The 72,089-nt window shown below is 33.7% G+C and overlaps 3 protein-coding genes, 1 non-coding gene and 1 pseudogene across 5 annotated transcripts; 3 read left to right on the plus strand and 2 right to left on the minus strand.

The window, feature by feature from the left end:
• Positions 1-4,601: 4,601 nt before the first annotated feature.
• On the plus strand, positions 4,602-11,180 carry LOC107858549. The gene is made up of 2 exons (XM_016703277.2): positions 4,602-4,942; positions 10,451-11,180. Exons 1-2 carry the CDS (start codon positions 4,775-4,777, stop codon positions 10,646-10,648), a joined length of 366 nt encoding a protein of 121 aa, XP_016558763.1. The 5' UTR covers positions 4,602-4,774; the 3' UTR covers positions 10,649-11,180.
• A 6,112-nt stretch (positions 11,181-17,292) lies between these two features.
• LOC107857780 (glutamic acid-rich protein-like) lies at positions 17,293-21,388 on the minus strand. Its single transcript, XM_047407693.1, has 4 exons — positions 21,350-21,388; positions 20,350-20,573; positions 19,047-19,124; positions 17,293-17,464 (listed from the first exon to the last, which is right to left on the minus strand). The coding sequence occupies exons 1-4, from the start codon at positions 21,386-21,388 to the stop codon at positions 17,293-17,295; spliced, it is 513 nt and encodes a 170-aa protein (XP_047263649.1).
• Positions 21,389-24,362: 2,974 nt separating this feature from the next.
• Positions 24,363-33,411, plus strand: LOC107860919 (annotated as a pseudogene).
• Positions 33,412-48,237: 14,826 nt separating this feature from the next.
• LOC107858548 (D-2-hydroxyglutarate dehydrogenase, mitochondrial) lies at positions 48,238-59,485 on the minus strand. Of its 2 annotated transcripts, XM_047406278.1 has the most exons (17): positions 59,288-59,430; positions 59,117-59,176; positions 57,477-57,820; positions 57,265-57,366; positions 54,918-54,965; positions 54,647-54,717; positions 54,005-54,123; positions 53,620-53,715; positions 53,429-53,538; positions 53,269-53,349; positions 52,819-52,919; positions 51,585-51,693; positions 50,421-50,526; positions 49,848-49,933; positions 49,646-49,771; positions 48,835-48,931; positions 48,238-48,702 (listed from the first exon to the last, which is right to left on the minus strand). In XM_047406278.1, the coding sequence occupies exons 2-16, from the start codon at positions 59,148-59,150 to the stop codon at positions 48,836-48,838; spliced, it is 1,629 nt and encodes a 542-aa protein (XP_047262234.1). In that variant the 5' UTR covers positions 59,151-59,176; positions 59,288-59,430; the 3' UTR covers positions 48,238-48,702; position 48,835. The 2 variants fall into 2 exon arrangements, with proteins under 2 accessions (XP_047262234.1, XP_016558760.1); XM_016703274.2 differs by lacking the exon at positions 59,117-59,176 and having other exon boundaries at positions 59,288-59,485.
• Positions 59,486-62,810: 3,325 nt separating this feature from the next.
• LOC107858547 lies at positions 62,811-64,621 on the plus strand. Its single transcript, XR_007052647.1, has 3 exons — positions 62,811-62,925; positions 63,397-63,467; positions 63,953-64,621. It is a non-coding gene; the product is annotated as an uncharacterized LOC107858547 (transcript).
• The last annotated feature ends 7,468 nt before the right edge of the window (positions 64,622-72,089 follow it).

Raw genomic sequence — 72,089 nt, forward strand, 5'->3', positions numbered from 1 at the left:
ATGATAGTATGAAGTTTCCCTAAGCCATGTGATATCCAAACACATGTCAAGACTGATTTAGGTATGAAATAGTTGAGGTAAAACCTTGTTAAATGGAGTACAATTTAGTAGCATGTTTCCCCTACGTTATTATATGATTGTGATTCAGAGATGCTTAAAGTGACCCCTTCAATGCTTGTGGTGATGACTAGTCAAGAATGATTATGCTTTACTTTTATGTTATTGAGTCCTGGGGGTATTTATACCCGACAATAGAGCTGTTGTCTAGAGCCCGTGTCAATTTTTCGATAATTTCAGTTGATCTATGATTCTTAGAACTTAGTGAACTATAGAACTCTGTATCCTCAGACAAGTGCAGAACTTAAGAAATCTCAGTAATCTCAATTATCTCTGTATCGCTAGTAATCTAGCCTCAGTCCTGTAATCAGCTCAGATCTAATAGTATTCAAGTGATTCAATTCTTATCTCAGAAGCGATTCGAGTAATCTATTCTGGCTCTGTATCGTCAGTCAGATACCATGATTTGAAACCTTTTTCGTCAGATACGGAACTAAGTAATCTCAGCGTAACTCAGTCAGATCTTTTGAGAAACATGATCAGTATCAGATTCAGTTCAGTTGTGTTCAATTAAGATTTCAGTTCAGAATCTTTCAGTTGGGAGTAGAAACTAGCATTGAGCGAGGAAAAAAATGGCAGCTCCTCGTCAGAGAGGCGGAGTCATTAGGATAAATCCCTGAACTCCAGAACTGCGTAGCCAGCACAGTATGTAGGAGTGCCCGTCAGTAGAGGCTGTCACCATTAGAGAGGTTTGACTATTATATTGCCTCAGGCCAACTTCCTGCGAGGGTCATCCCGTCAGAGAGGCTTAACCAGAGAGGTCTTTACCCGTGGCACTGTATTGATACCCTTCTAGCTGGGGTTATAGGTTGGACCCCACCTGTGGTAGGTTGGGGCATGTCGGTTAAGTAACTACTTCCCACAGTTGCAGTTTCAGTAACAATCTTCAGAAATCAGGACTGTGTGGTACTGTCGTCTATCTTAGTGAGGAACTCAAATAGTTCCATTGATTCATGGACAATCCTGCCAGATAGGCTTGGTCTCATATACAGATTCTTATTATCATATCTAGAGATCTCCCATCAGAAAGGCTTGATCTTAGTCTCAGACCATGTTGAATATTCTTATTATCATATTTAGAGATCTCCCGTCAAATAGGTTTGATCTCCATCTTAGATTCTATTGAGTATTCTTGTTGTCAGATTCGGACATGATCATACTTCTTATCATTGATAATCGCTTCCAGAATAATCTGTTAGAAAAGTTGATCTCTAATTCTGTCAGTCGAAAGCAGTAAGCTCAGAATTTAGTCCTTTATGTAAGTACATCCAAACTCTTATTTATCAATATCAGATGAGTCAGTGATTCAGTATCTCTGTGTCAGTAGTGAGTTCAGTCTGCAGTAAAGTAGTATCCGAGTTTCAGTATTTAGAGTTGCAGTGATTGTGTTCATGGTCTGTGCATTCATGTATGTGTTCTCATGCAGCATCTTCATGATTATTCAGTTTAAATATTTGCATGCATGAGCCCTTACATTAGCCTACCTCGTCTACATACTCGATACATTCATGTACTGACGCATCTGCGATATGGTGTTTTATTTGACACCATAGGTTTAGAGGCACAGGATCCAGAGTATCCTCAGCAGTTCAGTCCCAGTCAGCAGCAGTAGCAGTGAGTCCTCTTCTTTCGAGGACGAATTTCAGTTTACTATTATTGCTTTAGTCTTTTTTTATTTTTAGTTGATGGAGTTAGTTGGGGACCTATCCCATCAACTCCGTAGTTCAGATAGTTTAGAGGCTTTTAAGACGGATGTATTAGTATTCAGTTTTCTATATTATGAGTATTCATAGATGTGCTAAACCTTATGGCTAGTTTTCGCATTTATTTCAGATATTATGCAGTGTACAGGTACAGATATCAGTAAAGGGTTAGCTTGTGGTCCTTGAGGGTCATAAGCACTGTGTGACGTCTCGCGATGGGATCTCGGGCCGTTACATATACATAACTGTGTTATGGATGTTAAATAGCATACATACAATGTGTTACGTATTTTGCACCTTATATACATAACACTATTAAATATATTAACATCAAAAATTCATAACTATATAATCTCTATATATGTAACTGTTTACATATACATATAATTTAATTTCTACTAAATATAGTATTATAAGTCACGTTGTGTTTGATTTACAAGTACATTTTTTGTCCTAATTAAGATGTGTTTATATACAAATAATTACAAACATTACTGAATAAACAATGCACGTACAAGCAACAATGAAAAAATCTAATTAACGCAGCACATACATACACAACACAAATAAGAAAAAATACATCAAACTTAAATTTTAAACTGAAGTAAACTCAAATTTATTTCAAGGCATAAATACGAAACTAAAATAGCTCAATAAAGTAATTTTAAAAAAATTGATAGCAAAGGCACGCTCCTTTGCACGTCATGCCTTAAATATAATTTATATCCACACCATATACAGCTTTCATTTCTTCGATGTCCCCGGGTGTGTGCCTTCTCTTATGGTTAACTAACTTAGGAGCCATGAATTCACAGACAAAAACAGTAGTCGCCAAAATATTCTTCAGTACCCTATCACTCAAAAGTCATGTATGTTCTGGGTTAATTCTCCAAATTATAAAAACATCTGTTTTCTTGTAACTAAATGCTTTCAACGTCCACTTACAATCCTCATTGTAACATCGGAGAACATAGCTGAAATATAAAAAAGTCATTCAAATGATTAGAATTTGTAGCAATTCATGAGTTTTTAGAATTTTTATGTAACAAATTCGTTATACTTCAATAAAAAACACACACACATATACATCACAACATAATTTACCATATTTTTAATACACATATACCAGCAAATATACTATATATTTATAAATAAATTAAATATAGATAAAAATTATTTCACTAAGCATTTGAAATAAATAAATCACAGCATAATTTACCATATCACAGCATCACAGGTCACATATCAACAGGATAAAAATTATTTCATTAAGCATTTTAAACAAATACAGTCCATGTACATGCAATTTATTAGAAAATATTTTTTAAAGTATACAATATTGACGAAATTTTGTGTTTGTTACAACAGAATATACATGAAAATGTTTATGTATATGCAACCAGATATCCACTTATTCATTTGTAATTGTAAGTATGATTTGTATGCTTCTGTTTACAGTAACATGGCTTAACAATATACAAAAGACATAGATGTATATATATGTTAAGTTAAAATCAGTTCTTCATATGACCACGCAGATTCTGCTTTTTGCAATTTTTTTCGCAATAACATCATTAAATAAAAACTTCAATTATATCTAATTCTCACACGACTCCATATAACATTTTTATCAGAAAAATGAATACAATCTATGACATACAAATATAAACATCATAAAAAAACTCACAAGTGAAAAAATATACATTACAACTCAATAAATTATATATGTTTCTACTTGTTAATCAATTTGTGAATACAAACAATGCAATATCAAAATGTTTTTCTACACATATACAAAATATAGTGAATATCTATGTGTGAATAATAGACGACATTGCTATTTGTATAACATAAACTTGTTTTCCTGCAATTTACAATTTAGGTCATCAATTAATCCAATCCGAAGAAAACAGACAATTCATATGCTCTACACGAAAACAATCTCTGCAAAATGAAATTTAACGTCATACTAATATTTACGCAAATTTAAGTAAATAAATTTCGTAACAGAACTAAAAACAATGCCTCTTTTTGTCTGAAAAATTAACGAAATCAACCTAAAAAAAATTTATCAATCCCGCGATAACAATCCCTTCATATTTATACTTAACATAATCTGTTTCCATTCTCCACTCACCAGAGCGAGAACAATCGATTTCCGTCGACAACATAACATACATCAATAGTTTTTTGAGCTTCATCAATGTTTAATTCAGCAATAATTGACGAAATCAACCTCGAATACGTTATTGATTCGGTGATAACGATTCCTTTACTTTTATACTTAAACGTATTCTATTTAGGATCTCCATTCACCAGAGTACCTCAAAAGAATAGCAATGTTCATCTTCTTGAATTCCAATTAAATTTTTTTCCTTCAAAACGATCAATAAATCGGTGCTAGAATTATTTTTGTTTTGTGCTTTTCGTCTGATTTATTTTTAATGTATTTTATAATTCAAAATTTGAATTTTAATAGTTGTTACATAATTTAAGGGATGTAGTAATCCACTGAATAAATTGATTGCGTTAATTACGTCCTTAAAGACAGGGAATCAACTATTTCCATTTTTAACGCCAGTAACAAATTCGCATATACACAGGTTGTTATGTATAGGTCGGCTATATTATATATATTAATCGGGAGAGAGAGTAAAGTAATTAAAAAAATGGGAGAGAATTAAATTACTTCTAAAAAGATTGGTATTTATGTTATTTATATTTAAAAAAGGAAATAAGAAAGAAAAAGAAAACACAAATAAATAGAAGAAAAGGAAAAAGAAAAAGGGCGAAAGAGAACGGTCCTTCTTCTTGATCCTGCGGCGTTTTTAACCGGTACCCATCCCTAATAAATGTAGTCTTTCCAAATTTAAACCCAACACCGCGACGAAGCTCCTCTAATCCTAGCTTTCTCTTCACACATTTTTCAGAGAGATTGATTGAAGAAAGGAAAGATGTTTGGGACAGTGATAAGGTACATAGGAAGGAAACCAAAGCCAAAGATGAAACCAATTGAGCTTAATACTCCACCTGAGCAAACACAGACTATAACGAGGGTTATCTTCGACATCTTAAAGGAGCATGGTCCTCTCAATATTACCGACACCTGGGAACGAGTCAAGGTATTTCTTTTAGTCCTTTTTAGGAAGTTTTACATCAATTCTCTTCTTTTGAAGCATTACTGAACTTTGAATCTTTAAATGAATTAATTGATGGGACGAATAGAGCAGAATGAATATATTTAAATCATACAGCTGATCCCACTTAGCCTTCGTATGAGATTTTGTTTATTTATCGACTGAGTGGTTATGGATTTGGGTATAAAGAAGAATAGAAAGAGGAGGAGTAAGGAGTCTAGACCTAGAATTAAGTGGGGCGGCCTGACGCCAGGGAATGCGTGGGAGATAGGGGAGAGGTTGGCGGGAATGGGGGTGTGGGAGTGTAGGGGGACGTGGATAGTATGTGGGACAGGGCGGCAAGGTGCATCAGGGAGAATGCAAGTGAGGTGTTGGGTGTTTTTAGGGGCCGGGCCGGGCACCATCGGGGGATTGGTGGTGGAATGAAGAGGTGGAGAAGAAAGTGGGGACCAAGAAAGGGGCGTATGCTAAGTTGGTGGAAAGTAAGGACGAAGAGGAGAAGTGGGTAAACAGGAAAGAGTACAAGCTAGCGAGGAAGGAGGCTAAGTCAACAGTCACGGCAGCTAAGACAGCCGCTTTTGAGAGCTTGTATGCAGGGTTACAGGGGAAAGGAGGGGAGAAAAAGTTGTTTAGACTCGCTAAGGCTAGGGAGAGGAAGGGTCGTGACCTCGATCAGGTGAGGTGCATTAAGGGGGAGGACGGTAGAGTGTTGGTGGAGGACGGCCACATTAAGAAGAGATGGCAGTCGTACTTTCATAGGCTCTTGAATGACGAAGGGGATAGAGCTATTGTGTTAGGGGAACTGGAGCACTCAGAGGAGTGTCGGGATTTTAGCTATTGTAGACGTTTTAAGGTAGAAGAGGTTAGACAGGCTGTCCGCAGGATGCGAAGGGGTAGGGCGACGGGGCCGGATGAGATACCGGTGGAGTTTTGGAAGTTCGTTGGAGAGGCTGGTGTAAGGTGGTTGACTGGATTGTTTAATGAAATCTTCAGTACGGCAAAGATGCCCGAGGGTTGGAGGTGGAGTACCATGATCCCTCTCTATAAGAATAAGGGGGACATTCAGAGTTGCAATAACTATAGGGGGATTAAGTTATTGAGTCACTCTATGAAGATCTGGGAGAGAGTGGTCGAGGTGAGGCTGAGACGGATAGTGTTTATTTCGAAAAACCAGTTCGGATTTATGCTCGGCCGCTCGACGACGGAGGCAATCCACCTGGTATGGAGGTTGGTGGAACAGTATAGGGAAAGGAAGAAGGATCTGCACATGGTGTTTATCGACCTGGAGAAGGCTTACGACAAAGTCTCCGGGGAGGTGCTTTGGAGATGCTTGGAGGTGAGTGGAGTACCGTTGGCATATATCAGAGCAATTAAGGATATGTATGATGGAGCGAAAACCCAGGTGAGGACGGCGGGAGGAGACTCAGAGCATTTCACTGTCCTGACAGGATTGCATCAGAGATCTACTCTTAGTCCCTTTTTGTTTGCGTTGGTGATGGATGTGTTGACGCGGCGTATTCAAGGGGAGGTGCCGTGGTGTATGCTTTTTGCAGACGATGTAGTTCTGATAGATGAGACTCGAGGGGGTGTGAATGACAAATTAGAGGTGTGGAGGCAAACTCTTGAGTCTAAAGGGTTCAGGGTGAGCAAAAGCAAGACAGAGTATGTGGAATGCAAGTTTAATGACGTGAGGCGGGAGAATGAGGTAGTAGTGAAGCTGGAAGCACAGGAGGTATGTAAGAGGGATAATTTCAAGTATCTTGGGTCTGTGATCCAGAGTAACGGTGAGATTGACGAGGATGTCTCGCACCGTATTGGGGCGGGATGGATGAAGTGGAAGCTCGCGTCGGGGGTGCTGTGTGATAAGAAGGTGCCGCCCAAGCTTAAAGGCAAATTCTACAGGGTGGTAGTCCGTCCGGCCTTGTTGTATGGAGCGGAGTGTTAGCCAGTTAAGAACTCCCACATCCAAAAAATGAAGGTGGCAGAAAAGCGGATGTTGCGCTGGATGTGTGGGCTGACTAGAGGGGATAGAGTTCGGAATGAGACTATCCGGGAGAAGGTTGGTGTGACTTCAGTGGAGTGCAAGATGCGGGAAGCACGATTGAGATGGTTCGGACACGTGAAGAGGAGGGGCATGGATGCCCCGGTCCGTAGGTGTGAGAGGCTAACGTTGGATGGTTTTAGGCGGGGTAGGGGTAGGCCGAAGAAGTACTGGGGTGAGGTGATTAGGCGGGACATGGAACAGTTACAGCTCACCGAGGACATGACCCTAGATAGTAAGGTCTAGAGGACGCGAATTACGGCAGAGGACTAGGGCCAGTTTCGGTCGCTAGTGTAGGGAATTACTTGGTGGGGGTTTTATTCCTGTTATGATTCCGTGTTCCGTGTTCCATGTTTCATTACGAATCTGTGTGTTTTCCTCTGCTCTCCTCTGTTTTATATTACTTATGGGTGCCGTATTTATGTTATGTAATCTGCTTCTGTGCTTTACTATGTGTTTGTGTGGTATCTCGTGCCTTGAGCCGGGGGTCTATCGGAAACAGCCTTTCTACTTCTTCAGAGGTAGAGGTATGGACTGCGTACATCTTACCCCCAGACCCCACTAGGTGGGAATACACTGGGTTTGTTGTTGTTGTTGTATCGACTGAGTGGTTATGGTAAATTTTGGGCCTGGTGCTGAAAAAGAAATGAAATTTGGTACATGGTCGACGTATGAACTAAAATGAAAAAGTTTCTCTCTCTTATCTTTTCATTTTCCCCAGCCTTACAGTAGCCTTCTTATTCAAATTGCAGAAAAAAAGAAGTTGTCCAGTGCCTTAGATTTTTTATGAAACTGTCTGGACATAAGGGTGGAAAATAGGCCGGTCGAAAATTCGAAAATGGGTCAAGTAAAAACAGATAAATCATCCGGATCAGACACAGATAGAAAATGGGTTAACCCACGGATAATATGGATATCCATATTATCCATGGCCATAGCAAACATAAACCCCAAGGAATGGACTTTTCCATCTTTGGGATTCTTCTACGGTTATAGCAAAAGCTTTAATCGTATGTTCATTGGATATCAAAGCATCATTCCGTGACATTGACCATGTTTAGCCTCGATTAATTTGAAAGGTAAAGAGCTCTCTATTAAAGACTACTCTGTATTGAGAACACAACTTCATAACTTAAACTAGAATTCGAAACCTCTCATTAAAGAAGAAGGAATACTTACTATTCCGGCACAATAGGGCTGAATAAAATAATTGACTTGAGTTGAATTATTATTAGCTATACGAATCCAATCGTATTTTATTTTGCAACCAAACAACTGACAAACCGGAGGAAAAAAATGCGAAGGACCATTTACCATTTCACATTAAAGAAAATGGAGTCATCACAGTTAGGGGTGGCAGAATGACTATTCATCCAACCCAACCCAACCCATTTTAAATAGGTTGGATATATGATCCCCTCAAAATGGATCAACACATATTATCCACTCAAAAATGTGGGTAACTTATTGGATAAAATGGGTAAATAAAACCCTAGAACCCTATTATCCAATTTCCAGAAAAAGAAAAAGAACGCACGACTTACTCACCTAGGCTACGCGAGGTATGCCACTTCCTCCAGCAAACATCATCTATATCTGTATTTCATCAATGCTAGTTGAAACAATCGAAAAAGAACGAAAACCCAGTTGCAAAAATAGGAAAAGAAAGAAAACCCTGTTAGAACAGAAAAAGAGATGGTGGCAAGGGACTCACTGGAGAAGTCGTCTGTGACTGGACAGTGTTGGCCAAAGGTAGAGGCATACCTCGCATAGCCTGAGCGTGAGCCGTGCGTTCTTTTTCTGAAAATTGGATAACAAGGTTATATGACTTTATTTACCCATTTTATCCAATAAGTTACCCACATTTCGAGTGGATATTATGGTTGACCCATTTTGAGTGGATCATATATCAAACCCATTTAAAATGGGTTGGATTGGATGGATAACCATTTTTCCACCGTTAGTCGGGACAGCTAATCCAAGGTGATGTTTGGGGCAAGTTTTGGGATATTAACAAAACTACAGCTTTTGCATAGAACTCACCCAGATGCCACAATATAACTGCTTAGGAGTCGTTTAGTAGCTTGTAAAGAAGCAACTTATTCATGTACTATTAATTTTTGATAAGTTATACAATGTCTGGTAGTTAGTTAGGAAATAAGTTATTCACGTATAAAATTAATACTACATTTGGTTTGCAATTTAAAAGCACGCATAACTAATACCTGCATAATTATCATTACCTTTATTTAAAAAGAAAGTTGCATAATTCTAACCAGCTACCAAATAACCCCTTTATGTGAAAGAGAACACATGTTGCATTTTTTGTTCAATCACAGAGGAAAGCAGTGCCTTTTCCACTTTATATTTATATATACCTCTACTTAGTTCTTGTACTTTTTCTATTCAGCAGGTGCATATACACCTGCACAACAGCATATTAACTAGATCACCTCTGGTAGATATAAAATGAATAGGCAATTGTTTAATACTATCCTTCTAATGTTACTTGATCAAAAAAACTCTCATTCTAATGCTTCTTTCCAAAGGGTTGACACTAGGCTTTTGGTAGATGATTTTATTGAAAATTGTAATGACATTGCATATCTTTTAACAGCTGAAATTTATTAGTTGATTGTTGAGATCCAGTTCTTAGCTTGCAACTGCTGATTTATGCTTATGCAAGCTAAACAGGTTATTGTACCACCTTTAACTTTTTCATCTGAAATTCACACACAAAAAGTTATGTTTGAAAGATGCTTCATGTTCTCCTTTTTTGTTTTTAGTTTATAAAGCTGGAAAAGCATATAAATAAAGTTCCCTTCCCTGGTGCTTCTATGCACAATGATGCTTGACTTTAATTCTACACCACTCTCTTATCTTTGATAGTTTGGGCGATGATTTTGCAGCTAATAGGTAGACTTTACAGACCTTCATACTCTTGATCTCTTAAGCAACACCCGATTTTAACAGCTTCACCAATCTCTTAGGAGGCCTCAGCAGCTTATAACCATTTGTTCGTCTTATCATCTGTTACCCTTGTTTTCTCTAAGATCCATTCTTCTCTGAGCATTTCCTGCCTTGTATTTTATCATCCTTTGTGAGATGAACTTGACAAATTTGCGGGCTGTCTTCTAGGTGTTGGAAATATATGTTGCATACAAAGAGCACGTTGACCGCTAATTTTACGGAAGATCTCTAGCATCAAATTCACCAAATCAAGAACAATTAGTTGATATATGACAATTAACGGGTGTTTTTCGCCCTTCTAGTTGTGATGGAAAATTGAGGGTTTTAAGTCTTTTCTATTTCAGCCACTGTACTTCCGAGCACAGAGTATAAAATTATGTGAAAAAATTAACCTTTTTCTCTATTTCTCATTAACCTATGGTACTTAACTTGGATATCTGTAGGCTGCTCTTTGCTAACTGTTTGTCCCTGCAAAACTCCAGGATGTTGGCTTGAGAGGCTTGACAAGCAAAAGACACATGAAGATAGTTTTAAGATGGATGAGGGAAAGGCAGAAGCTTAAGCTTATATGCAATCATGTGGGGCCCCAGAAGCAATTTCTGTATACGACATGGTTCACAAAACCAAATAAAATGCATATAAAGCCAGGAACTCATACTTCCTGGCCAAATACTAAGTAGCTAATGACAGGAAGTGAGATTTCCCGGCCAAAGTCATCATAAACCCTATAACGTGGTGTGTGATATGAACCAAAGATTTAATGGGGCTTTCTATTGTCGAGTAATAAGAGAAACAAGAGAAAAAGATATGAGCATTGTATTCCATTCATCGTGTTGTGAAGCTTAACGGCCAAATAAGGTGGCTGTTACAGGCTTTTAAACAGAGTGAATATCAAGACCTTAGCTTGTGGGTAGAGACTCTCCTCCTACTCCAAAACAAATGGTGATTCGAGTAGAGCTGAAACAAAGCAGCATTGCTATTGAAATAAACTCTCAGAACTCGAATGTGATTGACTACTTTGAGGCTTTTGGTACTTTGTTACTTTTGCTTTTTTAAAGAAAAACAAAAGAAAAGAAAAACCTTTATAAGTTGAAAACATAATTGTGTTTTATAACCATCATTGAGATATGAAGGAAAACAAAAGTTGTCTGCTTAAACTCTAGTTTGCGCAGGTTTTAAGATCAGTTGTTTAATGAGTTCAAACACTGCCAACTCATCTGTCAATTTATATCTTCTGACCCTGTCGTATGTTTTATGCTCAGTTTACCATCTGCAATCTGCCGTTATTCTGCAGCTCAAACCGCACTTTATGGTTCATTTTGCCATCTTTAGTCTCTTAAATTGTTTCGCGTCTCAGGCTGAAACTTGGCTTCATTATGCTTATGGCTTGAGCCTCTTAATTGCCTTTACTGCCTTTTTGCCAAAGGCCGTATAGGCAGATAATACCCCATTGCCCCCAAGGGTGTGGTTGAGTTGGTTTGAGGGGGACTTCCCATAGCAGAGGTCGTGGGTTCGATCCACCCCTAATGCCTTCTCAATCGAGCTCGTCGCACGGGGTTTACCTAGTGCGGTTTACATCTCCTGTGTGGTTTGCGAGCTATTGCACAGTGAGGGGTTTACCCAGTGCGCACAAAGTGCTCACCACAGAGTGCTCACCCAAAGGGCAGAGGGTGTAGCGGCTGCGGGTTTTTCTGGAGTTTCCAAAAAAAAGGATACTAACCCATTTTCTCGCCAATCTTCACTTGTACATGAAATGTTTATCCAGTGTATGTAGGACAGCAGGAACAGGGACAGATCGAAGTTCTAACATAAGATTTCATTAGGTCACGTATACAATTTCGTACAAGGATATCAAATAGACGATTAATGTTTATCACATGCCTTCTTGTCAATGTTCAGCCAATTTGAAAGCAGTTTCTTGGGTTCCAAATTGCATGTTGTCCCATTCATTAAAATTCAAAATTGCTTGAGATGTTTTTGAGCTACTTCTTCCATTGCCAAGTTTACTGCAATTATGTTGCAAACTGACAATTGGTTAATAATGAGAAAATGGAGAAACAATTTTCCAACCACATTGTCATTGTCCTAGAACAGAAGTATTGCAATAAATTGGCATAAACATGAATTTGTTCATCTTTGACAAATTATTGAAGCAGTTCTCCTAAATATTTTCTCTTTTACATATTACAAGTCTTTGGACTTTGGACCAATCATAACCACCTACTAATATTATATCAATTTGTTGGTCATGGAGCATACACACACAGAATTACAGGTTACTGACTTTCGATGGACGCGGAGCCAACAAATTTAGTCGAACAACGTGACTAGTCTATGGTTACAGAAGCTGTGCGAACTTTGATAAGCACATTACAAGCAAACAGAATAGAAAGCTTAATTACCCTTTCGTTCTATTAGAGTCACACTTATGTAGTCGATCTTGATTAGAGGATAACCCTACAGAGCCAACGAATTTAGTCGAACAACGTGATTAAAATTACATAAGCTGTGCGAACTTTGATAAGCACATTACAAGCAAACAAAATAGAAAGCTTAATTACCCTTTCGTTCTATTAGAGTCACACTTATGTAGTCGATCTTGATTAGAGGATAACCCTACAGAGCCAACAAATTTAGTCGAACGGCGTGACTAAAATTACATAAGCTATGTGAACTTTGATAAGCACATTAAAAGAAAACTGATACAAAGTTTAATTGCCCTTTCTTTCTATTAGAGTCACACTTATCTAGTTGATCTTGATTAGAGGAGAACCTCGCTGGTTACTTGCTATTGAACTTAAAACTCATTCAACCCTTGTTTGACCATTCAACTTATTTATGATTTCTTTTTACGAAGTTAAAGTAGAGCTGCATACATATTAAGTTATCCTATTAAGTGTATTCGTCCTAAATAGAATGGTTAATTGATTAATTTGATGTGAAATGATTCATATTAAATCATTATTAGTAATAAATTGATCTAACTATGATTATTTTAAATTAATAAATTTAATTATAATTTAAATTAATTTCATAGTAATTACATGTTCAATTAAGTGTATTCTCCCCAAAATAGAGTGATCAATTGACTAATGTGATGTGAAATGATTCATATTAAACCATTATTAGTAATAAACTAGTTTAACCGCACGTGTCTCACACGTGTAACTTTTGATTAATTACATACTTCTTACGTACTTAAAACTTATAAAATTTTGATACTTCTTAAATTTTTCTTAGTGTAATGCTTTTATATTTATTTCTAGATTTTTCAAATAATCTTAAATCAAATTTAGTTGATTTAGAATTATTAAATTAATGAAAAAAGTATTTAGTTGTCATGAATTCTGATGCGATAAGGAAAGGTTTTACCATAAATAATTAATTAATTTTTAACACTTAAATATTGAGAGAATAATAGAAAAATAATTTTATCTATTTAATTACTTGTTTTTTTGGATAAGGTGCAGAACTGCCAAAGGTGCATACATTTAAGTTCAAAGTGTTGAATTGCCATCAAGCAACAAGGATAAAATATATTTACAACTATTTTTTCTGACCAATCCTAGTGAGTGATCGTCGACTTTTAACTATAACAAAAGTAATCTAACGTTCTCAACTTGGCTAACCTCACTACATAGAAATATTCTTCTTAGACATCTCTTCCAGCAAGTATTTGAATTATGTTGCATAATCAACTAAAGCAACAATACTGACTGTTATACTTTGCCTTTTCTCATTGTTGTACTCTTGTGGAGCGACACTGACCCGGAAAAGATGAGTAACCCATGTAGCTTCCTTCAGTTTGATGGCTCGAGATTACCATGACATCAGAGTTAAAGTTTGTGCTATTAATTCTCTTAGCTGAAATCTGTGGCATCTTAAATAAGATATCGATGTTTCTAAGTATAAGTAACAACTTCAAATTAATATGCAATAATAATTGACTTCACAATTACCATTTAGATTCACCCAAAAAAAGACTCAATTCTTAATCATAATATAAGTTACTATTATCTAAAAATTACACAAATACACAACTTATATTTCCAATATTACAAAAAATCCCAACTTTTTAAACATATTACCAAAATTTTAACATATACACAGAATGTTATGTATATGTCAGCTATGTTATGTATATTAATAGGGAGAGAGAGTAAAGTAATTAAAAAATAGGAGAGAGTGTAATTACTTCCAAAAGGGTTGGTATTTATGTTATTTATACTTTTATTATTACATTGGTCTTCAATATTCTACACCTTGACAACATTAGTTTTGCACAACGGGTCCCGAGTCTCTTTTGTTAGAGAGTAGTTACTCCCTAATACGGGACTTTTGAATTCGAATTCAATCGAGTTCCAATGCGGATATCGAAATAGATCTATTGAGAAACCAAAAAAATAAAATTACACAATATATTTCTAATGTGAGAAATTTGAACGATAGAATTTGCAATGAATATATTCTAAAAGAAACTAAATAAAAAACACAAGAATTATAATATCCGTAATCGCATGTAACATAAAGGATTACGATTATCTACCAAAATCATAAGATTAATCTTAATATCTTCACCATACAAAAAATAAATCATATACCTTTACCATTTTAAGATATCGGAAATGGCATACTCTAACATGTGGATCTTTATAATATTCAACTATATTATTTTTCGACATCATAATGGATACAAAGTATCTACTTCCAACTACTATAGTCAAACATAATGCATAAATCATATGTACAACTCTTATAGTTATTGGCTTTTCGCAAGGTGGCCACATGCCACATATAATAACATTCATCTGACACAAACACAAGGAAAATCTATAGTAGTTCTTCAAGATCAAGAGGTATTGAAATTTAAATCGTGTGATAAGGCACACAACATAAAAAAAAGTACCTCTAAAAAATTAAAATTTCATGTGTGTAGCGATGAACGCTAAATTCGATTATCGAAAAATCCAATGAAGCAACAAAACTCCTTCATATAGTTATAAGATTATAAGATATGTGGTTCAATGTCATCATGAATCAATAGTTTGTATAATTTGGGACTTCAAAATCATGTGAAGTTGATTCAAGAACGAAAAATCACCGTAAAATTTAATAATGTGTTTATTTTCATATTGTAGGACTCTCAACTTCTTTCTATTTACTTTAGAAAATATATATTTTAGGACTCTTAATATATTTTCACTTTTAATACAATAATTTTTTGATCATTTTTTATCTGTTGTCGTAACGCCTAGGAGGGTTTTTGCCTATTTTTTGGGCCAAGGCCAAATTTCGTTGTAAAAATAATTGTTACCTATTTTTTAGGATCTTTAATTTCTTCCCATTTGTTTTAGGAATCATATATTTTAGGAGTCTTAATATATTTTCACTTTTAAAATAATATTTGTTACCTTTTTTCTTACGTTTTTTTTTTTTGGCGGAGGGGGGGGATCAAATTTAATTGGGAAAAGGTTTTTTACCTATTTTTTTGGACATAATTTAGAAATTTAAGGAAAACATTCTCCATTTAAATTTTAATTTGTCTATTTATTATAGTCAATATAAAACATTTAATATCATAAAAATAATTATAAAAAGGTAAAAAAATAATTTTGTCTAAAGTAGAGACTTTTAATGAAGGGAAAAAAAATTCAAACAATATTTCTAAGGCCCTTCACACTTCTAATATATTATAGATAAATTGATTTAACAATAATTATCTTTCAATTAATAAGTTTAATTACAATTTTAATTAATTTCATGGTAATTACATGTCCAATTAAGTGTATTCGTCTTGAACCAAGTGATCAATTAACTAATTTGATGTGAAATGATTCACATTAAACCATTATTAGTAATAAATAAAATGATTTAACTAAAATTAGCATTCAATTAATAAGTTTAATTTCAATTTTAATGAATTTCATAGTAACTAATGATCAACTAAGTGTATTTTCCCTAAATAGAGTGATCAATTGACTAATTTGATGTGAAATGATTCATGTTAAACCATTATTGGTAATAAACATATTGATTTAACTAAAATTATCTTTTAATTAATAGTTCAATTGCAATTTTAATGAATTACATAGTAATTCATGATCAACTAAGTGTATTCGTCCTGAATAGAGTGATCAATTGACTAACTTGATATGAAATGATTCATATTAAATCATTATTAGTAATAAATAAATCGATTTAACTAAAATTGGCTTTCAATTACATGATTAACTAAGTGTATTAGTCCTGAAAAGAATGATCAATTGATTAATTTAATGTGAAATGTTTCATACTAAATCACTACTAGTAATAAATAAATTGATTTAACCATAATTATCTTTCAATAAATAAGTTCAATTACAATTTTAATTAATTCCATAATAAATACAGGTCCAATTAAGTGTGTAACCTATTGCAATACATTTTAACCTGTTGCAACAAATGTCCATAGCTATTTGATAATTTTCAACAGATGAGACATCTGCTGCCACAGGTTGGTCATCTGTTATAACAGATGTCTATATTTGTTTGATAATTTTCAACAGATGTGTCATCTGTTGCAGCAGGTTAGTCATCTGTTGCAAAATATGCATATATTTGCTTGATAATTTTCAACATATAGGTCATCTATTGCAACAGATGTCTATATTTATTTGATAATTTTCAATAGAAAAGTCATTTATTGCGATAAATTAGTCATCTATTGCAATATATGTCTTTATCTGTTTGATATTTCCAACTGATGTGTCATCTGTTGCAACAGATTCATATATCTATATGATAATTTCCAACAGATGGGTCATCTATTGCAACATGTTATCATTTGTTGCAACATATATCTATATTTGTTTGATTATTTTCAACACGTGAGTCATCTGTTGCAATAGATAATGCATTTGTTGCAATATTTGAATTTATTAATCCATTTTTAGCAATAATCTAAAAAATTTTAAATCTAAAAATAAAATAAAATTCATGACAAAATAATTGGTCATCAATTAAAATAAAATTCATAACAAACAATAAATCTAAGCCATCACAAATTATATTAAATAATTCAACAAAAACATGAAATATAAAAATTATTATGTTGTCAAAATTCAAAATTACACATGTAATCTGTTGCAGCGAATGAGATATTTGTTGCGCTTATCTTTGTACTTTTTAACAAATTACCCAGCTACTGCAAGTTATGCAGCAGATGATAAACATTTACAAGTTTTAAAGCCAACTTCCTAAAGTTACTTTAATAGAATCAAGCAATAAAGATCTACTCAATATTGACCAGTTGTGCTTCATCCGATGGTATAAAATTCGACTTTGATCATGGTGGATCTTCACTGTTGCTTACGGATCCTTTTAGATCCTTTACAATTTCATGATTCTTCAAAAATGTATCATATCTGGTATGGAGTAATTCGACATCAAATTCATCATTTGGCACTAGTAATCTATCGCTTAAATACTCCGTGTAGGTAGTAACAAAAACATCATTCCTGCATTTATAAAAATAAGATAATACGTATCTAATTAATGTAAGAGTTATGAAATTTATGAAAATTAATCATGATACTTACAGGCTACCACCGAATTACTAAGCAATTCCTTCAACATATTCTACATCAAATAGATTACCCTGTAAAAAATGGATATCACCCGTTTATCATGGTATGCTTCATTTATCGTAGTATGAATCTTTTAATCCAAAAAGTCATGTATATGAAGGTAAGTAGGCAATATTCTTGTCAGCTTTTGTATCTCGGACGACAATTCAAAATGTCTTTTTTCCATTTAGTCATAAACTTAGATGCGCCTCTCTTTTAGAATAATGACAGCCAACACCCAATGAAACTCAATATCGCAATTGACTGGGATGTAAACTTCGTCGATCAAATGCCAAGGTAGGCCAGCTGAAATACTAAAACCTTTGATGGTGTTGCTTAAATATTCCTCATTGTGAGAAACTTGCAAATGTTGTTGGTAATCCTCTTGCGATGATAGAACTTCAGCCCCGTATTGTGAATAATATCTTATCGATGTATACTTTAAACAAACAATTGATTGTGTATCTTTGTTGTTATTGTGTTTGCAACTTAGTCTTCTTTTAGAGGTAGTAAAATATGGCATCGGTGTGCTGCAATATTATCAAACATTATAATTAAGTAATAATAAATTATTAAACAGATACAATTAAACAAAAATAAAACTGTAATTAATGCATAGTATTAACAGTGGAAATTTCATAATTCAGTGTGTTTGTCAAAAATATAGTATTAATAGTAAGATATATGACATTTAAACTTCATCATTTCAACAACTTTGAATTGTGACATCAAATAGAACCAAATATTCATTTTGAAATGTGCAACAATAAAGTCGATCATATCAAATCGAAAACTCAGTTATTTTAATTTATAGTGGTTGTCCATTTGTTTTCTGCATGATTTAAATGTGTTAGTATCATGTTTGTATAAGAAGAAGTGTAGAAATCAAAATTTTTAAAGATGATTTATGTTACTTGTTGGCATGATACTTTAACAGGCCATCTGCAATTCAATCTAAATAAATGTTGATCAATTGTGTTGGAGCCTCATTCGAGATGTTAAACTTTTCAAATGGATAATTCCGACGAAGATTCAAACTTTAATTCTCATGCTGCTTTCCTGTGGCCCTTGTGCATTGCTCAACAATGCAAGAAAGAGGAGTTGTAATTTTTCTTTGTTTGATATTTGATAATACCTTAGAAATTACTTTCTTTCTCCTGTAAACTTCTAATGAAGTGAATGGATCTGAAATCCTTTTTGATTGAATGACACCTCTATTAGATGTCAATTTTTTTACAGCAACAGTCAATGCATTAAGAGCATTAATCACTCCATCATATTTTTCCTTACACTCTTGACATTTGCATGCAGAACATAAACTAGGAGGAACAACACCTTCAAATGATTGTCAACCTATTCCGTGTGAGAAATTTGTAGTATGCCCACTTAAAGAGGTATATCTACCATCAATCATGATCATGATCATTTTTCTTTAAAAAACTACAAGAGGAGCAACAACTAGCTTATCAACAACCTCAACCTCAACAGCACACCATCACCACTACCACCAACAACAATAACTTCATCACCACCACCATCACCAACAACAAATCTATCACCACCAACAGCAGTACCATCACCACCAAAAGTAGGAACATCAACAACAACAAATCAAGAATAAGTCCAACCTTTTCAAGTGTTTTTCTTTTGATGGTTGTTGCTTTAATTAATCTTTTTTTATTCTATCAATTATCTTAGGATTCGAAAAAATTTGTACAGGCCGTAAAGTGACAAAAAATGACATCTTCAACTCTCGATTAGTTGGGACAAAACATGAATGCATAATCTAAAATAAATCAATACATATATTAGAATAATGATTAAATCGTTACAAAAATCATTAATTAAAATAAAATTTTAATTAAAATTAGACTTACTGCTTTCTTGGGAAGTTGAAACGATCAAGAAATTTTATTTTTTATTATTTTTGAACGACAATCATCTTGGAATTCTTGGACATGAAACTTCTTCTTGGGAGTTCACTTGTTTTCTAAGATAAGAAACGACTTCAAATACCCAAGCCTATAAAAATTATGCTAAAAAATTAAAAGCATTATTCAACAAAAATTAACTAAAACATACAAAAAATATAATTATATTCTCTTGTGCTTCTTTGAAAGTATTTTACCTTTCAATTTTTTTATCAAATTTTTATTTTTGAAGCTTGGACTAGCAAGGGACACCAAGTCATCACTATCACTAGACTTGCATTTTGGAATTTTTTTGACAATCTTAGCTTCTTTCTTTGTTGTTGTTTTTGGTGTGCGGGTGATTTTCTTTGTGTTACAATAGGTATAGGTTGAGAAGGAGGATAACATTTTAGTCCATTAACTATGGCAAACTCCTTCCAACCAAAATAAAATGGCATGATGCAGTAATTTATCTATACGTTATTCATCGAATCTTTATTTTCATGCATAAACCTATGTTTGAGAAGACCATACAACATGGTTATTTGGAAATGAGAATTATTATCCTCCGACAAATCAAGATATTGCCCAAAGCAGCTGTCCCTGAAATAAGCATTCAATTTTTGTTGTCAGAGTATTTTTCTAAAAGTATCAAAAGATTTTTTCATGACTAACATTACCACACAATCACTAATTAAATCTGTGGCACCATCGGCACCATCACACTATATTCTCATAGGAAAACTATTAATACCGAAGGTTTTAATAAACTCTTTAGTAGAATGGCTATTAGGATCAATAGTATCATTTAGATCATGTTAACTTTTTTATCTAAATTCAATATCTCTTGCGAATCTTTCCTCTTACTCATGTTTACTTTCATTTTCCTCTTCTTCATCATTTTTATCATCTTCTTCTACTTCATCATCTTCTCCATCCCCTTTTTTATCTACATCTACTTTCTTTTCATTGTGATCACTTTCCTCTTCATCTTTCTCATCTCCCTCACTTTCTTCATCTCTTTGTTTATCTTTATTTAAATCTCCAGATTCTTCACTTCTTTCTACTTCATTCTCATCTGCTTTTTCTTTCTTTTTTTTATATTTGGAGCTGATTGAGAAAGGACTTCTGCTTCTGATTGAGATATTTCTTGTGCAGCAAGCTCATATATTGGTGAATGTAGCCTAACTACTTTACTTTTTTCTTTCCATAGAGTTGATTCACTTTTTTTTCTTTTGGGAGTCACTTTATCTACAAATAAAAAAAAATAAAGATTATAATTGATTTATGCATCACTAAAAAGTATAACAATAAATCTAACAAGTACAACACAGTAAAATAATAGTTTCAATAGATGGGTCATCTATTGCAATAGATTAGTGATCTGTTGCAATGGATCACTCATCTGTTGCAATAAGTGAGTGATTTGTCGTAAGAAATAAAAATAGTTTTAATACTATTTTGAGTTCTTCCAACAGATGGGTAATCTATTGCAATAGATGGGTTATCTGTTGGAAGAAATCAAAATAATAGAGTATATTATTTTGATTCCATCCAACAGATTGCCAATTTGTTGCAACGGATGAGTGATTTGTTGAAAGAGATCAAAACAGTTTCAATATTATTTTGATTTCTTCTAAAAATAGATAATCTGTTGCAGCAGATAGATTATCTGTTGGAAGAAATCAAATAATATTAAAATTATTTTATTTCTTCCAACAGAGCACTCATATGTTGTAACAAGTGGATAATTTTTTGAAAGACCTACTTTGATTTATTTTAACAGATGACCTATTTGTTGCAATAGATGAGTCATCTATTGGAAGAAATCAAATCAGTGCAAGACCTATCTGTTGCTACAGATTACCCATCTGTTGGAAGAAATCAAAGCAGTCTTGACAGACATCTGTTGGAATAACTGTTATGATTTTATCCAGTTGATGACCCATCTGTTGCAGATGGGTCATCTGTTGAAATAATTGTTATGCTTTTTCCAACAGATGAAGCATCTGTTGCAACAGAAGAGTCATCTATTGAAAAAATAAATCAGTAGCAATATTTATCAATAGTAACAATATTTTTACCACATAAATACATACATATATCAACAATAACACCAACAAAATATCACTATTTATCAATACATCATATTTATCAATACAACAACACCAATAACACCAACATTTATCATTACACCAACAACAACAATACAAACAAAAACACCAAAAACAACACAAACAAATCAACACGACCAACACCAACGCACACCAACAACACCAATATTTACTAATACATCAACATCAACATTTACCAATATTTATAAATATCAACAACAACAACAACATACCCTGTGTATTCTCACCTAGTGGGGTTTGGGAAGGGTAGAGTATATGCAGACCATACCACTACCTCAAGAGAAGTAGAGAGGTTGTTTCCGATAGACCCCCAGCTTAGGACCAATAACAGTATAACAAATACAAAAAGTAGGCGCATATAAACTAGTATGGTACACAAAACAAACTAACCGTATAACAAACACAAAATATAAGTGCTTAATAAACTCGTACGGAATGCAAAAAAGCCAACACCACTAGCCCCAAACTACAACCACAACACTATGAACCAGAAACTTCAGACCCAAAGGAGCACTCGCCTATTACTACCTCCGCGCTCACACCCCCTAACCCTCTACCCTAATCCGCGTCCTCCACACCTTCCTATCAAGGGTCATGTCCTCTGTAAGCTGTAATTACTCCATATCATGCCTAATCACCTCCCTCTAATATTTCTTTGGTCTACCTCTATCCCGCCTAAAACCATCCCTAGCCAGAGTCTTACACCTCTGCACTGGAGCATTAGGGCCCATCCTCATCACATGCCTGAACCAACGTAGCCAATATTTATAAATATAACAAACAAAATCAACAGCACCAAGATTCAACTTCAACAATACAAAATATTTATCAACATTTATAAATACAACAACAACAACAACACACACCCAACAACACCAACAAACACAAACAACAACAAACTTCAAAAAATATAACAACAAACATCAACAAGTCAATAGTTGTTTAAGTAAGTGTTCACTTAAACCAACAAAATCAACAATTGTTAGATTTGATCAACAAAGATATCTCCAAAAAAATTGAAAATTCAACTTTCACTGTTTTTATAACATTGTCTGAGAACAAGAACTACAATAACAATAAAAGATTATATTTCACTCAAAAAAGGACATTCAATTTACATTAATCGCCATATTAAGAGAATAAATACCACAAATTAGGATTCTCTTGAGTCCCCATTTCGTACGCAACAAATATTAAAATTGTTAACCATATTAGAAACGAAGTTAACTCAAGTTTCTCTTTTCTTCATAACTAAAAAGCCCTAAATTTTTTCTTTGAAAATTAAAAAAAAAAAAAAATCTCTACCTATGAAGAGAGAGAAATTAATAGTTGAAAGTCGAAAAGGAACGATAAAAAACTCAAAGTTATTGTCGTCGGAAATTGAAAATCACCAAAAATTGGTATCATGCCGATCTATTGTGGAGGATTTGCAGCAGTTGTTGGACGCTGAGAGAGAGACGAAACGTTTGAGAGGAATACAACTGACTTTGATTTTATTTTTATAAAAAATTGTGGATTGTTTTGTATTTTTAAGAAGATTAAAAAATTTTAAAAATATTAATCGAATCTCCAATTTACTTAAATTTATTTTTAATTATCTTTAACCTTTAAGCTCAGTTAAGTGTAACTAAAAATAAAAACATAACTTAAAAGACACCTTTTATTTAATTTTCTCAAGTAAGTATTCTTGTGGTCCTCTTTTTGTGAATAGAGTAGGTGCTTATGCTCCCAACTTTTAGATTTTTTGCACTTTTATATTTTCCTTTTACCTCCAAAGCGATAGATGTGTTATTGACCAAAGCATGTCACTTTATCATAAATTTGGACATAGCTTTTGATAATAATTATCTCATACCAAGTCCACATTCTATTTTATTTTTGTTTCGTTTAATAAGTGGATTAAATATCCTTGATCAACTTTTTCAAGATTTAAAAATTAACTACTCCTAATTAAGATATTAGTGTCAGACTTCAGTATAACAAATATTCTTTATATAACAACATTTCAATATAATTGTCAAATATTCTTTAAAATTAATTTTTCATGTTATGTTTTATTTTATGTTTTCTATAATATCATTTTACTATAATAGACACAAAATATTCAAACAAATACGTTGTTATAAAAAGGTTAGACTTTATCCATCTGGTCTATATTAACTTAATTTGTGAAATAATTTTTTATGGTCATAATAATTTAATTGTTCAATCTTCAAGAGTGTTGGAAATTTCTTTTATTTTTTTCCTTCATTTATATTTTCTAGTTGATGAGTTCAAGAAACTTAATTACTCATATTTATGATTTTAATTTGACTTTAAAACTGCAAAAGTGGAAATTGATGTCCAATTAATGTAGTAATTTTTTAAAAAATAAACTGTGCATTACCTTATAAATTAAGTTAATATGAAATAGAGGGAGTAGTAAGGTAAGAAGCTGTAATAAAAAATCTTTAATCAAGGCATAAAGAATATCTTAAAAATTCTTAGGCAGCTTAATGTCCTTTCCTCATGACGGACCAAATCAATCATCATTGTACTTGTAAGTACATGTCTCTGCTTCACTAGGTGATTTCATGAAAATACTACTAATAATCACAACTAATAATCTACCAACTCCATCTATGTGTTGTCTCCCCTTTATAAAACACTCCATTCATTGAACACTATATATAGTGCGCATTATTCCCCTTCAATTTCATCAAAGCAACCCATAACTTTCATAATACATTCTCATTACTTTTCACTATGGCTCAATCAATGAGCTTCTTCAAGGTCATTGCTCTCTTTGCTTTTGCACCAATTTGTCTATTGTTGCCAAGACCCTAGTCAAAGAGGCTCGAATGGTTGCTTCTTTGCTGAGGTTGCATTTCCATGATTGCTTTGTCAAGGTAAAGCTCTAGCATTACTATATAAGCATGTCACACCCTACTTTACTTTAGAATTTATATCGGCTAAACATGCAGTGGGTGGTGAAGTCAGAAGTTCGACTGAAATAGTTAAAACAAATGTAAGAATGTCACAATTCAAATAAGGGGAAATATAAAAAAGAATAAAATAAAATATCACAACCAATAAAAGTAGGGATTTGTGACATGACAACTTCCATCATTAATCAGCAAACATCAACCCCTAATCATATTTAACGAATGAATAGCAATAGATTATGGAAAAATCATATATGGGCTATTTCTTGACAAACCAATGATGAATTTCATAGTTAATTCCTATTTTTTTATACTGGACGCAAGAGTGCCACACGTGTGGTTCGTACCTCTGGCGCAAATCAATTCTTTAGCCACCTTTTCCACTACACTAGAAATTTCCATCAAGTCAAAAGGATTCAACAATTCATACATATATATAATTCGATAACAGTTTATTTTATCCTACTACAGTGCATAATTCCTCAATGTAGAGAACCTCAGTTAAACCCCTTCGAACCATGTAGCTCGGCTCCTGAGTCGGAGATGTCCACTCTACTAAGTGATGACTAATTATTATTTTCAATTTTTCATGTAGGGGTGTAATGCATCTCTATTTCTTGACAGCAATGCAAACATAATTACTGAGAAAATATCGAATCCCAACAGGAATTTCGCTCATGGATTTGAAGTCATTGATGAAATTAAGAAGGAACTGGAGAATGAGTGCCCTCAAACCGTCTCTGGTGCAGATATCTTAGCACTAGCTGCAAGGGATTCAACAGTTTTAGTAAGTTAAATAGCTATCATGCAAAAGTACATTTCTAAGATTAACAAAACAGACATTTTAATATTTTTATATATACAGGCTGGTGGACCAAACTGGGAAGTACCATTATGAAGAAGAGACTCCAGAGGTGCCAGTTTAAGTGGCTCCAACTATAATATCCCTGCTCCAAACAACACATTTTATACCATTCTTACTAAATTCAAGTTGAAGGGGCTTGATATTGTTGACCTTGTATCTTTATCTGGTAAAACTCTCTATTTTGCTTTCCGAAGGATTTAGACATACATTTATCTAAAGAGTTTAACTTCTATATGTTTAAATTAATAGAGAAACACTCCACAGGTTCACATAAACCAAGAACACCTATAAGTAACGGAATATGAGAGAGGAAAGATGCGTACCTTTATGCGTCATTTCTTACATGTAATCAAAGACGAACTAGGTTGAGTCTTCCTCTCCTTTGCTTATGACGGTTGGCTGCTTATGGGAATATGTCTTATGCTAAAGCCAGGAGTAGGGGTTTGCAAAAATCGAATCGACCGATAAACCGAATCGATAAAAATGTTATTGGGTTATTGGGTTAACAGTTTTTTATTAGTTTTATAAAAAAAATTATTGGGTAAACAGTTAGGTTTTGGTTTTAGCTTATTGGGTTATCGATTAAACCGATAACCCAATAAGGATACACTAAGTTACTATTTTACTCCTATTTGTATTATATATATAAATATTTATATTACTAATATATATATATATACACACACATGCACACACACTACTTATTCATAATTCAGAGATTCACAAAGTATTAACCTATTCAGGGCGGCAAAGGCACAATACAAAGCTCGGGTATTGTCGTATTGGAAAGCTTGAAGCATTTAGTAGCTTCCAACAATTAGGATTCAGTTTTTTTCCGAACTAACATTCAATTCAAGTTTGAAAATTCTTGTAAACTAAAACGCATTTCGTATGATTTTGGCGGCAATTAAGATTTCATTTTTTTATTTTAGTTGTTATTATTTTTATTTTATGAGTATTTTCTTATTGGTTAAACCGAAAATCGAACCGTTAAGCACCAAAAATTGATAAGAAAATATCTTATTGATTGGTTATTGATTTTGCATATTTAAAAATCAAAACCGATAAACCAAGCCAATAACAAATCAAACCAAACTGAACCAACCGATGCACACCCTTAGCCAGGAGAAGGGACCTAGCCTTATATTTATAGAGGCTTAAAAGCCTTAACCTAGTGCACCCCCATTATGGGCTCACAGGCCTACTACACGCCTACACTATTTTCAGCTCACACCAATAACATGAAATGGATACAGGCCTATATGGAATCCGCATGAATACACGGCCTGTGTCTTGTCCACCAACTAATAAAATCATCCCGTTTTACTTTAATGTAATAAAAGTTAATGTGAAATTCACATAAAATAAATAATTCTAACATTCTCCCACTTGGACAACGTTAACATTTAAGGAAAATTTTTGAAAAACTTATTTTTATAAAGATGACTCTCGAGCTGAATAGACAGTGGCTATAAATATTTAGTGGTGGAACTCCATCTCCAACATAGTTCAGTCAAGCAAAACATCATTGTTGAACTACAACAGTACTTGCATCAACCAACGATACAAGATCAGTCCACAATTACTAACACTGAAGTTTTATAGACATAAACCAAATGATGTGGTAGTGTAGCAAGAAATAGCCAACATGGACTCCAAATCGAGGATATTTCATTGTTAGTCCTACAAATAATTTTTCATATCAACATGTACGCTTAAAAACAACATGCGTACCATAGAAAAATCGTCACCGCAATTTTCTGTTACAACATGTGTAAGCACTAAAACAACATGTGCTCCACCAAAAAATCTTGATTTTCAAGGTTCAACATGTGCAACATATTACATGGTGAAACAACTAGAAAATCCACAAGGTAAAATGATATATCATATATGTCTCCAAAAGAAATATCCAATAAAACAACAATATGATCTTATCAATATGAGACATAGCCAACACGTAAGGCAAAAAGCTTTAATATAATAAAATAATATTAAAGTGTGCACAATAATAATCAACAACATAAATGATAGCAAAATCTACCATAATATAAATGTCAATTCAAGAGATAATATCACCATAAGCCCAAAACAATAAGGTGAATAGTCTAATGACAAATGAATAACAATATTAAATACTCCCACTAACCCAACAAATTAAATTACTCAACAATACCCATGGTTAGTGGATCAGCAATCATCAAATCGGTCGGTATATGTTCAATAACAATGTTCTCCCCTTTAACCATATCTCTCACAGCCAAATATTTTGTTTCTATATGCTAAGAAGCTGAAGAAGATTTATTATTTTTTGAGTAAAACACAACTGCCTTGTTGTCACAATAAATCTTCAAGGGCCTAGAGATGGAATCAACTACCACAAGCCCTGAAATAAAATTCTTAAGCCAAATGGCTTGTGTAGCTGCACCATAACAAGCTACGAATTTTGCTTGCATAGTGGAAGATGTTGTAAGAGTTTGCTTCACACACTTCCAAGGTATCACATCCCCTGCAAACATAAAGATAAAGCCAGAAGTGGACCTCAAATCATCAGGACACCCAATAAAGTCTGAGTCTGTGTAACCAATTACCTCAAGGTCGTCAACCCTTTTGTACACTAACATATAATCTCTTGTCTTCTTCAAGTACCTCATTACTTTCTTAGCAGCAACCCAGTGACTTCTTCTTGGATTATTTTGATAACGTCCAAGAGCATTGACAATGAAAGCAATGTCGGAATGAGTGCAAACTTGTGCATACATAAGACTTCTAACAACACTTGAATAAGGCACATCTTTCATAGAATCTTTCTCAAGATCATTTTTGGGACACAAGTATAGACTTAACTTATCACCTTTCACCACAGGGACATCACCGAGCTTATAATTTTCCATTTAAAATCTTTTTAAAATACTTATGAGATCTATCTCATCGAATCTCAAAGCCCAGAACAAATGATGCCTCTCCTAGATCTTTTATATCAAACATTTTGTTCAATAAATGTTTAGTTTCATACAACAATCCCAAATTATTACTAGCAAGTAAAATATCATCAACACAAAGAGTGAGAATGATGAACTTAATCCCACTGATATGGAGATAGATGCAATGATCAATCTTGTTCTCCACAAACCCCATAGAAGTAATAATTTTCTCAAACTTCAAGTACCACTGTCGAGAAGCTTGCTTCAAGCCATAGATTAAATTTTTCAATTTACACACAAGATGCTCACTACTTTTACCAATAAAACCTTAGGGTTGTTGTATGTAAACCTCTTCATTAAGATCACCATTCAAAAAGGCTATATTTACATCCATCTGATGTAGCTCAAGATCAAAATGGGCTACCAATGTCATAATAATCCTAAAAGAATCCTTAGATAACACTGGTGAAAACATTTCATTGTAATCAACCCCTTCTCGCTGTGTGAATCCTTTAGCAACTAATATCGCCTTAAATCGTTCAATGTTTCCATTTGAATCCTTCTTAGTCTTTAAAACCCATTTACATCCAACAACCTTCTGGCCTCTAGAAAGCTCTGAAAGCTCCCACACATTATTTCTACTCATGGATTTCATCTCTTCAGATATGGCATCAAGCCACATCTTTGATTGAGCACATGATAAAGCTTCAGAAAATATTACAGGATCAATAATGTCACCTTCAGCTAGGTATACTAAATAATCATACGATAGCAGTGATCGTCTTGGTCTACTTGATCTCCTTAAATTCTGAACCTCTTGATCAACAACCGCAGGTACCTGAACCACTTCTTCAATAATAGACACTTGAATTTCTGCAGGTACAAAGTCATCAGCTTGCCTATGTATATGAGGTTCATTATGTATAGGTGCAGACACAAATGATTCTGAGTTAATAGTACGAGGAATTCTGACAGCTTCAATACTTTCAGTTGGCTCACGAGCAATATGCTGATAACAATCCTTATCTACGACATCAAATTCAAGAAATTTTGTATTTTGAGATTCAACTATTCTTGTTCCCCTTGTAGGACAGTAGAACTTGTATCCTTTAGAATGAGCTGGATAACCAATGAAAAAATAATGCGAGGTTCTAGGTTTAATTTTCTTTTCTGAAGGATTATATACCTTTACCTCCGCAGGACATCCCCAAAATCGAAAATGATTTAAACTGGGTTTTCTATTGGTCCACAACTCAAAAGGGATTTTAGGAACTGACTTCGAAGGGACACGATTAAGAATATATATGGAGGTTTTAATAGCTTCACCTCAAAGGAACACAGGTAAGTTAGATCTACTCATCATATCTTTTAAAGTACGGTTTCACCTTTCGGCTACACTATTTTGGTCAGGACTGCCATGCATGGTGTACTGGGCAACTATGCCACAATCTTGTAGATATTTGGAAAAGGGTCCCATCTGTTGCCCAGTCTCAGTGTATCTATCATAGTACTCACCCCCATGATCAGACCTCACTATCTTAATGACTTTTTTCAGTTGTTTCTCTACTTCAGTTTTAAACACTTTGAACATTTCAAGAGACTCTGATTTTTCTTTAATAATAAAAACATAACCATACCGAGAAAAGTCATCAATAAAGGTGATAAAATAACTTGAACCCTATATTGTAGTAGAATACGGACCACTTATGTATGTGTGAATGATTTCCAACAAACCAGAACTATGAGTAGCATTCTTTTTTCTTGTTTTAGTCAACTTTCCTCTAATGCAATCAATACATATTCCTATGTCCCCAAAATTAAGAGAATGTAAAATATTAGACTTAACCAATCTATCAACTCTATCTTTAGAGATATGACCTAAACATCTATGCCACAACATGCCCGATTTTTTATTTAAAATTGGTCGTTTAGACCCAAAAGTTTCAAAATTAAAAGAGTTGTATTCAAAATCAAAAGTCAAGGAAATTTTAAACAAACCATCAGATAGGATTCCATGACCAACAACTCAGGAGTTCAAAAGAAAATTAATTTTTCTATTAAGAAAATTGAAACCATAACCAAATCTGTCTAAAACTAAAATAGAAATCAAATTTCATCTAAAAGATGGTACATAAAAAGTATTTTCAAAAACAAGCTTATAGCCAGTTTCTAAGGTTAAAACTACAGTTCCTATGAACTCTACTTCAACTTGGACATCTGTAGAGACTCTAATTCTTGACTTTGTTTTCTTTGGCTTCTTTTTGTTTTTGAACTTCTGCAAGGAAATGGAAACATGAGTAGTAGCTCCACTACTAAACCACCAAGAATTAATAGGCACATCTACAAAGTGTGACTCAAAACAAATAAGAGCTAGGTGATTACCTTCTTTTGACTCCTTTTTTATCCAAGAATGAAATTTGGTGCAATTTCTCTGCTTGTGACCAGGTTTCTTACAAAAGAAGCAATTATTATTTTTCTTAAAAACCATGTTATTGGTCCCAGGATAATCAGTATGATCTTTACCATGCCTTTTGTTATCCTGACCCTTCTTAAAAGTATGATTATTAGATCTTTCAAACTTTCTAGGTCCCTTGCTAGATCTTGCTTTGGAATCATGAGAAGCTAACATGGCAACCTCACTCTACTTCTTTTTTAATTTTTCCCTCTTCAACAACATATTTAGAGATAAGATCATTGATTGACCAAGATTCATCCTGAGTATTATAGGAAGTTTTTATTTGGCTAAACTCAGCAGGCAAAGAGTTAAGAGTAGAGTGAACAATGTAAGTATCAGGAAGAGTTATTTCAAGAGTTTTCAATTTGGACTGAATGTGGACCATCTTAAGTATATAATCTCTAACACCCCTAGTAAAGTCATACCTCATCCCTGCAAGTTTATTCATTAGATCTCCAGTCTCAGCCTTATTGGATACAAGATACCTTTCTTTCACTTGGGCAAGAAACTTTTTGGCATTGGTAGTTTTAGGCAAACTACTTTTGAGGTGCTTAGCAATTGACCTCCTAAAGGCAAGGATGCATAGCCTATTAGATCTCTGTCAATTAGCATAAAATTCTTTTTCAGCAGTTGTACTATAATCAGTGAGAGGTGGAGGCTCATCCTCGCGCAAGGCTTGATCTATGTCAGCCATGCCCAAAGAAAATTCAAGATCTTCTTTCTATCGCTTAAAGTTAGAGCCCAACAGAACCACAACTTCAGCATTGTTATTGTTCAAATAAATGGTAACTGTTCACAACACAACATGAATGAATTTATAAAAATAGCAAGGCATAAGAATAATAATCTTATCACCACGATGAATCCCATAGCATCAACAAGTAGCCCTCATTTGGGCAGGGCAAGAAAATATTTTCAATATTAGAAACCTATCCCCTTTGGGTAGATAAATCTACTAAAATCAAAATATTTTCACATAATGGGGCTCATCACAATACTAATTTAAAATACACAATAAATCTCCTTTGGGCAGATCATTGTATGTTCTAACTTAGTGATATCTCTCAAAATGGATTAAACAAGTCTCATAAAGAAAAGCAAATGGGTCACTTTGGTGTACACTATTTACCCTAATTTACAAAACAAATTCAATCTTAAGGATTCAACGTGCCATTGCTTAATTTGCTCATATGACACAGCACGTAACCACACAATTAAAAATATTATAAATAAAATTAGCACTTTATCACCGAGAAATGCAGCGGAAAAAAAAATTAAATTAGTGATAATATTAAACAAATTTCAAAACTTAATCATGTTAAGGTTATCGAAAAATACATCATAGTATTTAGTCATAGGGTTCAAGATCTATGTGAAAAGCTCTTGATACCAAGTGTTTAAATTAATAGAAAAATACACCACAAGTTTACATAAACCAAGAACACCTATAAGTAACGGAAAATGAGAGAGGAAAGGTGCGTACCTTTGTCCGTCATTGCTTACACGTAATCGAAGATGAACTAGGCCGAGACTTCCTCTCCTTTGCTTATGACGGCTGGCAGCTTATGGGAATACGTCTTATGTTAAAGCCATGAGAGGGGACCTAGCCTTATATTTATATAGGCTTAAAAGTCTTAACCTAGTGTACCCCTATTATGGCTCACAGGTCTACTACAGGCCTACACTATTGCCAGCCCACACCAATAACATGAAATAGATAGGGCCCATATGGAATTCGCATGAATACACGGCTTGTGTCTTGTCCACCAACTAATAACATCAGCCCGTTTTACTTTAATGTAATAAAAGTTGATGTGAAGTCCACATAAAATAAATAATTCTAACACTATATACATTGTGTATGAAATAATTCTTTACAAAATCATCCAACGATAATTGAAAGTATACTATCCATAAAAAGTGGAATTAGTGACTTAAAATATATAAGACAACTAGCTACAAGAAGTTAAATTATAATATAAAACAATGATGTATATAAATTAAATTCGTGGCTATACTACTTATCACTCGTGAAATCATAGTTAAATGAGTCGACTTATATGCACTAACTATGTAAACATGATGTTATAGTGTCAGAGTCTTGTACCTATTATAACAGATAACATGTCTGACTATGTACTATTTCTTTAACATGATAATGTGAACTCTTAAACAAATTATCACTTAATTAATGCCAAAATTTTGTTATGTAGGGAGCCACACAATTGGAAATGCAAGATGCAAAGCTTCAGGCGGAGGCTCTACAACCAGTCTGGAAGCAGTTTACCAGACTCTACACTGGAACAATCATATGCTGTCCAACTGCGTGCTAGGTGTCCAAGATCAGGTTGTGACCAAACCTTATTTTTCTTAAGACTTTGTATCCCCAACCAAATTCGACAACAGCTACTTCAAGAATTTGTTGGCTTACAAGGGACTCGTGAACTCAGACCAAGTCCTTGTGACTAAGAATCAAGAGTCACTAGCATTGGTTAAACAGTAAGCAGAGAACAATGAGCTTTTCTTCAAATATTTTGCGAAGTCTATGGTTAAGATGGGAAATATTTCACCTTTTACGGGTTCCAAGGGAGAAATCAGGAAGAATTGCGGGAAGGTCAACAACTAAATAGGCATAGCAGCAGGAGAAAAAATAATTATGACTATATTGTTATTGTTATAAATGTACCATATATAGTGAATGTCTACTTTATCATATATAGTGAATACCTACTTTACCATTTATTGTGTATGTCTATTTATGAAAAAGTTACGAACCCCAAGGTTAGTTTTCCCCTATAAATAAAGGGGTTTTCCTTCATTGTAATTCATCTCTCAATAATCTCTCAAGAGAAATAAAGAAGTCTCTTTCTTCTCTTTCTATTCTTCTTATATTTACTTTATATTTCATAACACGTTATCTGTATAAGACTCTGTCAAACAAGGTGAGATTATAAATCTAAAGTAATTTCAAGGTTAGTAATTTCTTATATTATTTTTCTTTTGCTATTAATAATATAATTATTGTTGGATTTGAGGAAAAATAATTGGTTTGGAACCATTTATGTTTTAAGTTTATTCTTCAAGAACAATATTACAAAAGGGGTGATAATATGTTGGGTTCAAGTCCCATCGATTTATGCCTAGGACGTCTTTATATAGATAAGACGTTGAGTTTGAATCTAATACACCATATTGATGATATTATGATGGCTAAATCAAAATAATGGGTATTTGGTGAAAATTCATGAAAGATGTCCCATTAACTATGCTTCATTCCTTGAATTGAATGTGGTAACAATAAATCATATGTATGCCTCAATTTGCTATTGTAGTAGCTATCATAATTTGATATGCTTAAGGATTGATTATATTCCATTCTTGGGAATGAGAATTACAATTATTATAAATATAGATCTATACCTTGGGGTGAATGTGATTGTATATACACATTTTAATATTGCTTTTTCTCATGATACGGTGGTTGGACCAACTACTTTTGGGATTGAATTCCTTAAAATCTGAGAAGTATAAAAGGTGAATAAGGGCTCGTTTACCTATAATGTGATATCTTGAAAAGATGCATCAATAAGATGATCACATGTATATTTATTGTCAACCTGCAGTTTGATATTCATAAAGTTGTTTGCTCAATAAAATGAGTTAAGAGCATAACTTTCAGATTGTGTAATCAAGACAATCTTGATGATGATGGTTTGGCATTAAATGACTTCGATAAATAGCTAAACCATCGCTAAGAAGAATAAAGCTTCATGTGTTGATCTGAAATATGATATATTGCATACAATAACAATTGTATGCATTAGACCAATAAATTATGATTATTTCTTTCTTCTCAATTGGTTCAAGATGAGGAACCAACTATTCCATCTAATAGGTTTGATTTGCGTAATATGATTAATAGCATACCATGATGTACAAAGACAGATTCCTCAAAGAAGATGAAGGATAAATGTTAGTTTTCCTAACATAAGGGGGAGATTATATGTAGCTATGAAATATGTTAGGAATTATCATCAGATCCTTACTCAAAGATAATTCAAGTCAAATGTCGAAAGCATTTGGTGACTCAAATTTAGTATCATATTTAAGCTGCAAGTGCTCCTATTTTACGTTCTTAAAGGACAAAGTCTATGCATATATGAAATGTAGTAGACCAATCTGTTCCAAATAAAATAATCCTTGAAAAGAATAAGGAGCAAATGATCATAATAAGAAGTCAATGTGATCTTGAAGAGCCTACGACATAACACTTCATGAAACCTTATGAAAGGTTCAGGTACCTGAAAATACTGGAGTAATGAAATCTCAAAATGTTATGTCACACTGTGAACCGATACAAAATAATATATTATTAATATTATTGATACAATATTGACACAATATTGTGAAAGATTACGAGGATCTGAATTCTACGTTTATTTAAGCATGCTGACATAAAACATTTATCAAGTGACATGAAAGAATGCATCTTGGTATGCATAAAAATTATTTGATTTGCAATTCAAACACTTGAAGATGTCACTCATGAAATGTTGAATATTGTCACTTGACAAAATTTACATTAAAACTTTTAAGGATTCAAAATGTTTGAAGCATATAAAAGTTTCTAGGAAACTTATTTATAATCCTTATATTGTATAAGCTTATAGATTGAAAATTATTGAAACTCTTGGAGAGTTTTCAAAAGTAATAGGATATTTGGTTAAATGAGAAACATGCATAATTGAATAAGGGTTCATTCCGATCTAAAAAAAAAGAATGAGGAACTCCTTGGTTATGAAGTACCATATCTTAGTGCAATTAATGCATTAATGTATCTTGCAAATACTAAAAGGCATGACATAGCTTTTTTTGATCAATTTGTTAGCAAAGTATATATAATTCTGCTCCTACTAGGAGACATCGAAAATGTGATCAAATATATGAGCTTATTTTATTCTAAAGATTGTAGTCCCGACCTTGTTGGTTATTTTAATGTTGGGTACTTATCTAACCCGTATAAAACTTGATCTCAAATGAGCTTTATATTCATATGTGGGGATACTATCATATCTTGGAGATATACAAACCAGTCTATCTAACCACTTCATTGAACCATGCTGAGATAATAGCTATTCATGAAAAAAGCCGAGAATGAGTATGGTTGAGATCTATGATACATCTCATTCGAGAAAAATGTAGTGTGAAATGCGACAATGTACCCACAATTTTATTCGGAGATAATGCAGCATGTATAGAATAACTTAAAAGGTGATTCATAAAAAGAGATAGAACGAAGCACATTTTGTCAAAACTTTTCTATACACATGAGCTCCAAAAGAATGGTGATATTAAAGTGTAACAGATTCGTTCAAGTGAAAATGCGGCTGATTTATTCACCAAGTCTCTTCCAACTGCAAATTTCAAGAAGATGGTGCACAAGATCGGAATGAAAAGGTTCAAAGATGTTCTCATTAGGGAAAGTTAATACGCGTTGTACTCTTTTTTCCTTATGAGGTTTTATCCCACTGGGTTTTTCTTGTAAGATTTTTAATGAGGCAGCATTTATGTGTATTATCTAACAATTAGACATTCAAGGAGGAGTGTTATAAATATACCATATATAATGAATGTCTATTTTACCATATATAGGAAATACCTACTTTACCATATATTGTGTATGTCTATTTATGAAAAAGTTACAAACCCCAAGGTTAGTTTTCCCCTATAAATAAAGTGGTTTTCCTTCATTGTATTCATCCCTCAATAATCCCTTAAGAGAAATAAAGAACTCTCTCTCTTCTCTTTCTATTCTTCTTGTATTTACTTTATGTTTCATAACAGTTATGTATTTTTCTGATTTTCTAGTTTCTTTCCATATTTCATTTGTTTTCCAGAATGTAACATCTTATTTCCATCCTGACAGACCATCTTTTATTGTTTGAGAATTATTTTGGTTTAATCATCCTTGTGAGAATGTACGTTGTTCTTAGAAATGATGGGTGTTCATAGACAATCATGGCGAATTGACCTAACTTATTCCGTCAAACAGATTGATGCTTTAAATATTTATAATTCTAAGGATGAAGGAACCCGCAACCACTATTCTTATCAAGCACAAGGTAAATTTCGTTCATTATAATAATTCATAAATCACATGAAAGAGGTAAACACTAGGCAATCCCGTGTGACAAACTCGGACAAGAAAATATACATGGGTTTCGAACTTGAGACCATTTTGGGAAATCTCCTGCTCGACCACCCTCGTGGGTTAGAATATCATCTTGCTAAGTAATGATTCAAGTGTGTAAAGTTCAAATACTTTTTATCTAGAACTGACGGAACTTAACATTTTGACATGTTACATGCTCTTCAACTCACCAACTTAATACCACATTGTAGAATCCTCACATTGATTGTGTTAGGCATTGCGTGTTAGTTTTTGGAGTTGAGTAAACTCAAAAATTCATTTTTAAATTGAGAGAATTGGAGTCTTATCTCTGCTTGGCACTTTGAACACTGATAATTTTATATGGTTTCTCTAGCTATATTGATCCTATTATTTTCTTCTTCTTTTTGCTAGATTAGGGGTGATAATGTTTTTTTCCTAGTTTGTGTGAAAATTAACATGTGTTGGCCAATGATTTTTGCCTTTTTATCACAAATAGATGTTAAAATATACACAGTTAGGAGTTAGTTATTTTTACTGTTTCATTGAAATTGTTACTATAGCTCGTTATTGTTACATTGAAGGTTAGTTATAGCTGGTTGAGTTAGTTAGTTAGGAAGATTGGAAGCTTCTAGAATAAGTCTATAAATACCCAATCAATACTCATTGTAAGCTGCTTCTTTCTCTTTCAATATAGCAAGAAGAATACAGCTTCTTATCCTTCTTCAATGTAGTTAATTTCTCACAGAAATTCTAGTTTCTACCAGTCGATCTTGAGTGATTTTAACATGGTATCAAAGTCACCTCGATCATAAAGGTTTAGAGGAGAAATCTATAGAGTTTAGATCTCTATTATTGTCACGCCTCAAATCTTATTGGGGCGGACTGGCACCCGTAGTCGTGAAGGCCAGAGAGAACCAATCCATAATCTTATACTTCCCATGCATGTAATTATAACAACCAAAGGTTTTGCCATACCTGGATATAATGAATTGATGAGAAATAAACAACAAGCCCAAAACTATATATATCAGACTTGGCCGTTGGGGCCATAACATCTATGGGACAAGACACTATCATGCTTAACTTTACATTGGTCTACAAGTGCTACTTATACACTTGTATCTGATTCTATTGAGATCTTATATCATGTGTTGTTAACTTCAGCCTTATATATTCAGTACATATTTTCGTACTGACGTCCTTTATGGGGGGCCTATATTTCATGCTATAGGAACATATACTTCAGCTAATACACCTCGCTAGTAAGAGCACGAGATATCCAGTGACTATTGGTGAGCTCCAGTTTGATTCTGAGCTTTCCGAATATACTTTATATATTTTGGTATTTTACAGTAGTTAAGACTAAGGTGGGGGTTTGTCCTGACCTTAACTAAGTTTCTATATATCTTTTAGAGGCTTTGTAGACCAATGTGAAATTAAGCATGGTAGTGTCTTGTCTCTTAGATGTGGTGGCCCCAACGGCCAAGTCTTATATTTATAATTTTGTGTTTTCCCACTTGATTGTTCTCATCGATGCATTATATCATATTTGTCAGAACTTTTGGTTATCATATTATGCATGAGATGTACAGGGTTATAGGTTAGTTTTCTTGGTCCTTATGGCTGTGGGTGCCTGTCCCTCCCGAAGGGGATTTAAGGCATGACAAAAGTGGTCACAGAGGTAAGTTGTCCTAGGGAGTCTACAAAGCCTGTCTACGTAGAGTCATGCTTATGGGTATATTGCGCACCACATCTATAAATAGTAGGCTACGGTACATTTAGGGTGTCTCTTTTTTCTTCATATCTTAGATCGTGCAACAGAGCCCAAGTCATAGGTGAAGTAATATTTAACCATTAAATCTGTTTGTTTTTTCTTATCATAGTAAAGATACGATTACAAGAATGAGTAAGAATACAGGTAAGAGAGTAGACGTGGTTACCAGAGAAGGGACCAGTAAGTTACCACCTAGGCAAGCTAATTAAAGTGAGGCTCAAGTTGAGTTTGTATCATAAACCTCTTCTACTCCTCCATCTCCAGAAGAGTTAAGAAGGGGAAGAACTACATCTTCAGAACCACCTATTAATGCTACTAAGAAAGATCTAAGGGATACGGTGCAATTACTGGCTCGTATAGTTTCTAAAAAGATCAAGGACACTTCATTCCAACCACAGATTCTAGTGGTGCAGATAGGGTAGCTAGCCTACGGACGCAGGATTTTCTTAAGTTAGATCCTCCCACATTCACCGGATTAGATCTTAATGAAGGCCCACAGGACTTTATTGATCAAATCCAATGGGCTCTAGATGTCATGCATGTATCGAGTAAAGAGACAGTTGAGTTAGCAGTATATAGATTCAAAGGGGAGGCTATATTTTGGTACGAAGATTGGAAACGATCTAGGGGTATCGATGCACCTTCAACTACTTGGAAATAGTTCAAAGAGGTATTTATTGATCATTACCTTCCATTTGAGATTCAAGAAGCCCATGCAGATCAATTCCTAAATCTTTGCAAAATATGAGCGTGAGGGAGTATAGCCTCCGGTTTAACTCTTTGGCTGGGTATGCTCCTAATGTAGTAGCTGCTATGGATGATAAATTTCATTGATATGTGGATAGATTGGATCTATATCTCATTAGATATTGTACTATTGTTTCCTTGAACAAAGACATGGATATAGCAAGGATACAAGATTTTGCACAAAAATAAAGGATCAGAGGCAAAGAAAAGGAACACAAGAATTGGAAAGAGGGTGTATTTCTATTTTCCAAGAGAGGTAGTTCTTGAATGGAAGTGTAATATTGGTGCACCAAGAGGTAAATTTATTTCTTATTTTAAGGCAAAGGGGATAATTTCTAAAGGTTACATATATCATCTAGTTAGAGTGAAGGATACAGATGCGGAGCCACTAACTCTTCAAACTATTCCGGTGGTAAATGAATTTCCCAATATATTTCCTGAAGATCTTTTAGGTTTGCCTCTAGAACGAGAAGTAGAGTTTGGTATTGATGTGATTCCAGGTACTCAACCAATCTCAATTCCTCCATATAGAATGACCCTGGTGGAATTATGAGAGTTGAAAGAATAATTAAAAGACTTGCTAGAAAAATGATTCATAAGGCCTAGTATGTCCCCTTGGAGCGCACCAGTGTTATCTGTGCGTAAGAAGGATGGCTCATTGAGAATATGTATTGACTATCGGCAACTGAATAAGGTGACTATTAAGAACAATGTCCCCTTATGAGAATTGATGACTTATTTGATCAGTTACAAGGCGCCAAGTGTTTTTCAAAGATTGATTTGAGTTCAAGTTATCACCCAATGAGGGTCAAAGAGAAGGGCATACCCAAGAATGCTTTTCGAACATGGTACAATCATTATAACTTTTTAGTCATGTCCTTTGGGCTAACTAATGCACCCGCAGCTTTTATGGATTTGATGAATAGGGTGTTCAAGTCATTCATAGATGTGTTTGTGATAGTTTTTATAGATGATATTCTGGTTTATTCAAGATCAAATAAGGACCATGCTAGTCACTTACGATAGGTGTTACAAATTCTTCGTGATCGTAAGCTATATGCAAAGTTATCTAAATGTGAGTGTTGGTTAAAATATGTGGCATTTTTGGGTCATATTATATCTGATGAAGGAAGGTTGATGCTCAAAAGAGAAGCTGTGAAGAACTGGACAACACTTATAACACCTAGGGAGGTTCGTAGTTTTCATGGGTTGGCAGGTTATTATAGGAGGTTTGTTGAATGGTTTTCTTTAATTTCCATACCTTTAACAAATCTAACATACAAAGCGTCCAAATTTCAATAAAATGATGCATGTGAAAGAAGTTTCCAAGATCTGAAGAATAAGTTGACTTCTACACCCGTATTAGTACTTCTAGAAGGCACAGAAGGGTATGCAGTGTATTGTGATACTTTAAGAATTGACTTAGGATGTGTTTTGATGCAGCATGGTAAAGTAACAGCATATGCCTCAAGACAATTGCGGCTACAGTAGAAAAATTATCCAATAAATAATCTTGAGCTAACAACGATTATATTTTCCTTAAAGATACGGCGCCACTACCTGTATGGGATTCATATTGACATATATTCTGACCATAAGAGCTTGCAATATATCTTTGACCAAAAGTATCTAAACTTGAGGTAGTGAAGGTAGCTTGAACTATTAAAAGACTATGATGTTGATATCTTGTATCACCCGGGGAAAGAAAATATAGTAGCTGATACGTTAAATCGTAAGGCTATGGTGCCGTCTATAGAAAGAGAAGGGATGACTAAAGATCTACACCAACTAGCCAATTTGGGGGTTCGCCTTCTTAAAACTCCAGATAAAGGGCTTATTGTGTATAATGTGGTAAAATCTTCATTAGTAGCTGAAGTGAAAGAAAAGCAATATACAGATCCTATTCTATTATAGCTTAAGGAAAATGTACAATGTGGTGTGACAAAGGCATTTGAACTTACCCAAGAAGGAGTACTGCCAAAACAGATTGTGTGTACCTAATGTAGATAAGCTAAGAAAGAGGATTATGGAAGAGGCACATCATTCAAGGAATTCCATCCATCCGGGGTCAACTAAAATGTATCAGGATTTGAAAGGAATGTATTGGTGGGGTGACATGAAGAAAAACATTGCAGAATTTGTAGCCGAATGTCCAAATTGTCAAAGAGTTAAAGTAGAGCACCAAAAATCTGGGATTACATTCCAATCTGGAAGTGGGACATGATCAACATATATTTAGTCACTGGTTTGCCTCATACATCTCGAAGGTTCGATTCTATATGGGTAATAGTTAATAGGATTACCAAATCAGCACACTTCCTATCGGTTAGGACCACTTACACAGTTGAAGAGTATGCAAAATTATATATTAAAGAGATAGTTCGGCTACACGGAGTGCCCATCTCTATTATATCATATCAGATATCTTAATTTACTGTAAATTTTTGGAAGTCTTTTCAGAGAAATTTGGGAACACAAGTGAATCTAAGTATATTTTTTCACCCTCAAACAGATAGACAAACAGAATGTATCATCCAAACACTTAAAGATATGCTACGAGCTTATATATTACACTTTAAAGGTAGTTGAGATTATCATTTACCTCTTATTGAGTTCTCCTACAATAATAGCTATCATTCAAGTATCAAAATGGCACCATATGAAGCTTTGTATAAAAGGAAGTATAGATCACCAATTGAATGGTTTGAAGTGGGTAAAACTGCTTTATTCAGGCCAGGTCTTGTTCATTAAGCTAGGTAAAAGGTTAAGGTAATCCAACGGCATCTAGAAACAACCTAAAGTCGACACAAGTCATATACAGATATCAGAAAAAGAGGGCTAGAGTTTGCTATCGCATATGAGTTAGAGCTACCCCAAGATCTCTCAACGGTTCACCTAGTGTTTCACGTCTCTATGCTTTGAAAAATGCATCAGAGATCCATCTCATATTACTCCTACTGAAGATGTACAAGTTACAGAATATCTCACCTATGAAGAAATCCCTATTGCTATTCTAGATTTTGATACCTTTATATTTGGGTGGAAGCTCAGGGGCAAAAGCCTAGCATGGGCTGATCCTAATGTTTATATATGGGTGGTAGCTCAGGGGCTTAAGCTAAGCATGGGCCAATCTCGATTTGTCTATTTACCACTAACCAGTTGGTCATTTGCATTATATGGCTTATAAAGATTATGAAGTAAGAAGGGTAAAACAAATGAAGAAAAAAATGTAATGTACCTAGTCCCACAAGTATATATAAAGGTGGTCTACTAGCACTACTTATACACTTATATCTGATTTCTATTGAGCTCTCGTATCAAGTATTGTTACCTTCATCCTTACATATTCAGTACATATTTTCGTACTGACGTCCCTCACGGGGGGCCTATATTTCATGTTGTAGGCGCATGAACTCCATCCAATACACCTCGCTAGCAGGAGCACGAGATATCTAGTGACTATTGGTGAGCTCCAGTTTGATTCGGGGCTTTTCAAGTCTTTTTTATATATTTTGGTATTGTACAGTAGCTACGACTAAGGCGGGGGATTGTCCCAACCTTAACTAAGTTTCTATGTATCTTTTAGAGGCTTTGTAGACCAATGCAAAATTAAGCATGGTAGTGTCTTGTCTCTTAGATGTGGTGGCCCCAATAGCCAAGTCATGTATTTATAATTTTGTGCTTACCCACCTGATTGTTCTCATCGATGCATTGTATCATATTTGGCAAAACTTTTGGTTATCATATTATGCATGAGATGTACAGGGTTATAGGTTGGTTCTCTCGGGCCTTACAGCTACAGGTGTCTGTCCGCCCCGAAGGGGATTTGAGGAGTGCCAATTATGGTAGAGTTTTTGATCTCTATTCTTAGCTCAAATTTGAATTGCAGTTCTTAGCTCGATTCTGAATTTCTAAAGTAGAAATAAAGATCTCTGTTTTTCTAGTTGTGTTTTATGATACCGTAGGAAAGTGTGATTGTTTGCTAGTGGATTTTTAATCTCTATATCTAGCTGATTGATTGTTGAAGTTTGAAAATGACATCTAAAATAGATCTAAGTGATCCCTTGTTCATAGGAGCATCAGATGTATTTGGTGCAACCTTAATACCAATTAAATATGTACGGTTAAAAAATGATGGAGTGTGGAGTCTATTGATGTGAATTGCACTATTAGGAAAAAGAAAATATGGATTTGTAACTTAAACATGTAGTAAAGATGTATACTGAGAAGGGTTGCATGAACAATGGAAACCTGTAATGCCATAGTGTTGTCGTGGTTAATGAGGTCTATTAGTGCAGAATTACTCAGTGAAATCGTATATGCAACAAGTGCATTTGAAGTGTGGGAAGACCTGATAGAGAGATCAACATATTATCATAAAGAATAGACTCAATAGCAACTTATTTCATGAAATTAAAGAGTTTGTGGAGTGAATATGATGCAGTAATTACTGCACCATCATGTGCTTGTCCAAAGCCCAAGGATTATACAGATCACCTTTCTGAGTTGAGATTAGTACAGTTTCTAAGTAGTTTGAATAATTCATATGATCAAGCTTGAAGAAAAATTTTATTAAAGGGAGTTACACCTACACTCGTTCAAGCCTATGCAATGATAACAGAAGATGAAATTCAACAATTGGCTTGTGTAAATGTCACTAGTGAAAAGACTAATCCAATAACAATGCAGGAGAGTAGAAACTCAGTAAACAATTATGGATCACAAAACAACAAAGAAAAGAAGTGTGACTATTGTTATTTTACTGGTCATACTAGAGAGACTTTATATAAATTGATAGGCTATCCTAATGATTGGAAACAGATAAGAAGATAAGGTTACGGTGGGAACTCAAGAGGATCACATCAATTCTTTAATTTTGCAGGATTCAACAATAAAGTCTGATGGGTGTGGTAATCATTGACATCAATATGGGGGACAGACAAATTCTCAACATTCATCAAACAACATAGTTGGTAACAATTTCTATGAAGGTGTAGGACAGGCTTCTTCAACTAGTCATGAAGAAACAAAGAGATACACAGCGTTATTCTACCCAAGGGACAAGCTTTCACAGATGGAAAATACAAACAAATCATGGAGATATTGCACAAAGATACACCTGAGAACAAGCAAGTTAACATGTCAGGTAAAGTTGTTTGCTTATTATTTCATCATATGCCAAAAAAATGGATAGTGGATTCTGGTACAACATATCATGTTACAGCAAATAAGGATGTCTTGTCAAAATGCTACAGAATAGGTGTTTCAGAAAAAGATAAGGTGCACCTTCTCACTGGTGCTAAGGTTTATATATATCATACTGGAGAAGCACATATGTTTAAAGATAGAATTGTGAGAGATGTACTACTTGTGTCTGAATTTAAGCTTAACCTGTTGTTAGTGTCCAAAATGACTAGGCAACTTTCATGTTTTGTTTCTTTCTACTATGACTTTTATGTCTTTCAGGACCTTCACAATGGCAGGGTGAAGGGAATTAGTAAGGAAAATGGTGGCTTGTATATTTTTAAAGGAAAATGTGAAGTACATAAGACACAAAAATCACAGGCTCGAGCTCATAAATTTGTAGCAGAAGTTATTGTGCAAGATTGCAATCTCTGGGACAGATGACTTGGTCATCCTCAACCCAAGTCTTAAAGTTGATAAACATCTTAAAGCATGATAAGAATATAGAAGGTTTGAATAATTGGCATGTATGTCCCTTCGCTAAGTAGACTAGACTAACTTTTACTGTAAATAAGACTAAAGTTGCTTAGTGTTTTGATGTTGTACATGTGGATCTCTGAAGACCCTACAAAATACCTACCTGTGACAAAAAATGATACTTCTTAACAATTGTTAATAATTATAGTAGATACACTTGGATTCATTTGTTACAATTAAAGTCTAAAACTATTATGGCTCTCAAAACCTTTATATGCCTGATCCAGACACAATTTGGTGTATAAATTAAAGCTACAAAATATGATAGTGGCGCAGATTTTTTTTTAACTCACAATGCAGTGATTTATTTAGATCTTTAGGAATTATACATCAGAGTAGTTGTCCTCATACATCTCAACAAAATTGTGTAGTTGAGAAAAAACACAAATATCTTTTAAATGTAGATAGAGCCATCAAGTTTCAGTCACAGATGACTATAAGATTTTAGGGTTTGAATGTTAAAACTGGAGTTTATCTACTAAATAGGCTTCCTTCTTCTGCTATAGAGGGTAAAAGTCCTTATGAAATGTTGTTTTTCGATCCTCCATCTTGACACATCTAAAGGTTGTTGGTTGCCTGTGTTTTGTATTTGTGTTATCAAGAGGTGACAAGTTCTCAGTAAAAGCTAAACCTGCATTCTTGATAGTTATTCTACTACTCAAAAAGGATACTTACTGATGGATTTGACCACTTACAAATTGTTTGTGACTAGAGATGGTGTGTTCTAGGAACATGTATTTCCCTTTGCCAGTAGAAACACTGACGAATCTACTACAGATTTCCTTCACCAACAATTACGTGTTAATGATCATACAGATGCAGATTTTTTTACAGATATTCCTACCTCAACCTTTGATATACCTGGTGTAGCTCATGATATACCATCTGCAGATATGTTGCCCTCAGATACTTCAATGAATAAAAACCTGGAGTAGTTTCTGATCTACCTAATGACACTGTCTTGTCATCTATGTGTGTTGTCCAAAAATGAACACCTAGATTGTCCAAACAATTTTCCTGGATGAAAGATTATGCAACACCTACTTATCATATTGTCAACTACTTATCCTATCAGAATGTCACTCCTAGCTACCAGTGTTATCTATCCAATTTCTCTACATTGTGGAACCTCAATGTTATAGCCAAGCTGCTGAGGATGAGAGGTTGATTGAAGTTATGAAGTTGGAAATCAAAGCACTAAAAGACAATAATACGTGGGAAGTCGTTGACCTGCCTCAAGGTAAAAATGTCATTAGATCAAAATGGGTGTACAAAATTAAGTACAAAACCAATGGAGATGTTGAGAAGTTCAAAGCAAAAATTGGTAGCTAAGGTTCATAGTCAACAAGAAGGTTTGGACTACCATGACACCTTTTCTCCAGTTGTAAAGATGGGTACTGTAAGGTGTGTTATTGCTTTGGCAGTTTCAAAAGGATAAAGGATGGTGTATGTATCAAATGGATGTGCATAATGCATTCTTACAAAGAAATCTGGATGAAGAAGTATATATGAAGATGCCAGATGATTTCAAGAAGGAAGAACTACACAAAGTATGTAGATTGACCAAGTCACTATATGGAAGCTTTAAGGCAGTGAAATATCGAGCTTACTGAAACGTTAATCAATGCAAGTTTCAGCCAAAACACTTATGATTATTCTTTTTTTACCTTGAAAAGGAAAGCAGGAATGGTTGTGATATTAATATACAACAACAACAACAACAAACCTAGTGTACTCCCACATAGTGGGGTCTAAAGAGGGTAAAATGTACGTTGTCCATACCACTACCTCCGAAGAAGTAGAAAGGTTGTTTCTGATAGACCTCCGGCTCAAGACAAAGAATAGTAAGCAAATCCGTACTAAAGCATGAAACAAGATGGAATGGCAGAAATATGACACCCACAAAGTAATACTATACACCCACAGCTCCAACCTATAGACATAGCCCTAAGACTACCAGCCCGGCTACCCTAAAGCTCTACTAACTACAATCCACCCACATGCATTAGCCTTCTAACCTAATTCGAGTCCTCCAGATCTTTCTATCTAGGGTTGTGGTATTAGTATATGTGGATGATTTGCTTATTACTAAAGACAATACAGCCATGATATGTGAATTTAAGAAGGTATTACATCAACAGTTTAAGCTTAAAGATTTAGGGGAGGTTAAATATTTTTTAGGAATTGAAGTGCTGAGATTTGACAAGGGAGTTATACTGAATTAGAGGAAGTATATCCTGGAACTTATATCTGAGACAGGACTTGCTGGTGCAAAACCAATTGCTAGACCACTGAGTCAAATGCCAAGTTGACTTCAGGTTTAGTAGAGATACTGGTGTTGCTGGAGATGTAATTCTTAAAGATGCTACATCTTATTAGAGACTAGTTGGGAAGCTCATGTATGCCATCAGGCCAGACATTAGCTATGTTGTGCAGACCTTAAGTCAGTTTATGCAGCAACCAAAGACATATCATTTGGAAGCTACTAACAGAATAGTCAAGTACCTAAAAGGTACTATAGGTCAAGGCATATGGCTGAAGACTCTAACCACTGCAGAGTTAACTTATTGTTGTGATTTAGATTGGTTGCATGTCCTAACACAAGGAGATCAATGACTAGGTATGTGATATATTTTGGAGGATCCTTAGTGTCTTGGAGGTCCAAGAAGCATCATACAGTATCTAGGAGCTCAACTGAGGCAGAATATAGGAGTATGGCTTCAGCATTAGCAGAGATATGGCTTCAGCATTAGCAGAGATCACCTGATTAGGTTTATTTGTTGAATTAAATGTCCCTGTCATCAAACCTATCACCATTCTGAGTGACAGCAATTATGTTATTAAACTCGAAGCTAATCCTATATCTCATGAAAGAACAAAACATATAAAGATTGATTGTCATTTCATCAGGGACAACATCAAAGCAAGGCTGGTAAAAACTGTATATGTTCCACTTAGATAAGTAGAACCAAGTTGCAGCTGATGTTGCAAGTATTTCAAAGCAGTTATGATATTCTCATGAAGATTCATATGCGTGATTCTCCATCAATGTACTGTTTTTGCATTGCCATATGGAACTGCATTTCTTATATTCACATCAAAAGGCAAGCATCTAGAATAATAATCATGTTCTCGTAGGAACGGCCGAAATATTCAAGGGCACTCATTTACCAACAAAACCTTAGTTTTCCTACTCAATCCCATACATGCATATGCCTTCAATGAGAATTTTGTAATTATTTGCCGAGTTATGGCTTTATTCCATAAGTTTTATGAGTCACGACCCCCTTCAAAGATTACATCATAAGCCTGGACATCGTGCTTTTATCACGAAAGAGTCATATCTTACTACTGCTATACGAACACAAAGATGGCTGAAGCCAAGCTATTTTACTTCCTGTAAAACCTTTCTTTATCTGTCGCTCTTCCTTTATGCTGTGAACTCCTTCCAACTCACCCCCAGCCAGAATGGGGTGCACTAAGAAACAATCAAACTAATTAACCTTCCACACAATAGAAAAACTGAGGTCAGGTTTATTCTGTATAAATCTGAAATAGTACAAGATACTACTATTTTTTTTTCACTAATACAAGTACTGAGTACCAAAACTAGTATGGGAACCTGAGCTAGTCACCTCAGTTTTTTGTGAGAAGGGAAGACGGGAGAACTTTATATGGGTTCAGAATCCCATTAGGGTCCAGTTGCTTTTTAATGGTAGCCATTAGTTGCACCTGGAAAAGAAATGCATCGGTTCAGTAATTTATGAAGAATAATTTACCCACACATTGAGGGAGCCGGGAGGGCAAGGGAAAGAATACATGTAGCATTTTCACTTTTTAGCACTTCAATTCAAGTAAGATATGTTGACTAAATCAGAAAATTGACACCCGATACTAATATCCATCCACACTCCATTTTTTTATTATTATATTATATTGGTCTAGATCCTATTAGCAGGTCTACAAGATGGCAGTATATTAAATACGCTGAATAGATGGACTTTGCAAAGTGCTTTAGCAAGCTCATGTTATCTTCACTATAAATGATGCTCTTGAGGAAGACAAGGGTTCGATGTTAGTACAAATAAAATACACCATCACAGATGTGATCATTTATCCCCATCCAGTCTTAACCTGTGAAAGAAACTGCTATTCTTCATGCCTCTTGAACTTTATTATTCCAGAATGTCTAGAAGGAAAATACGGAGTATTTACAGCATTTTGGGGTAAATTCTCTCGCGCATCATGTAAAAGGAATATATATCTACATGAAGTTTCAGCAATCCCTAACTAGTTCATTTAATCCTTCTTTTGTCCTCTGAAAGAAAAGAGAACTCTGTATATTGAGTTGTGTCAACAATTGGTGCTTCCAAACACTACATCCCGGAAGAAACAGTAGTACTGACGTCACTTGTATTTAAATATAATTCAAAGTACTGGTCTTACAGTTTCAGATGACTTGGTGTAATGGATTTTATTGGCTTTCATCAGTCCGAGGCCATGTTCAGCACTAATACTCCCTTTGTGCTTAGAAGTCCATTCATAAACGAAAGGCTCAATCTGTGCTAAAATCTGGAGCCAACATATCCAATTAATGTATAATTAAATAGTAAAAACTTAATGAGTAGCAAGAAGGCCTAGGTAGTACATTATCATCATACTGAGGAGTTGAGATATTAAGATGTAAGTTTCCATCTCCAAGGTGACCATACGCAACTACTTTTGCTGAAGCATCTGTAAATTTTCAATTAACACATCAAATTCTTTGAGTTTGTTAGTACTGTTAACAGATGCATGCCCCGAATATGTCGATTCAACAGAAAAAGGAGATATGGATAAAAATGAAAGAATGTAATATGATATGGCCTCTCTGAATGAAACATTCAAACAGAAAAAGGAGAGATGGATAAATGAAAGCATCTAATATGATATGGCCTCTCTGAACAAAACATTCAAAATAAACTATGTGCATTTACTTTTTTCAGCAGGTAAACTGAGTCATGATTTTTGAAAAGAATTTCTTTTTTTTTTTTTTTGGGGAAAGGAAAATTGAGTCCGGTGAAAGCGAAACTAAGAAAGGAAAATTGAGTCCGGTGAAAGCGAAACTAAGTCCTAACTAAGAAAGTACTTAAAAGAACACATCCCATAAATAATCCAAACACACTATTAAGAATGAAATCCAGCATGCTTTCAGCAAAGCAAGAATTTTTGACATTCTTACCAAGTCGGACTCTCATTTCCTCAACAAGATCATACATCTTTTCAACTGGTATTGACAAATCATATTTATATACACCCCCTGCCTTCATCAAAGCTTCAGGAATACCCTACAATATAAAGATTTTCACCTTTTATTTATCAAGACATGAACAGATTCTTCCCACATGAAAATGTGCACTTTTTTAACATCAATCTGCTATCAATAATGCTTTCGCTTATGCGTCATCAGTTTGACTTTAATTACAGTCTTTATCCTTCTGCACTGCTAATTAGATACTCATATCCACACATAAACATTGTTCATTGCAGTTAGCTGTTAGATTGATCTTAGCACGGATGTAAAGGAATATACCCAAGGTATCATATGAGAGCATTATATTTTAATCAGCTAATTCAGTTGATTAGCTGAATAAAACGATAGATGCTGCACAATCAATGTCATTAGCAGATTAGAATTCACCTCCCCTTCCCTATCTTCCCCGGATGAAAATACACACTGCTATATAGCAGCTGGATGTTTGAATGGTGGGTGGCCTTTTTGAGCATGAGGAAACACTTCAAATCCATAGTTCTAATGCATAATAGTAATTAATGGGGTAAAGTCTTTACCATTTATTTATTGCTGGAGGGTTGCAGATATCTTGGTTCTTATCAAGTAAAACCTTAAACCAAGATGACACTTAGGTCTTCACAACTATACACAAAGCAGGTGCAGCTAATATAAAGTCTAAACATATGGTGGAGTTGGAAAAATGTGATCCGGATGAAAGTAACAGTTCCAGAGTTTCTAATAACAGAGCTCTGAAAGGGGCACAAAACTCCTCTTTCTTTTTGAGAACGAAGACACGAAACTCCTTTACCCAAATTAAAGATGGAATTGTTTTTATTTAGATCACAAAATATTCTCACTTGCATACATAGATGGCTGGATGAGATTTTTGGAAAGCCTATAATTTAGTATAGGGATTTTAAGGGTTCTAATCCATATCACCTCTTCTATGATAGAGATTACCACTTCAGTGACAATGAAATATTTACTTATCAAAACTCTGAATAGGTAGAATATCACAGGTTACAGATGCAAGCTTTTTTTCCCTTTTCTAGAGAAGGAGGTTACAGATGCAAGCTTTGCATACATATTACTTGTCAAGTATAGAGTGATAACCTCACGAATATGCCAGCAAGAAGATGCCTGAGTTATATCCTGTGCAACAACTCCATCACTCATCAAGTCATTTTCCATTGAGTGAAGCAAGAAGGCATCGAGTTTCTCTCTGTATATGCCAATATGGCGTAGCAAAAAGAATGAATTCAACTCGTCAAATTGCATACTGAATAAGCAGGAAATCAGCAAAGTCCGGGGAAAATTCAGAGTTCTACAGACATCCAATCAGCTTCCTAAAGCAACTAAACACGAAGGAAATCAACTCTCACAATGTTATATATTCTTTAAAATAGGTCACTGAAGCATGGCTTTACTTTGCATCCTTTTTATGTGATAGTCGAGATGTAATAAAGTAACTCGCAAACCCATAGCTAAAACTTGACTAATATCCTAGTGAATAGCAGAATGCTAAATTTAGAAGTAAAATTTTTAATAATAAATAAATAATAACTTCTCTTTCTAACTTCAACTCAAGTATCAAATAATGTTTTCTTGGTAATTTTACCATTTTAAGCATTCAAATTCTATAAAATACAAAAATTAGCAATCTTTTGATCAAGGATTCCAGAAGTATATTGATTCTGATCATAAGAAGTCTATCCCAGTAGCTTATAGTTTAGGTTAGCTAGTGAAGTGAAACCTACTGCCATCCCATAACCACAGAATATAATAAACAGGTGAAAAAGTACAAAACAATCTACAAGAAGAAACTAGAATTAGCAAGAACATTCACGAGGAAAAACTGGAAAAGCTCAAATTTACTTTGTTGATTAATAAGAGATTAGGATAAATATGGCTGAGTTCTTTTCACAGACTCAATAGTGGGTTTACAAATTGGTAAGCAAGACACGAATGGTTTACAACTCAGCATATGGGTACAAACAATGAACAGACCTTCTAAAATGCTGTTCAGTCAACTAGTGGTCTGAAAGTAGACTAAGCCAATGTCTTCTGTTCTAGACATTTCATGATGCATTTGAAGCAGAAAACAAAGGTCCACCAAATATCCATTGGCTCGCCTCTATACTCTAAGAAGCATAGGAACAAACATGCACCCTTAAGAGGACTGAGTCGTGTGGAAAAGGTTATTGTTCCTCCAATTTCCAGAGCAAAAATTGCATAAGAACCATACACTGAAGTTCTTTGAAATGTAGGATATAAAATAGTTATGAGCATCCGAACTTTCACGAAGTATTTTAAACAAGTAGAGCATATTAAGCAATGAGGATGTTACCTATCATAAGATTCATTACTTCCCATTGTCTCAATCAGTACATAAAAGTTATGCATTGAGGACGGAAATGGATTACGGACACCTTCTAGATGTTTCAGGACCTGCTCCATGAAACATAATAGATAGTCTGCATTAATATACTGCATGAAAGTGACCTAAAACCTTCATAATAGTTGTCAAAATGACCTCAGTCACTAATATTAAAAATAGTCTAGCACAAAGTTGACAGGTAAGGAACAAAAAGCACTGAACCAGAAACCCGACTATGCAGCACCTACAAGCTTACCATGCAATTTTGAATAACAGACGAAATAACAATGCAGTAGTACCCATTCATTAAGTATAATAACCTACGTAAGGCAACTAAACTAGAACAGAAAAAGAACTTGATGTTTCTGGATGATATCAGCAGGTGAGACTTGATGGATTAAAAGTGCACATAAAGCTCACCAGATCCATTGCGTCGTGATCAAGGAATTCAAATGCAGAAAGAATTTCTCCAACTTTCCTCCTTGCCTCTAACAAAAGTTTCTGATGGCAAAGAGAATTTTCATTAAGTAAAATAATCATTCCAAGCAGCTTCATACATCAGAGGGTAGAACGTTATTACCAGGCAGCTTTCATAATCTTTACAAGCAAGAAAGCATACATTAACAGAGGACAACTTTGGAGGAGTTAGAATGGAAACCTTCGTTACAATCCCCAAGGACCCTTCACTACCTAAGACATGTAATAAGAAAAATGTTTATCACAATGTAAACCAACTTCAGCCGACAAAGAATAAATAAATAGTCTGATCACCTATAAATAAATGTTTCAAGTCATATCCAGTGTTATCTTTTCGTAATGTGCTGAGCATATCAAGCACCGTTCCATTTGCTAAAACCACTTCAAGACCTGAAGAAAGGTAAGTACATTTGAGAAAAATGCAGAAGGATGGACTTCACTTTTATGTTTTTCAAGGAAGGAAAGACCTTGAAGGGCTCATACATAGCCTTGTTCTCATACGAATGTGACATATGGATCCCAAGTTTATCTAACAGGAAAGAGGAGCTCTACTAAGAAAGAGAACATAATTTTCATTATTGGCTAAATCTTTCACCAGCCTTATTAACACACTCACAGATTGATTCAGGTCAACAATTTCGACTCAAAAGTTTCATAACATAGCACAATCAGATCTTACCAAGGACACTACCATGCAATGAACCATAGCGGAGAAGTCGCAACCCACCAGCATTAGTTGAGACGTTTCCACCAATTTGGCAGCTTCCTTTAGCACCTAAATCTAGTGGCATAATAAACCTAAGAGAGAATGTGATTGACATTTGATTTCATAAGGGAACAGAAAAAGGGAGGTTATTCCTTGGCATCAGAAGAGCCAGTAAGAAATATCCAGAATAAGTTTATAAACAGAAACGAACTAGACAGAAGATAGATGTAAGAAGCAGGGCAAATTCTCAATGCTGTTTCTCTCTACTTTCATATATTAAAATAAAATGATACCGGAGTTTAGAGAAGATCGGTCAACAAATTTGTTAGATGGTAATATTAAACTGAAACACCTTGCTATTACATGATAAGAATGGTTAGAATAAAGTCACTCTGATAGATAATTACAGAGCTTATATTTCAATTAAATGGAGAAAGAAACATTCTTTTGGTCAGAAAATTGCAAATGAAACATGACAATGAAGTATTTAAAGGTGTTTCTAGACTAAAACCTAAAAATTGCACAAGCAGAACTATCAAAAAAACTACAGTAAAACTATCATTGACATGATTCACATAGTTACCATAAAGAAAGTCTTAAATAAGAAAAAATCACCCTTGGTTATCAAGAAAAGTGATGAGGTTTTCCAAAATGCATCCTGCTTCACAAACCAGTACGCTGCTAACCTACAAAAAGATGTAAAGCAGGACAACTTATTCTATCTACATAGACTTATGCATTTTTAAAGAAATCTATCGTCAAATTTAACTCAGACAATAATAAAAGTTGAAGATAGATCAGCAGAGTAACTTTTATCTCTTCAAATGACTTGATTCGTGTAGTATTTACACTCACCTGCACATTTTCAAAATAACCTTACTCTTACCTTGTCAAAAGAAATGATTTTGCTCATATGACTGAGACTGACAATCACCTGGACATTTTCAAAATAAAGAAAGACTACATCAGTAATCAGTTAAGAACAGAAGTATAAGGAAAAACGAAAGGGCAGCCTGGTGCACTAAAGCTCCCGCTATGCACAAGGTCCGGGGAAGGGCCCGACCACAAGGACCATAAGAAGTATAAGACAAGCCAACATATTTAGGTCACAGAACTTTTCAAACATTCACAGCAAAGACAATACCCGGCAGCAAAAACACTAGTTACATCGATCAGTCTATCAACTACTCCTCAGCCCCAAACTAATTGGGGTCGGCTATGTGAATCATCTATTTCTGCTTCACTTTCCTTATCCCAGAAAAAAATTAGGTCAGAGAACTTTTCAAACATTCACAGCAAAGACAATACCTGGCAGCAACAACACTAGTTACATCGATCAGTCTATCAACTACTCCTCAGCCCCAAACTAATTGGGGTCGGCTATGTGAATCATCTATTTCTGTTTCGCTTTCCTTATCCCAGAAAAAAAGAGGAAAGGAAAATCTGGTAGCAACAACACTGATATTTAAAATTACTAAAAGTTCAGCTTCAGCAAACATGGATAATGTTGAAAATGTTGATTACTACTAATTCTAGCTTGACAAGTATCAGTGATTAGCTCATGTGTGAGACATAGAAATCTAAACGGATTGGTTTGAAAAGATATTCATGTTCAATATCTCTACAATGAGTTAGGAGGAAGTTCTGGCTTGGTTCAAAACTGTTAAGAGCAAAAAGACTTGCAACACCACAGCTTTGAAGTCTAAACTCTTCTCACAGTTCAATTGTATATAGAGTCCAAAAAGCATACAGCAGTTTCAGTGCACAATGAAATAATGCCGCCGCAGATCCTTCCCACTTCCGAAAGAGAGGAGAGGGAAATAAGGGTCGGGGTGAAGTCGTCAGAGCATCGATAAGAGAGTCACTGAAACAAGAAGTATACCTTGTGCTCGAGTATACTTTACATGAAAAAGTTCAATATCTCTACTATTGAGTCCTCGTGTATACTTTACATGAAATTACTCTTATCATTATGATTAAGGCTCCATAAATTATGATAATGATATATTATAATATACCATGGAAAACTATTAGGCTCCATAAATTATGATAATGATACATTATAATATACCCTGGAAAACTATGTTTTAAGGTTTTAGGCTACTTGTGCTCTAACTCTGATTTTACAAACTAAAACAATCTATCATGAAATAGCATTTATTAAGTTGGCTTTCACAAAAACTAATCGTTCATCTGCTTTAAGAAAGATCCTAATCAACAACATCTATACTTGGTAATTAACGGTGTTGTTGAAGGTGAAAAGCTTTGAGAGTCTGGTAGGGCTTTATGCTCAAAGCGTGATTAAAATGTGGGTGTTAGTAAAGGAAAGCGCAATGAAGAACAAAGTTATGTAATGCTAGAAAAAATAGCTATAATCACAAAAAAAAAAGTATGAATGAAGTATAATTAAATGAAATAGGTGAAATTTAAAAAAAAAATCAAAATTTCAATCTTAGATAAAAATGCAGTTTTAAGATTCTTATTCAGTTTCAGTTGCTAGTTTTCTAAAATCTATAAATTCCTTTCCTAAATAAGTAACAAATTCATTCATAACATTTTCTTAACAATTAAAATATCTCTTCTACAATTATATTTATTTTTTAGTGTCACCCTCTTCAAGATAGCATGGTTAATGAAGCGCATATAGCATGGTTAATGAAGCGCATACCTTAATGCCTTGAAACAAACATTGATGCACCAGTTAAGTGACACAAAGTGCACTAGGTAAGTGTCACCTATCTTTAGATCATAAACGTGCCACAAATGAGTAATCTTAATATATTTGTATATAGGGCTCCACAAAAGAACTGATTTTAAACTACCAAATGACTATGAATTATAATTTTTTAAAACATTAACAATACCATGTAATTAATATAGCATTTTGTTTATAATATGTAATTTTTCCATTTTTTTATCATAGTTTACTACAACTATGAGTGCTCAATATCCATACTTATATTCACATAATGTAAAATATGTTTGAAATACACAAAATGGACCAAATTACAAAATTGAAGTCACATGGGTGGGCATTTAACAACAGCAGTAAACAGCCAAATAGAAGAAAGATATAATACAATGTGATGGCAGACTATAAATCAATAATTAATATAAATAATGGGAAACAAACGAACAATCTCTACTTGGACATACGACATTCATGGCACTGTAGTCATCTACCAACAATAATTAAATTATCAGTGGTCATCAAGAAACCACGATTTCCTTACCTCATCAAAAGCTGGAACACTTCCTCCCACAAGACCTGTATTTCCCCCCTGAGGAACAACAGCCAGGCTCCTGGAATTGCAATATTTAAGGATCTGAGATACCTGCAGAACCAAAGTCAAAGAAACCCAAATGGGAAAACCAAAAGGTGTAGATATTAGTATCTACCATCTATAAGGAGCTAAAGCTTTACGTAGAGAAGTGAAATTTCAACCTCCTCTGCTGTCCGAGGTTGGAGCATAAGTTTACTGGTGCCCTTGTATTTCCTCATCCAATCCGTGTTCACAGCATCGAGAGTCTCTTCATCTTGAACCACCCCTCTTTCCCCTAAAATATTCTTGAAATAGCTCAAGTCTTCTGAGCTAATTGTTGAAAAATCTGATCTTCTTTGAATAATGGTGGCCTGAGAAGCAAAACATCTATACTGGCTTCTGCATCTATTCCGCTGATGCATACCCAGAGATACAGATGGATGCTTAAATGTTTGAAATGCTTGTTGGAAATTACCAATATAAGGTTTTATTAACACAGAAGGTTGGTTAAAATAATACCTACAACCTGCAAACCATGAAAATGAAGGTTTTCAGTTAACTTTATCAGAAAATCTTCAGAATACACATAAAAGTTAGTTCCACATGGGTTCATTTTCAATTTAACCTTAATATAACACCACTTTATTCATTGAACCTGAGACTTTATCAGAAGAAACACAGTAGATAGCAACCGGAGTCCTACCTCAACGATTGTTTATTCAATGAGTAACCCCGAAACCATGTGACTAATATTTTCATTGTCAAAAATAAAGACAAAATAAGAACTGTTCAATCAAGCATCCTCGAACACAAGTAACAGTAGCCGAAAGATTACAGGCTCTGTAGCAGAACAGCTCCACATGCAATCATCAAATAATTACTACACCTTACTGTCTTAGTCCCAAGGGGACAGAGATTTCTTAATATATACAAAGTCAGTGCAGTCTATATCATCCACTAACAAGAAAGTCGAGACGAACTCATTTTTCTCGTGAAAATATTTTCCATCGACATGGAAAAGGTGACTTTCCTCACTTATAGATGGAAGTCAGTTTCCTCACAACTATCTAAACTCCACTAAAACTTGGACATTATTACAATAACAACTATGTATTAGGCTCAAACAAGTTGGGTTGGCTATATGAATAGTCATTGACCATGTTACTAATACATTTTGTCAAAACACTCTCTGGTTTGCTAATATTACTCCCTTCATCCCAATTTATATGGCATTTTCAGATTTCGTGAGTCAAACAAGTTTTTCTTTGACCATAATTTTTTATATCTCTTTTAAATATTTTGATTTGTTAATTCTTCTGACTTATAGTACTGTTTGTGTAGTTTCTAAATATAAAAAAAGAGCACCCCGGTGCACTAAAGCTCCCGTTATGGGAAGGGTCCGGGAAGGGCCCCACCACAAGGGTGTATTGTACGCAACCTTACCTTGCATTTCTGCCAAAGGCAGGCGGCTTCCAAGGCCTGAACCCGTGACCTCCTAGTCACAAGCCAGCAACTTTACCAATTACTCCCCTTCTTAGTTTCTAAATATATGGATTTTATTTGAAAAAACATATAGATCCTATGTCCGAATCACGATCAAAAATAAGAAATTTGACTCTCAAAATCTGAATTGTGCAACATAAACTGAACACCGGGAGTACTATTTATCTTTAGTATATATTTGTTTTTCTAGAAAATAGTTTCCACTCACACAACTAAGACTTGGAAAAGATTTTCCAGAAAATTGAGTGATGTCATAGCAAACACAACACACTCTATATGAACCCTCTTTATCCTTCCCATAAAATACAGTTCAATTTACCTTGTTTATGCGGAGTTACCATAATCCTCCTCATTTATCCGAAATTGAGAAGTTCCTATGCTTTAATAAGGTGACATAGGCAGTTTTATGGAATTAGTAGGATTGCTAAAATAATAGAGCAAAGCATAGAATGAACTGAATTATGACTTGTAATAAGAGGCGGGGGGTAACCTGAGGTGTAAAATGTTTTAAAATAGTGAAAATTAGGAGTCCATCGGCGATGGAATAAGTGTTTGCAGTAATTGAGTAAACGGTAGCTCGCTTTCCACTCCATTTCAATTTTCAATCGCTGATGCTTGCTTACTTGCTTATTCTCTAACCCCCGGGACTTCGTTTGCTTCAGCAAATCCACGTTAATTGAGATGTATATTTTGGCTAATCATAATTAAGAGTAATCATTTCCCACTACTCCACCACCATAACCCCTCACCTCCAATGACCTCAAGATTTGAGAAATGCCATTTTACGACCAAAATTCCAATTTTAAGTATATCAACATATTACTCCCAATTTCAACATAAATGGCCCTCTCGCCAAATATTATTATTTTATTGTATCTTTATGAAATCAAAAAAATATTGTATTTTTTTAATAATATTTTATTAGTAAATAGGGAAAAAGATTAAATTTATACTTTTTATTTAAAAAAAATTGACTAAATATATATTTGATCGTATTTTGGGATAAATCTACCATGTTGTCATACTTTAGGCTAAATTTACTCCTCTATTTTGAAAAATTAGCCAAATATACCCTTAATTATAGTGTCAAATTTATCTTCGGTGTCAAATTTTGGGATCATATTAGCCCTCATTATTAAGAATTTTTTCACATGTACTCTTCCTTTAACAAAAAAATTCAAATTATAACGTTAAATTATTTAATTTTTAAAAATAAATCACCCTCTTATCTAATCTGCCTGATCTGACCCACAAAAACTACATAAACAAATATATTTTTCCTTCAATTTTGTTGGTTGAATTTTTTCAATGAACAAAACTCTGTTACAAACTTGTGCTCTTGTTCGGTTAGTTCAAATTTCAAAATTTAGTATGCAACATGTGCATTTAGATTCTGGAATTAATGTATAAAGTGTCAACCACTCACTTTCAATAACCACAAGATTTGAGAAATGTCACATTGCGACCAAAATTTCAATTTTAAGAAATCAACATATTACTCCCAATTTCAAAATAAATGGCCCTCTCGCCAAAAATTATTTATTTCATTGTATCTTTATGAAATCAAAAAAAAAAAATTATATTCTTTTAATAATATTTTATTGTTAAATAGAAAAAAAGATTAAATTTATCCTTTTTATTTTGAAAAAAAAAAGAAATTGACTAAATATATACTTGGTCGTTTTTGGGGGGTAAATTTATCCTATTATCATATTTTAGGCCAAATTTATTCCTCTGTTTTAAAAAAATTAGCTAAATATACCGTTAATTATATTTTCCCCCAATGTCATACTTTGAGATCATATTAACCCTCATTATTAAGAATTTTTTCACACATACTCTTCCTTTAACAAAAAAAATCAAATTAACGTTAAATTATTCAATTTTTAAAAATAAATCACCCTCTTATCTAATCTGACCCACAAAAACTATATAAACAAATATATTTTTCCTTCTGCTTTATTGGTTGAACTTTAACAATGAACAAAACTCTGTTACAAACTCTACTCTTATTCGGTTAGTTCAAATTTCAAAATTTAATATGTAATTTCATGTGCATTTAGACTCTGGAATCAATATATAAATTTTCTGAGTAAATGACATGATGAAAAAATTGTATATATCTTAATTGACAACCCCTCACTTTCAATAACCTCAAGATTTGAGAAATGCCACATTGCGACTAAAATTCCAATTTTAAGAATATCAACACATTACTCTCAATTTCAAAATAAATGTCTCTCTCCCCAAAAATTATTTATTTCATTGTATCTTTATGAAATTAAAAAAATATTATATTCTTTTGATAATATTTTATTATTAAATAGGGAAAATGATTAAATTTATCCTTTTTATTTTGAAAAAAATTTGATTAAATATATACCTGGTCGTATTTGGGGGGTAAATTTACCCTTTTGTCATACTTTAGGCCAAATTTACTCCTCTATTTTAAAAAAATTAGTTAAATATACCCTTAATTATATATTGGTGTCAAATTTACTCTCTATGTCATACTTTGGGATCATATTAACCCTTATTATTAAGAAATTTTTCACATATACTCTTCCTCTAACAAAAAAATCTAAATTAACGTTAAATTATTTAATTTTAAAAAATAAATCACCCTCTTATCTAATCTGCCCGGTCTGACCCACAAAAACTATATAAACAAATATATTTTTCCTTCAATTTTGTTGGTTGAATATTTTTAATGAACAAAATTCTATTACAAACTCTGCTATGCAATTTAATGTGCATTTAGATTCTGAAATCAATGGGTACATTTTCTGAGTAAATGACATGTTGAAAAAATTATGTATATCCAAATTGACAACCGCTCACTTCTAATAACCTCAAGATCTGAGAAATGCCACACTGCGACCAAAATTTCAATTTTATGAATATCAACATACTACTCCCAGTTTCAAAATAAATGGTCCTCTCACCAAAAATTATTTATTTTATTATATCTTTGTGAAATTTCAAAAAATATTATATTCTTTTGATAATATTTTATTATTAAATAGGAAAAAGATTAAATTTATCCTTTTTATTTAAAAAAAAAATTGATTAAATATATAATTTATCGTATTTGGGGGTAAATTTACCTAGTTGTCATACTTTAGTCCAAATTTACTCTTCTATTTTAAAAAATTAGCTAAATATATCCTTAATTATACATTGGGGTCAAATTTGTCCTCGATATCATACTTTGAGATCATATTAAGCCTCATTATTAAGAAATTTTTCACATGTAGTTCTTAACAGAAAAATTCAAATTAACGTTAAATTATTTAATTTTTAAAAATAAATCACCCTCTTATCTAATCTGTCCGATCTGATCCACAAAAACTACATAAATCAATATATTTTTTCATCAATTTTGCTGGTTGAATTTTTTCAATGAACAAAATTCTATTACAAACTCTACTTTTGTTCAGTTAGTTTAAATTTTAAAATTGAGTATACAATTTCATGTGCATTTAGATTCTGAAAAATGATATGATGAAAAAAATTGTGTATATCCAAATATCTCTTTCTATATAAAAGAATCATTGGAGGTTGTTGATATGACATGCCTCATGATTAGCAAACATATTTATCTTTCTCCTGATTTTTTTGATTTATTTTTTCAATTTTAATTCATCACCATCTGTTTTTCTAATTAATAAACTCATTAATTATCTTTTTATCATTAGCACCATTAACCCACAAAACCCTCTGACTTCCTCTTTTTCCCCTCCTCACGGCTTTTCTTGATAACACCTTTTTGCCGTTGGTATTTTCTTAAACTGTGATGGAGGAATTAATCTCCGGACAAACATACAAATAATTGAACAAATAAAATTTTACTCATCGGAGTTTGCTATTGTGCGCCATTCGTGCTTTATCTTCGTCGAAAATGAGCGGTGCAGGCGAGGATTTTGGATTGGTGTGATATAGAAAACTGTCAAGTACCTAGGGAATCTGATCCTCATGCAATAGCGCAGAATATAAGTTTTGCGCTTGTGAATATGAATTACTGTGGACCTATTTCGATTTTCGCTTACGGTGATACGATTATGATCTTTGCTTCTGTTCAACAGGCGCTTAATAGTACTGGAATTGGACTTAATCATGTTGCTGTAGGTATAATTTACAGTTTTTTTTTTTTTCAATTTGTGTGGTTGTTAATTTCTGCAATTTTAGTGAAATGATTGAATTTTTGTTGATTTAATGTGTCGTTGAGTCGATCTATGCTTAAAAGTTGATTTTTGTGTTACTAAACAGGATCGTTAGAGCTCTTTTAGAGCAAAGGTTATAGCTGTTTTGGTGTCCAGTTTCTTTCTCCTTGCCGGCTGTTATTTCTCAAATCTGAATTCTCGCTGTGTTTATTTTGCGATAGATTTCAAATTTTGGTTTATCAAAACTTATGAAGATAACTAATGATGGAGAATCCTCTGTCTGCAACCCGAGTTGTTGAAACCTATGGTTACGTAGCTCCGGAGTAAGCAACATAACCAACAAGAAGCAACAGCACAAACTGAAATTTCTATCTGATTTTCTTTATTTCTCTTGCTGAGTGTGTATTTGGTGTTGTTCTTTTTGAGATGCTGACAGGAAAAGAGGCCGCCATCCGTACTGAAGGCAATGTAATGAAAGCTGCAGAAAGACATTCCTTAGTGTCCATTGTAAGTCTTATTGCTCACAAACTATTTTAAAGGCATGTTTTCAATGGATTCCACCATGAACCGGGAGCGGGCGAAGACATGCAGCTTCCATTTTAGGACCTATCTTGTCAGATGGTCCAGGAAATCTTGGGATTTAATTAACGTTTTGTTTCCACACTTCAAGTTCCATTTTCTGATAATTTCAACCTTTTTAGTAACTAAACTATTTTACCCCCATTTGCATCGTAATAACTTTGTTCCAACCTTTCGTTATAGTGAGCTTTCTGGCTGTTTTCCCTTTTCAAATATTGCATATGTTCGTCTCCCTATCCTAATTGCTATTTGTATATATATTGTGACATAATTGTATGGCATGTATGTATGTTTCTACGAGAGATTGATGTGGATTCTTCCTATTTCCATCTTTAACCTGTTATTGTAAATCCAATACTTTATTCACGTACATTCTGCTATTGAAAATATCTTGTGAGGCGCCATATTTACAGAACTATGAATTTACGTCTCCAGATTATGGTAGTCATGCCTGTTCTCCAACTTCTTCCAAAAGTTCGAATGATACAGCCATGGAAACCCCTCAGCCGAAGAAAACAATCTGCTCAACCAAGTCACTTGCATCCAGTAGTTCTTCCTTGATCACCTCCCAGAAAAATGGTTCTATTAGGTTCCACCGTACAAAATCAAATGTTACAAGCTCCTGTAAGCTGGATTTTAGAAAATTCCCTGATGTAAAAGCAAAGCACACTGTTTCACAAGCTTCTTCATTGAAGGTAGATTGTGAAGAACAGAAGTGTCAAAATCTTACTTCAAGATTCAATGGATACGTTTAGTTGTAGATGTTCAATCTTATAAGTAAAGTCGTCACCTCTATTCGACAGACCACCTGATAAAAAGTTCCACAGATATGGTAATTCACAGCTTGGTTCTCGGTTTATTCCACTCTTTGAGGACTACAATGACAACATGGATGTACCTGATGAAAACAATCAATGAGGATGCACTCTTGAGTCATAGAGAGTACAAGAATTTCTGTTCCGTCCACAAATAACTTCTTCAGATTGAAAATCAACAGTCCAGTTGATTGGATCTTCTCCAGGTACATTTCTCTTCTCTTTCCCTTAGCACCCCATTGAACTTATATTTAACTTTTGATCTCTATTTAGTTGATGTCACTTCTTGCAGTCTGCCCTATTTATGAGGAATAAGTTATATTTGTGCCATGACACGCATGCTGAGCTCACCCAGTCTCTTCTTCATTGGAGGGATTTAATGGCAACTCGCGAAATGGAATGAATTCCTTAGAGAAACGTGCAAATAGTTTGGAAATATTACTTGATGAAATGCAACATAATTTTTTAATAACAACGGGAAGGATTTCAGATACTGATTTTACTGGAAGTACATGCTGCATGATCCCTCGTGCAGAATTTTTGAGTCCTAACTTTTGGAGAAGTTCAAAAGGGAAAGATTCAAATTCAAGAATATCTTTCTCCATAGGAAGCCAAAATACCGCGTGTTACCAATCAGAATAAAAATGTATCTTCAGCAAAGAAGATGGGTGTCACTCAAAATGAATGTAACTTTGCATTACGTTCTTCCAATGATAGAAGAAAAGAGAGAATAGCTCGAGATGATGAAACTGCAAGTTTTTGTCATGTCAGTAGGCTTAACGGGGCTTCATTCACTAATTGCATACAACAGCAAACTTGAGCCTTAGGTGACTGTTTTTTCTTTAGCTTGATGTGAAGATTGTTTGATTATTGAAGACATACTTGTCTGTTGTCACTAATCATCGCAATACTTTAAGTCTTCTTTAATATTATAAGTTTGAATAAATGTGTTGCGCTCTCATCATCTTTTGTAGATTCTTGTTTCATGTTGCGTTTTGTATCTTCTAATTCTCATTTATGAACATACTTCTCCAGAAATTAAATCTTTACTCTGTTGTGGCAACAGAGGCGAATTCCTATCTTAGTATTGTTGTGACCCTAAAATTGTTTTCCTTGTCTATTATCTCTATTGCCGGAACAATGAGCTCTACGATTTACTTGAACTGCATGACATTTATTCTCTTCACCTTGTTCGCCTCCCCCAGGTAAAGTTGATGGCCCAGATTTAAAGAGTTTTGTTCTACAATTTTAGATGCTTCAAAAGGTATGACCCTATCCTACAAAAGTACCCATGTCCAATTGTCCATTCTTTAAGCTAGGGCCTATTTGATTTGCAACTAGATTTTTTTTTTTAGAAAACCAAAAGAAATGGTTGTAAAACCATTTCTCCTCTTTCGTTTCTGACGTAGAAGATGCTCTTAAAAAACAACCAGTTAAGAGAACAAAGACGGTGCATCATGTGTGCTTCCTTTTTGAATGAACTGTCCTTTAGGAAACATTTTTATTTTCCTCATAAAGCTCCTTTAGTTCATATATATTAGGATAAAGATAGAAGTTTGAGTCAATACAATCTAGCTATCATGATGGATTAGTCGCAAATGTATTAGATCGTCAGAAGTTCTCCATAACTCAGACATATAGCTTGTTGCAGAAATTTGCAATATGCTGACTTACATTACAAGGGTGTCTTAGTTTATTATTTTCTCCCGGCAAATAACAACTTTTATTGAGAAAAGTTGTCACTCTAGAACTTCATACCATAATCTTAAGGCTTTTAGGCTAGAGCTACCATAATCTTAAGGCTTTTAGGCTAGAGCAAATTAAACTATCAGCAAATTGTTTCTTTTGCAAAGGAGCCTCATAAACTATATAGGACAAAAGGCCATAACCGGGATTTATGTATATCGACTACACGAAGGTTTGCTGAATGTTGTTTGGAGCAATGTTATGATTTATATACTTTTACCTGATGACCAAAAGAGGAAAAAAAGCACCAATGCAGGGTTTAAAGCTGAATATTGCTAACATTCTGGGGTCGTTTGGTAGGGATGTAGACAAATAGTACATGTAAAGGACATGGTATTGTTTAGTTCTTTGTTTGGTAGAATTTTCAGCTTATGTGTTATAAGACATGTTTTAGTTATACATCCTATTCAATATTACTCGATGTATATCTAATACATAGAAAACCATTGTATTAGTAATACAAGGGCCATAAGTACATGGCTAGGCACCGTTAAAGACAAAACTAATCTTAATACACCAAACCGAACAATAGATAAGAAATAACCCCGACATAACTAATTCCAATATAACTAATTCAATATTATTAATCTCAACACTACTATTACACTTATTCAACACTATTATCATACACACTAACAAAAGACCCCCCCTATGGTTAATTATTTAGCAGAAGTGCAAACTGGATATAATTTTATAAATGAAAATTTTTGTAAGAGTTTATTCTATCATTTTCATTGCACGAAAGACTAAAAAATATTTTAGAATACGAAATTCGGAAAGCAGGACCAATGATGAAACTTATTCTACAACAAAGAGTTGACTGGCTAATGTAACTAAATTTAAGTTCACAACACTGGCTAGAGGACAAGTAGGTGTGTAGCCAACCACAAGATCGAGACAAAGCTCCTGTCCTGAAAAACCTTCTCCTCTCAATCTATTCTTTGTCTATCTTTTCTAACCCTTCTTTTTTCTTGAATTCCTCCGATTGTCTTCACTTGATTAAGACCTTAAGAACTTTTAATAAGAAATTTAGTTACCTTTACATGAGAAAAAAACATAAAGGTGGCTTTAGATGCATTTGAAACAGGAGCATAACATGTATAGATGTGAGCATACATTCGTGGTATGTGGCTATATTTCAGTTTTGGTAATTGAGAGTATCTTATGGGACTAATGAAGAGGAAAGAAATTGTATTGTCTAACATGCTAGAGGGTGTTTTGGTTTGTCAACAAGATGTGGCTGTGTAATACCGCAACACAGATAAGAGTATTGTACATTCAAATTATAATATGCGAAATACTACAGTGCCTGAATTATTAAAGGGGATATCATTATACTGTATACCCTATTAGTCTACATAAATAGTAGTGTAATTTATCCTCCATTTGTATGATAAGCTTTAGCAACTTTGTGCTTAACTGGACAACTAAATTCTTAACTTCAATGATATAGATGTGATTTTACATGGTGAGTAATTCAGGTCATCGAAACTGAAAAGAGTTCACCTTCATTAATTCTTTTTTTCATTACAAAATCCTTTAATGTGTATTAATTTATAAATAATTATATTGTTAATTTATTTTTGTGTTCTTTCATTCTTTAATTATAGCACTATATATAGATTGGAAGTAAACTATTTGCTATTATAATTTCCTCTGATTGTATACCTTTTAATCAAGATTTTACAATGACATATTATTTTCTTTCACAGTTGGATTTGAATTGGAAGTAAACTATTTGCATACTGTAATTTATCACCATGTCCATGGAAGTACAAGTTACAGAAATTTCTAATGTTCATTGAATTTTGATTAAGGAAGAGATGATTTTGAATCAGTTGAACATTAAGGAGTTGTTTGATTCTGAGTGAAGTCCTGAAATACAGGTTATTTACATATTTTGCTTCTTAAGTTTGTGAATTTCTATTTCAATAATTTTATTTACTGTTTTAATTATGGAGTTTAACTCATTTTAAAGATTAACATGTTAAATAAATATGTAGATAAATTAATTTATTCAATATAAACAGGTATATGTTGATATCTCATTCGATTACTTAAAAGATCCCAAGGAAGAACTACAAGACACTAATGGTGTTAGAAGTAGAAAAAGAAGACACCCAATCATACATGACGAAAAATTAAGTGTTGAAAATGCAAATAAGTTTTAAGAAATAGAGCGATTATTGTTGCTCCAGCTTACACAAAACTGTTTCAAACTGTTATCATTTTTAGTTTATTGTGACGAGTCAACATGTGTTGAATAAATTTCTCTGCTAATGTCATTGAATATAATCAATATGATGATATCCATATGATCAATATGATGATATCCATACTTGTACCATTATTTTTCAGCTTACATGAGATCATAATTATTTTTATATTTATTTAATATTATATATTGATACCATTGATTACACGTTTTGATAAACTTTTCTATCACGTTTGCTGGAGTACAAGTTACAGAAAGGTCTAATGTTAATAGCATTCCAATTGAAAAAATGTCCAAACACATATACTTAAAAGCACGCGCGAAGCGCGGCTGTGTTCCCTAGTTGTATATAAAGATATATGAATGAAAAGATGTCACGATTGGTACATAGGAAGACCTTTTAACTCAATTATCTAGAGAAATATCTAGTTGGCCTAATTTATTTCATTTGATCATCAAATGTCATTTTTCATGAGTTCTGCACTAATGCAAATTCATGAACTGAGATAGGGGGTATATTACTTTGTGTTTGTAGTGATGCAAATTAATTTTTTTATGAGTTATGTATTGATAAATACTCAGTGGCTTAATTGCATTGAAAATATTTGACCAACAGAAATGAAGGGGTATATTTATTTTGTGTATTGGGGTATATTTATTTTGTGTATTTTATGTGGATTGAGTCGAACGAATTAGATAGAATGTGATTTATTTTTAAAAATTGATAATGTAATATTGATTTGGTCTTTTTTGTTATAGAAAGGGTACATGTGAAAAGTTTCTTAGCAAAAAGAGTAAATATGGCATCAAAGTATGACATTGAGAGTAAATTTGACCTCAAAGTATGACCAAGATATATTTAATTAATTTTTCAAAGTAGAAGAGAATATGATATCAAAATATGACATTGAGGGTAAATTTGACCCCAAAGTATGACGAGGGATATATTTAGCAAATATTTTAAAGTAGAAATATAAATTTGACCCTAAAGCATAATAGCGAGGGTAAATTTGACACCAAAGTATGCCTAAGGGTATATTTAGCCATTATGATTAACGGTATACTTAGTCAAATTTTCAAAATAGAGGGATAAATTTGACCTTTTTTCTATTAAATAAGGGATAATACTCACGAAAATACCTGAACTTTGATCGAATTTTCAGTTGAGCATACTGAACTTTGCGGGGGTCCTATTACCCCCCTGAACTTTTTTAAAGTGGAATTAACTCCCCCCCAAAACGCTATATCCAATTTTAAAGTGGAAAGTGTAATACACGCGTCAATGACATATTGACACGCGTATTTTTATTTAAAATTAATTTTTATTTAATTTCTTTTCCATTTTCCATTCGTATTTTCTTCTCCTTTTTATTCATCAAAATCCACAAAAAATTAGTAGTAGCAACAGACCACCATTGTTCTTCTCCAAAATTAGTACTAGCAGCAGACCAAAACAATACAATGATCAAAATTCACAAAAAATTAGCAGTAGCAGCAGATCAAAACATTGGTATCCAACAATGGTGTTGTTCTTCTCCAAAATTAGCAGTAGCAGCAGACCAAAATAATGATCAAAATTCACAAAAAATTAACAGTAACAGCAGACCAACAACACCATTACAACCAAAATGTTGGCATCCAACAACCCAAAACCCAGAAAGTTTTAATCTTTATACTCCCCAAATTCAATTTAATGAAAAAAATAGCAAGAATTTTTTTCAGAGAATCCAAATCACCAATCTAGAAAGAAACTTCAAAATGCATCATTTAAAAAAAAAGAATAAAAAATTCATAATTTGAGAAAATCAACTTCACTGATTTCTTGAAAATTCAAAATTTCAGTTACTATCAAGATTGTGCCGACAAATTTCTTTCTGGCGCCAATAGTGGGTTGGTTGATGATGACAATGATAGGTTAATTTTATTATTTTGATAGAATTGAAGAAGACCCATTTGGTGTGTATTGAAATTGGGTCAAATTAATGTAATTAAATTGGGTGTGTTGAAGTAACTTATTTGGTGTGTGTGTGTGTGTGATGAAATTGTGTTCAATTCAATTTCAAGTCAACAATGGAATGAAACACCATTGAAGAGAAGAAGAAAGAAAGAAAAGAGAAGAAAGAAGAGAAAAGATATAAATGAAAAATAAATAAAAAACTATTCAATTTATAAAAATAAGAAAATTGAGGGTTGTTTTGACCAAAAAAAATTTTCTAACGATTTTTTAACACTTTCACGCTCCCAATGCGCGTGAATTATACGCAATGGTCCAAGGAGACTGACATATACCATTAAAATACGAAAAAAAATCTAGGGGGATAATAGGACCCCCGCAAAGTTCAGTATGCTCAACTAGAAATTCGATCAAAGTTCAAATATTTTCGTGAGTATTATCCCATTAAATAACTACATAAGGTATATATACTCAAATTTATATTTTCAAAACATATAATAAAAGCAATCAATATATATATATAAAGGAGGAACAAGACAAGGATGATGTGACACCTCTCTATGACCATCATTTCTATTTATCTTTTTTTTTGAGATTTTTTCTATCTTTTTCTTATTTTCAAATTAAAGAATTAAAGAATTAGCAATATTCACTCCATTTATTGAGTGTCATTAAAAATATTAATAATTGTTGTAGTGTTGAGAAAGAGTTAAAAAGCCTATTATTTATTGTTGTAATGTTATGGCTGGGACAATGAGTAGTTTGGCTAATGAGGGCAACGGTTTGAAGCAGTAAATGAGAAAATAAATAGTCATTTTTTCCAAAATAAAATCTCTCTTTACCCACTATACATCACACAAAAAATATAAGTTAAATGACCATTTCGTAATGCTCTTAGCATACAGTTGTTTGGAATGCTTTTCACATTCCTTAATTGCAAATGCAGGATAGGAAAGTGTTTGCAGAAATACTAACTTCTCCTCAAGCTCAAGGAAAAGCTGATGATACAGCCAATTATATCATTGAAATATTCGTTGAGGATTTTGAATCAACTGAAATTGATCAGGAGGCAAGTCTATTCACTTTTTATCTTTATATAATATATTTGATACATCATTCCAGGAGTTATAATTTTGATTCTGACATTTTTCATTCATAACTGTTATATTTCATAGGTTACAAAAAACCTAAAAACTTCTATCACATTTATTTATTTAATTATATTTAATAGGTTACAAAAAATATTCATCTATTTGTATTCTCCATTTAAAAACATGTCTCTTGAACTCCCTTCTTTATGGCTAAACTAATCTATAAATAACAATCATGGAGTGTTGGATAATGTACATTTCTATTCTCCTTCCTTCGTGTTTGATTCCTATTCTTGATTTCTTCTAAATTTTGAATTAAGTTAGCAGTAGGGAATTTTCTTTCTTTTTCATTGTTGTTTAAGTTAAAATTTTTATTTACAATGTAATATAATGTTCATGTGTGAAAGAATATTTGTAAGTACTAATTGTATGATGCATTTTGAATTTATCAGAAGGGGGTATTCGTTTAGCTTACTGCATTTTTTAATAACTTTCGACTAATTGTAGTCTCCTTTTCAAATTTTTGTCATTTTATTCTTTTGTTGTTGAAATTTTTATATTTATATGTAGTTTGAGATATTTTACTTCATGAAAAATATAACACTCTATTACATCTGAAAATTTAAAAATGAAGAAAACGAAAAAAAAAAAAAAGATCAAACAAAGAGATATTTCATGTAGTTTTATTAGAGTTTGTTTATAGTATGGTATAGTTAGATTAATATATAT

This window comes from Capsicum annuum, chromosome 2 (genome assembly GCF_002878395.1).
Source record: "Capsicum annuum cultivar UCD-10X-F1 chromosome 2, UCD10Xv1.1, whole genome shotgun sequence".
Taxonomy (NCBI): domain Eukaryota; kingdom Viridiplantae; phylum Streptophyta; class Magnoliopsida; order Solanales; family Solanaceae; genus Capsicum; species Capsicum annuum.

Bases quoted from the DNA above. Each gene is read 5' to 3' on its own strand.
- LOC107858548 (XM_016703274.2), bottom strand. From the start codon at position 59,390: ATGGAGTGGAAAGCGAGCTACCGTTTACTCAATTACTGCAAACACTTA. The intron at 54,124-54,646 runs GTGATTTTTTCT...ATTCTCTCTTAG, and splicing joins ACTTTTCTTGATAACCAAGG to GTTTATTATGCCACTAGATT. The intron at 49,934-50,420 runs GTAAGAATGTCA...GAAAATTTACAG, and splicing joins GGAAATGAGAGTCCGACTTG to ATGCTTCAGCAAAAGTAGTT.
- LOC107857780 (XM_047407693.1), bottom strand. From the start codon at position 21,388: ATGTCTGTCAAGACTGCTTTGATTTCTTCCAACAGATGG. The intron at 19,125-20,349 runs GTAAGAGGAAAG...TGGTGGTGATAG, and splicing joins GAAAATGAAAGTAAACATGA to ATTTGTTGTTGGTGATGGTG. The intron at 17,465-19,046 runs GTTGTTGATAAG...TTATAAATGCAG, and splicing joins GGTGTGCTGTTGAGGTTGAG to GAATGATGTTTTTGTTACTA.
- LOC107858549 (XM_016703277.2), top strand. From the start codon at position 4,775: ATGTTTGGGACAGTGATAAGGTACATAGGAAGGAAACCAAAGCCAAAG. The intron at 4,943-10,450 runs GTATTTCTTTTA...GCAAAACTCCAG, and splicing joins ACACCTGGGAACGAGTCAAG to GATGTTGGCTTGAGAGGCTT.